This window comes from Castanea sativa, chromosome 1, assembly GCF_040712315.1.
Source record: "Castanea sativa cultivar Marrone di Chiusa Pesio chromosome 1, ASM4071231v1".
NCBI classification, from domain to species: Eukaryota; Viridiplantae; Streptophyta; class Magnoliopsida; order Fagales; family Fagaceae; genus Castanea; species Castanea sativa.
Window position 1 is genome coordinate 50,982,792 of NC_134013.1, and position 61,640 is coordinate 51,044,431.

At 36.5% G+C, this 61,640-nt stretch overlaps 3 protein-coding genes across 6 annotated transcripts; 1 reads left to right on the forward strand and 2 right to left on the reverse strand.

The window, feature by feature from the left end:
- Positions 1-30,742: 30,742 nt before the first annotated feature.
- Positions 30,743-34,076, reverse strand: LOC142607899 (psbQ-like protein 3, chloroplastic). 3 transcript variants are annotated; one of them, XM_075779569.1, is made up of 4 exons: positions 33,834-34,075; positions 32,417-33,110; positions 31,777-31,879; positions 30,743-31,301 (listed from the first exon to the last, which is right to left on the reverse strand). In XM_075779569.1, the coding sequence occupies exons 2-3, from the start codon at positions 32,876-32,878 to the stop codon at positions 31,784-31,786; spliced, it is 558 nt and encodes a 185-aa protein (XP_075635684.1). In that variant the 5' UTR covers positions 32,879-33,110; positions 33,834-34,075; the 3' UTR covers positions 30,743-31,301; positions 31,777-31,783. The 3 variants fall into 3 exon arrangements, with proteins under 3 accessions (XP_075635684.1, XP_075635693.1, XP_075635675.1); XM_075779578.1 differs by lacking the exon at positions 30,743-31,301 and adding an exon at positions 31,333-31,458 and having other exon boundaries at positions 33,834-34,076; XM_075779560.1 differs by lacking the exon at positions 30,743-31,301 and having other exon boundaries at positions 31,518-31,879.
- A 7,334-nt stretch (positions 34,077-41,410) lies between these two features.
- Positions 41,411-42,013, reverse strand: LOC142629124 (uncharacterized). Its single transcript, XM_075803110.1, has one exon. The coding sequence runs from the start codon at positions 42,011-42,013 to the stop codon at positions 41,411-41,413; it is 603 nt and encodes a 200-aa protein (XP_075659225.1).
- A 3,894-nt stretch (positions 42,014-45,907) lies between these two features.
- On the forward strand, positions 45,908-60,409 carry LOC142609688 (auxin response factor 8). Of its 2 annotated transcripts, none has more exons than XM_075781358.1 (14): positions 45,908-46,517; positions 46,716-46,825; positions 47,040-47,138; positions 47,321-47,377; positions 47,508-47,663; positions 47,744-47,828; positions 50,017-50,107; positions 50,194-50,358; positions 50,448-50,570; positions 52,506-52,581; positions 53,613-53,760; positions 58,300-59,324; positions 59,416-59,606; positions 59,983-60,409. In XM_075781358.1, exons 1-14 carry the CDS (start codon positions 46,475-46,477, stop codon positions 60,158-60,160), a joined length of 2,547 nt encoding a protein of 848 aa, XP_075637473.1. In that variant the 5' UTR covers positions 45,908-46,474; the 3' UTR covers positions 60,161-60,409. The 2 variants fall into 2 exon arrangements, with proteins under 2 accessions (XP_075637473.1, XP_075637465.1); XM_075781350.1 differs by having other exon boundaries at positions 45,946-46,517; positions 50,430-50,570.
- The last annotated feature ends 1,231 nt before the right edge of the window (positions 60,410-61,640 follow it).

The window sequence follows — 61,640 nt, forward strand, 5'->3', positions numbered from 1 at the left end:
TTAAGGGCTAAGCTCTTGCCGACCTAGTGGCCGAGTTTGCTGAACCGTCTATTGAAGAAAAAGAAGAAAAGCAGAACATGGATGTATAATCAGTTGGAGTGATCTCTTTACAAGAACTTATATCCTAGAAGGTATATGTTGATGGCACTGCTAATCAAAGGAATCTGGAGTGGGGCTAGTTATGGTATCTCCCGAAGGTATTATTATTGAGAAATCCTTGAGGTTAGGTTTCTCGGCTACAAATAATGAGGCAGAGTATGAGGCCTTGATAGTGGGGATGTCCATGGTTCGGAAGATGGAAGGAAAGGCGCTAGAAATGTTTTCGGATTCTAGACTGGTTGTTGGACAAGTAAAGGGTAAATTAAAGGACAAGGATCCAAGGATGCAAGAGTACTTGAGTCAGGTCAGACATTTGCGATCAAAATTCAAATCCTTCACCTTACAGTAAATCCCTAGAAGTAGAAACACTCATGCAGATTCCCTTGCCACACTTACAACCTCTTCAGCTCAAAGTTTGCCTCAGGTCATCCCAGTTAAAGATTTGTGTAAACTGTCAGGGTAAAGACGTGGTTCAGGTTCATCAGATTAGGGTGGGACCTAGTTGGATGGATCCTATTGTTATGTTCCTCAAAGATGACATCTTGCCCGAGGACAATGGAGAGGCTGATAAGATGCGAAGAAAAGCTCCTCGTTTTTGGCTATCTAAGGACCAAAAATTGTATAAAAGCTCTTTTTCTAGGCCTTACTTGCTATGTATACATCCCGAGGCAATAGAACCCCTCATGGAAGAACTGCACAAAGGGGTTTGTGGGAGTCATACAGGTGGCAGATCTCTATCACACAAGGCCCTCACTCAAGGGTAGTGGTGGCCAGGTATACAAAAAGAGGCACAAGAATATGTGAAGAAGTGCGACCAATGCCAGAGGTTTGCCCCAAACATTCATCAACCTGGAGGTGTTCTTAATCCTTTTTCTAGTCCCTGGCCTTTTGCACAATAGGGCTTGGATATTGTGGGACCTCTCCCAAAAGCATCAGGAAACAAGAGATAGCTTTTGGTTGGCACTGATTATATCACCGAATGGGTTGAGGCTGAGCCTTTGGCAAACATTAGAGATGTAGATGCTAAAAGGTTTGTGTGGAAGATTATTGTCACTCGATTTGGGATTCCTCACACCCTCATCTCGGACAATGGGCTTCAGTTTGATAGCAAGGCTTTCAAGAGGTATTATTGTGAAATGGGTATTAAAAATAGATATTCAACGCCGGCTTATCCCCAAGAAAATGGACAAGCTGAGGCAATGAACAAAGTCATAATGAATGGGCTCAAAAAGAGGTTGGATGATGCCAAGGGCAAATGAGTGGAGGAGTTGCCCCATGTTCTTTGAACATATAGAACTACCCCTCGTAGGTCCACGAATGAGACTCCTTTCTCCCTGACTTATTGGGCCGAGCCTATAATTCCTCTAAAGACTGGATTCCCAATGCTGAGGACAAGTTTGTTTACTCCGGACAACAATGAGGGGTTACTAGGAAAAAGCTTGGATCTAATTGAAGAGAGTAAGGAAAATGTCATGGTTCAGTTGGCATATTATCAACAAAAGCTTAAGTAAAGGTACGACTCAAATGTGAAGTCAAGGCCACTAGCCCTAAGAGATTTGGTATTGTGGATGGTTCTGAGTATAGCAAAGAACCCAGCATGGGGAAAGTTAGGACCCAATTGGGAAGGAACATACTGTATCACCTCGGTAGCAGGGATAAGAGCATATTCATGGAAGATTTGGATTAAAAAGTTGTACCATACCCCTAGAATATAAATAACTTGTGAAGGTATTACTATTAATAAAAGACACTTCTACCATGTGGTACATATGACATTATTTGTTGTTCTCGTTATTTCTCAAAGTATTAAACAGAACATTGGTAATGCCTGGCTCCTCGGACCACATACCTTGGGTAAATTAATACTTCTTATTATTTCTCTAAGTATTAAACGGAACCTTGGTCATGCCTGGCTCCTCGAACCAGATACCTTGGGTAATTTAATACTTCTTATTATTTCTCTAAGTATTAAACATAACATTGGTCATGTCTGGCTCCTCAAACCACATACTTTGGGTAAATTAATACTTCTTATTATTTCTCGAAGTATTATACAGAACATTAGTCATACCTGGCTCCTCGAACCACATACCTTAGGTAAATTAATACTTCTTATTATTTCTCGAAGTATTAAACAGAACATTGGTCATGCCTAGCTCCTCGGACCACATACCTTGAGTAAATTAATATTTCTTATTATTTGCTTAAGTGTTAAACAGAATCTTGGTCATGCCTAGCTCCTTGGACCACATACCTTGGGTAAATTAATACTTCTTATAATTTCTCGAAGTATTAAACAGAACATTGGTCATGCTTGGCTCCTCGAACCACATACCTTGGGTAAATTAATATTTCTTATTATTTGCTTAAGTGTTAAACAGAACCTTGGTCATGCCTAGCTCCTCGGACCACATACCTTTGGTAAATTAATACTTTTTACTATTTGCTTAAGTGTTAAACAGAACATTGGTCATGCCTGACTCCTCGAACCACATACATTGGATAAATTAATACTTTTCGTTATTTGTTGAAGCGTTAAACAGAACTTTGGTTATGTTTAGTCCCTTAGACCATGAGCTTTGGGTAGACTAACACTCACCACTACTTATGCGAATTCTCAGATCACCTGCCTTGAAGAAGTTAACACTTAGTGAATCCACCAAGGATAGAACCCCAGCATATGCATCGTCACATGAAACAAAGGCTCATCCTAAGCCTTGGTAAAGGTATTCTAAGGGTACACCAAGATACTCTTAAAATAAGGTACTCTTTCCCTACTAAGTACTTTGCTTGCTTCTGAGGACCTAGGCCTCCCCTGTTAATTACACAGTTTTTAGTACTAATACTTAGTTATTTTTTCTCATCATTTACATGGTTTTGCTTTGTCGGAGTAAACAACAAATCAGCGCTATTAACAAACAAAAAGAGAAGTAGTTAACAAAGGGCGAAGCAGGGAATATAGTTCACCAAATACAAGTATCACAAACAAAAAGAGTAGTTAATAAAGGGTGAAGTAGGGAATATAGTTTACCAAATACAAGTATCACAAACAAAAAGAGAAGTTCACAAAATGAAAACTAAATTCCTTTCATTAAATAAAGGAGTAATTACATTATGAATGGAGGAAAACTCCCATGAAGCAGGAAAATTGTAAAAAATAAAATAAAACAAGATAATGCTATTACAATAGAAAAAGAAGAAAAGAAAGAGATCCTAAGATATGCCTTGGCTTTAGGAGAAAGGTCTTCCTTGGATTTGGCCTCAGCCTCTTTTGCTTTGGGATCAACCCCTCTTGATTTGGCCTCAGCCTCCTTTACCTTAGGAGCTACCTCCTTAAGCTTAAAGGTAACCTCTGGACCCTTGGCCTTCGACAAGGGCTCGACCTCCTTACCCTTGCCCTTTCCCTCTAGTTGAGGACCTCCTTGACCAGTCCCCTTACTCTGGTCCACCTCAACCTCCTAGCCTTGGTCGCTAGTATGACCAGGCCTCACGGAGACTTTGGGAGGAGCAAGAGAGGTCTAGGTGACAGAGGGCTACTCAGGGGGAACAGGCGCAAGGACCATGGGAGGTGGGAGTGTAGCTAGAACTTCACAGATGACTAGAGGATAGTACACATTCTCAACCTTCCGCCACTCTGAGGTAGAAGGGACTCCTGCCACATTAAGGGCTTCTGCCCATACTATTTGGCAGTAGTCCCTACAGACCTCAACGAGCTCCTCTACCAGACAGACCTCGGTCTCTTCCATCCTAAGGTTGTAGAAGGCTTGCGCTGAGGCCTCCGCCATTTCCTTGATCGTTCAGGCAGCTTCCTTGGCCTTGGCCAACTCTGCCTTCAGCTCTAAGACTTGCTATTCAATTATGGCTCGCTTTATTTCAGCATAATGGAGCTTCTTGCATTGCTCCTCAGCCTGATCTTTGGCGTTCTCGAGCCTGGCCTCAGCACTCCTTCTCTCCCTCTCCTCCATAGTCAGCTTCGCAACGAGCTCCTTGTTTTTCTGCTCAGCTGCGCCTAAGGCCTTGTCAGCATCGGCCCAAAGGTTGGCCTCGACTATGGCCTTGTTTAGAGCCTCCTTCACCCATTCCTCGACAGTAAACACCTCCTGGATGGCCTGCACAAAAGCGACGAACAAGCACGTTACTTAAAAGAAAGAAAAAGTGTGAAGAAATAACCAAACTAGGTGTCAATAAAATTGGCCAAGGAACTTACCAAGGCTAGATCCCTCTTCAGGGATAAAAAAAAAAGGGTCTCGCTGCCTCATTTTCTCTAACGCAGCCATGTCCTTAGGCAAAAGGATAGGCTGCTCTGAGGCGTCAACCAGATAATGGGCATGCTCTTTTTGGAACTCCCTAATGGTGGATTTCCGAGGAATAGCTGCCCTGTCCAGCTCCAACCGAGGTGCCCAAGCAAGGTTTTGGTGGCACACTTTGACCATGTCCTGGTCCTCCCTTCTCTCAACAGAGGAGGCTCGCACCTGGCCCTCGGCCCTTTTTTTGTTGTTTTGGATCCTTTTGGCGGACCACCTCCCCTTCCTTGGCTCCGTCCTTCTCTTTCCTCTTCTTCTTCAGGTTAGGTATAGGGAGCAGGCTACCTGTGGGAGGAGGAGGAGGGGGGAGAGCAAAAAGGGGTTGGGACCTTGAAGCATCTTTCAACATTTGTCCCTTGGCCGCGAGGAGATCTCTTAAGCCCTTCCTCCTATTTAAGGCCATCTCTTCTTCCTCTTCTTTTGTGTTGCTGTCTACACGTGCAACTATAAGGCGGGGGGTGCAAATACCTGAGACTCTGTCAACTTCATCATCGGCGTCCGAAATGTGGATGATAGAATCTCCCTGCTTGTAATAAATCTAAGTGTATAATATATATATAATAGAAGATCTAGTTATAATTATTCATATAATAAATCTAATTTAATGTAATTATTAATATAATGATAATAAATGTATCATTGAATTTTTATTTTGATATAAGATAGAAATTTTACTCTCTAACTTAATCTAAGTATAATGTGTGAAACTTCCTCTTAAAAACTTGAACCCCGGTCCTTACCTCTGCATCTCACAAACATAATAAATATATCATTCAATTGAATGCGTGAGTAAACAATTTATCTTTATTTAAAACTTTTTTTTTATCACAGGTATCTCGTTGACTGGTCAACCATTTGATTTAACTAGTCATCATTATATTCTAAATAAATTGCCCACGGAATAGAGGATATTGATTTTTCTAATGAACAAGTATGATTTTTAACTTTTTAGATGATAAGAACACTGGAAAGTCCATAGAATCACTTCTTAGTTCTTACCGGTTCCTATTTAAAAAAATCCAGAGAATCACATAATTTAACATAGAAAATTTTACACGATGGTTTTTGCATTGTAGTGGGTCCCAAGCAAAATGAATTATGAGAGTGGTGTGAAATACTTTGGGTAAGTTTTTGATATCCCTCACAAAGTTTAAGCAATATTTACTGATGAAGTTATAATACCTTCTTAAAATTGCTTTTAAAAAACCTTTAAAGATGTCCTATTCAGACAAAATCAATTTATTATTATTTTTTTATAATTTGATAATGTAAGGACTAGATTTGGTTCCCAAGCCTAAAAGGAAATAGGATCTTGTCCCAAAGAGCCCAATACAATGAATTTATAGAGAGTGAGCTAAAAAAACTAGGCTCTAGTGAATTAGATAACAATTATAGTGAGCCCAAATGAAAAGAAAAACAAGAATAAATTTGTTGTGCACAAAGTAAATTGTCCTCGGCACAGTCCGAGGAGACTAAATCTTAAATATATATATATATATATATATATATGCTTCTTTTGATTTTTGGTTACAAATCTTGCTCCTGATGCTAAAGTATTTTTCTCCCCCTTCCCTCCGCCACTCTCTGAAGGGTAATTTACGTTACATAGTCCTCCTTGGATGATCTTGGCCCTCCATTTATTGACCATCTAAGCCACTACTTGAGTGTCTATCCCATTAGACACCTTCCTAACCCCATTGTAAGTTGCGGTAGCCAAGGTAGCATTGTTCAGGGATCTTCTCCACATAAATGCAGCTAGGAGATTTGGTGGGATGCATTAAATGTGGTGGCAGCCACCAACCTTTCAGTCACATCAGCGTTGGCCCCCTCCCCAAAGCTCTTTGTGACGTGCTACTAACATGATCCCATAGTCCGAGGGCATGGCTTCCTCAGCAGGATAGTAGTCCTTCTCGGCAATAGGCATGACATGTGGCACAATTACCTTACTGAACTCTTGCACCCCACAATAGCCCCTCAAAACCCCAATTTGTTTCCTCTCATTCGAGGAGAGAAATGGGGGTTTAACCCCAACTGTAATTAATTTAACACGTTTCTCTGATTCCCATACGTGAGAGTGTCGCTTTGCGTGTCCTGTAATCGTACTTGACGCTTCGAAGTCCGTAACACTTCATTAAATGCTCCAGGCGGTGCTCTATCCCCCACATCCAACAGTGAGATGGAGATCCTACAGCTAACATTTCTCCTCCAATTTTGGGTCGGATAACTCCCACCGAAATCCGCCTTCTATATAAAGTCCCTAGAGAGTTCATTTTTGCTACTTTACAAATTTTTGCTACTTTACAAATCTTTGAACTCTCCAGACTTCCCCCAATCCTAAGCTCCCAAGATTTCCCAACTCTTCCAGTTCTTGAGAAGCTCTTAACACGTCCCTCATCCTTATTCTTTTAAGTTCTTTGTTTTATGGTATTTTCTCCTCAGCATTCTACTCTCTACATCTTTTTCTCAAATATCTCTTTCGCCTTTGTCTAGTCTACTTAGATGGGTAGATTCGCTCACCTCGTAAATTCTCCCGCCGATATGAAGGAATTTAGGGCCAGATACACATCCCCCTAGGAGTTTCCCTGTGATACTGTGCTCCAGGGCAGTGGCATACCAATAGGAAAGAGGGGGAGGTAGTCATTCCCATGATCGCCTTCATAGAAGGGGGAATGACACTCCCCATGGGTAGCGTAACTAAGGATTACCTATTTAGGGTCTTGGGGAGTGTAGATGCTTTTAATGCGCACATGGGCTTGAACCTTACCTGGCACGACGTCATTTGGATGTACGAGTGTCATTCGCTTGCTAACTCGGGGTATTACCTCAAGTCCAGATCCTCAATTGTTAGGCTTGTCTCGTGTCTTCCCAAGTCCAACAAGGGTATGAAGGACAACTATCTAATCGCCTCTGGGGAATGGCACGACGGTCTTTACTACCCAACCTGGGAAGGGGAGCCAGGTGGGGTGCCTTAGGTTTAGGTCCTTCGTCGTGGGACTTAGTTTTATGATTCTTCTCTTCTTCTTCTTTTTTTGTCTAAGTGTTCATCCTTCTAACCGTGATTCTTCTTCTCGACTGTGTTTGCAGATAAAAGATACGTACCCCTAACATTAGACTTGTCAACGTCAATGATCTTAACAAGGTACTCAGAGCCAAGGTGTTCATGAGTGAAAACAGGTAACTAAGAGCTATCCACCTCATCCTTGACTTCAAGCCCCTATCCAATAATTTTCAGGAGGTCGGCAACACAATCCGAGCAGGCGACCCTCAACTAGCCCGCATTGACGTCTCGGTGCTCGATTTTTATGCTCTCCTAAGGATCCCAAATGCCTGGGGAAGAAGATAAAGTTGGCCCTTATGAGCAACTTAATGCACTATCTCCCTTCAACCCTTTGAGTGAAATGCGCTAGGATATATGTGATACCAACTTAAGGGTATATTTAGTATATTGCATGGAGATTACAACAAGAATGGTAATTTTTATTATCGAAAATAAAATGTGTTTTGTAATGAAATAATTAAACATATTCATAAATTTGGTTGTGAGTTGTAAAACTTAAGAAATATTTTACCCAAACAATTATATTTCCTAAAAAATAATTTTTTTAAAAAAAATTGAGAGAGAGATGAGTTATTTTTATGATTTTTTTCATAATTGTTATATGCATATGGAATAATTTTAGAAATTATTATTCTTACTAAGAAAATAGCTATTACAACCCTTTTAAAGAGAAAAAATTATTCCTCATTTTAAAGAATAGTTATTCATAACAAATAATTATTCCCTCATAGAGTCAAAATTTTTAGATTGGCAACTATGAACAAAAGTAACCTCTAGAACTTAATTTTTTTAGATTATTAATGTTGAATTAATCATTGGAACAAGACAAATCAAGTTGATAATAGGTGAAGACTTAAGAATGCAGAAAATAGAGTGTTGGAACACTGCATTTCGACTACAGGCTTAACAAGTCGAAAGTCATTTATCTCAACCAATCAAACTACATTTCTCAACCAATTGAGTTTGTGCAAATTAGAAATTTATATTTTTCTCATAGCCGCTTGATCTAAGGTTTTGATGGATCTTAAGTCCATATAAATACAAACCCTAGAGCACATTTTTTAGGACAAGAAGGTAGTGTTCTGCACATAGATCTGGAGTTTTTCCAAACTCTTTTGAAGCTATAACTGGAGACTAAGTGCAAACATTAGATCCGATTACAAAGCAAAGTTGTGGCAATCAGTTAACCACAATTATTAATCAATTTTTTTAGCGGAGATCCTAGAGTCAAAAACAAGGGAGTTCATATACAACAGTCCATATTAGAAGAGTCTGTGGATTCGGAACTACATATGATCACGCCAGTAGGTACTACACGAGGTAGCAGTAGATTTAGGGTTAATATTATTATACAAACTTCAATTTTATTAATGCATGTGTTGCCTTGAGGATTGTTTAAGTTGATCCTCCCTAGATTTTTTTTACTGTGAAACAACAATTTCATTGGCTTTCTTGAGTCATCATTTTTGTTGTTTATGTGATATGTGCTTATTTGATATGTTAATCAATTTAATCAAGGGCATAATTAATTAATTGGTTAAAAGTTGATTAATTTTATGACAACCAGGGCATAAAATCGTAACACACTCTAATAAAACATAATCAAACTATAGAATAGTTAAACAATATAAAAAGCTATTAGATTACAATGCATGTTATAGTCTACCAAACATGTCCTAAGAGCATCGACGTCTAAGTCAGTTGTGGCATGGACGACTCCACATTAAAGGTATGGTAATCACAGGACCACCATGACTTGGAAAAAAAAGTATATATATAATATTTTTGAAAATTTATGATTTTTCTACCCTTAAAAAAAATTTGTAACCACCCTAAAATTATTTTTGGCCCCAGCTTTGGTTCTCTTAACAATATATTAGTCCCTTTCAATCCAAAAGAAAATGTCCAACAAAAAAAGTCCTATCCATCCGATTTATCTGAGAGATTTCTTGGCACTTGACAGTCAACTTCAAAATTATACTTTTGATATGCACAACAACAACTCATTTTTAGAGCTAAAATGAATTGATAACCTTGCTGAAAGATTAGTGGAGACACAAAAGTATGTCATATATCTATTAGTCTATTGCTTTTGAAGTTAGTTTTGACTCTTCTTGTCATGACTATAATAGTAAATAGTAGTTTTTCAACAATGAAATATATAAAGAATGAACTGTGCAATCGAATGGGAGATCAGTGAATGAATAATTGTTTGGTTGTGTACATTGAAAGAAACGTAACTTGCAACATTGATAATGAGACTATCACACAACAATTTCAAAACATGAAAATTAGTAAAAGGAAATTGTAGAAGTTTATAGATTTACATTTTTTTATCGATATATGAAGTTCTCTTTTTATTAGATTTTGTATAATTTAAGTTTCTTAATAGTCACCCTAAAAAAAATTTTGGAACTGCCATTAAGCTGTGGGATTTTTTATGATGGTTTGGAGCATAGTAAGTTTTGGTTCTCAACTTCTCATGCCTCCCTTAGATTTGGAGCTCCTCCTCGTTGACCAAGATGTTTCCGTTGGATCTAGCCACCTTTTTGGTCGTGGTCATAATGCCCTCTCTATGAGGTGTGTAACCGTTGTCATTAGCAACTCTACCCTTAACATAGGTGGAATCATAGGTTCATGATTGTAGGTTTTCATAAACAAAAATAATGCAATTAATGTCATGATTAGGCTTTCAGATTAGGCCTCATTCTTCTTAGTTGAGTTTCTCTCATGTGCTAGAGTTGTTGTTAATGAGTTCTTGGTGTGAGTTCTTCTTGTCTTAGCTAACTGCCTCGAGAGTCAACTCCTTGTTGGTTAAGGATCCTAATCATCCAGGAGGGAAACATTCCACACCTATTTGCAGTGGTGTGGAGCCTTGTCCAACTTGGTTGTAAGTATTGAAGAAATTCTCAATAGCAAGACTGATTTAACAAAGCAAAGAAACAATACTAGTAGTGGAAGCAAGATTGTATTTGAGAAACTTAAAGAAAGAAAGTGTGAGAAAGTAAGAGAAAGTGAGAGAAAAGAGAGAAAGAAAGAGAGAAAACTTGAGAGCGAAAACTTGTACTAACAATCTGAAATTCTTTGCATAATTACAACTGAGCTTGATTATTTGTGTTTATAGTACACAATGATCATAACTACTTAATTAATCTTCCACTATATATGGATCTAAACCCAGAAATTTAGGGAATTATGTTCAATGGATCTAACTGAATTTCGCACCTATCAACTGCTCTTTGAACAAAGTAAAACGATGTGTTTCACCACTAATACCCCTTTTAATGAAATGATGCGTTTAGTGTAATACTAAACACTGTCGTTTTGATCCTCAGAAGTCTTCAACCTTTGCTTTGTCTTCAACCTCTGCCTTGGCTTCTGTACAGGTCTGTCTTTAACATCCCCTCTTTAGCTAATGGGAGAGGAATTAACCAAAATTTTAGCACAATGAAACTGAAGAAGTGCTACAGGAAGAGATTTGGTGAAAATATCAGCAAAATTATCCTTGCCAGAGATAAACCCAATTTGCAATTGCTTACGCAAGACATTCTCGCAAGTAAAATGGTAATCCACCTCGAGACGTTTTGTGCGAGAGTGGAAAACAAGATTAGCTGATAAAGCAATTGTAGAAACATTATCACACCAAATCACAAGGACATGAGAAAGGAAGAGGCGAGGCTCTTTGAACAAAATACTAAGCTAGGACAACTCTGCTGCAATGGTGGCCAAAGCACGGTATTCAGCTCCAGTGGAAGAGTAAGACACTGTACTTTGCTTCTTGGAAGACCAAGAAATAGGATTAGGGCCAAGGAAAACAAGCAAACTTGTGGTAGAGCATCTGTCAGCGAGATCCCCAGCCCAATCCGGGCCTAAGAACACAGTGAGTGTCAAAGGGCCAGGAGTGAAAGAAATCTCAAAATGCAAAATACCTTTGATATAACGAACTACACGCTTAGCTGCCTCGAGGTGAGTAGTAGTAGGATGACTCATGAATTGACACAATTGATGAACACTAAAGGCAATATCAGAACAAGTGAAGGTCAAGTATTAAAGAGCACCAACCATGCTTTGATACTCTATAGGGTCTGTGAGAGTAACACCATCAGAGAGAACCAACCTTGTGGAATGGTAGCAAGGAATTTTAGTGGCCTTGGAATTATCCATGTGAAATCTATGAAGTACATCAAATGCGTATTTAGATTGAGTAAGAGTGAGACCATGGCCAATGGGAGTAATTTGGATTCCCAAGAAGTAATTAAGAGGGCCCAAGTCCATAAGCTCAAAAACTTGACCAAGAGCAGCAATAAGATGTGCAATCTGAGTGTAATCATTCCCAATAACAATAATATCATCAACATATACCAGAAGGTAGATAATTGTATTGGTTGAGCAAAAGATGAACATGGAGCTATCTATCACTGATGCAATGAAGCCTAGATGAAGTAAGTGAAAAGCAAACCTTTTCAAACCAAGCCCTTGGGGCTTGTTTAAGACCATAAAGAGACTTGTACAATTTACAAACATAATTAGGATGGTTAGGATCTACATAGCTTGGAGGCTGATGCAAATATACCTCCTCTTTGAGATAGCCATGGAGGAATGCATTAGAGACATCAAGCTGCCTCAACGGCCACCTGCAACTCACAGCAATAGCCAACACAAGTCTCATAGTAGCAAGTTTAACCACAAGGCTAAAAGTCTCATGAAAATCCACACCTGCTTGCTGATGGAAGCCTTTTGCAACCAATCTGACCTTGTACCTTGATATTAAACCATTACTATTCAACTTGAATTTAAAAACCCATTTGCAACCAACTAGATTCACATTAGGAGGTGCAGGAACAAGAAACCAGGTTTTCTGCCTTTGAAGAGCAAGAAACTCAGCACCCATAGCCTCACACCACTTTGGATATTGAGATGCAATTTTGTAAGAAAGGTGTTTTGTGAAGGTATATTTCATAGCTACATTGTCACAAATTTTGGACTTAGGTTTGGAAATGCCACTCTTGGATCTAGTTTGCATAGGATGTGAATTGGATGGATGAGAAGGCTGTAAGGTGGAAGATGCTGGTACCACTATAGTGGGAAGGTTAGGTGAGGATTGGGGAAGAGAATCTGAGTTGACCAAAGAAAAGGGTTCTGCAGTAACAGTAGGTGAAGAAGAGTCTAATAAGGGAGAGTAGTGTTGAGGAGAAGCATTTGAGGTAACAGTGACAGAGGAAGAAGGATAGGCACCAAGCAAAGAAGGTTGATTAGTGGAATGTAAGTAGAGTTGATTGGAGAACTAGGTTGGAACATAGGTAGCAGTGGAGTAGGTTGAAGACACAGGGATGATAGTAGATGATAAAGGAAATTTTGACTCATTGAAAAGAACATGTCTATAGGTATACACACAATCAGTGTGCTGATCAAGATAAAGATATCCTTTTGAATTAGTAGGATAGCCAATGAAAATGCATTTCCTAGTTCTAGGTTCAAGCTTATGTGTCTTGTAGAGTCTGAGATTGGGATAGCATGCACAACCAAAAACTTTAAGCTGAGTCAGATCAAGTGTAGTAGAATAAAGTTTAGACCAAAACCAAGCACAGAAGTGGGAAGGAGATTAATCAAACTAACAGCAGTTTGAGCTACAAAAGACCAGTAAAAAGAAGGCATAGAAGCTTGTGATAAAATGGTCACATTGGTCTCAATGATATGTCTGTGCTTTTTCTCAACAACACCATTTTGCTGAGGTTTGTGAGGACAAGACAGATGATGAGTTATACCTTGAAGTGACAGATAGTGTTTGAAGTCATTAGAGGTAATACTCACCATCTCCATCAGATCTAAAGGTTTTTATTTTTTTAAGAAAATTGATTCTTAACCATGGCATTAAAATGAACAAATTTAACAAAGGCTTCTAATTTGGACTTTAGCAAATAAAACCAAGTAAATCTAGAGTAATGATCAACAAACAAGATGTAATATAAGAATCCATTAACAAAATTAACAGGTGCAGGACCCCAAAAGTCAAAATGAACAAGCTCAAAAGGTGAAGAACCTGTAAATTAAGAATTAGGAAAGGAAAGATTGTGCATTTTACCAACAAAGCAATGAGTACAAGACTGATTAACAATATTTGGCTTATTCAATACAAATTTGACATTAGGAAACAAACTATGGAGAGCTTGATCATGAGGATGACCAAGTCTCATGTGCCAAAGTGACTTATTGAAACAGAATTCCTAGAAATATTATTGCAAACCGTAGAAGCCAAAGTGAGTTGAGAAGCTTGTTGAGGATAGATAGGGTAAACACCATCTTCACTCTTGCCCTGGTAGAGAATTTTCCCCATGGCCAAGACTTGAATTGAAAGAATGTTTTCATCAAAGTAGCACCAACAACTATTATCATGACAACATTTATGAATAGAAGCAAGATTTGATGTAATTAAAGGAACTCTAAGAACATTGTTGAGTTGAAGATTAGAAAAAGGAGATGGAATAAGGGCTGTACCTATATGTGTAAAAGGCAAATTTTGATCATTTCCAACAGTGAGATGGTCTTGAGTAGTGTAAGGCTTTGAGAAGTTGAGATGATTGAGGCTAGTAGTCACATGATCAGTGGCTACACTATCAGCAAGCCAAGGCTAATCTGGAGCAAGACAAGCATTTGATGTTGTGGCCATTGCAACAAGCTTGTTATGTGGATGCTTGCCTTGATAAGCATAGTCCATCCTATGATAGCAGTTAATAGCCAAATGTCCAAGCTTTCCACAGGTTTGGCATGTTGGTCTTTCTGATCTAGCACCACCAGAACCAAATTGATTCTGTTGAAACTGATTAAAAGGACTGAATTGAGAAGGTTGACTATTGGAACCTCTACCACCTCTATCACCTCTATTGTTGAAGTTTCCTCTGCCCCTTCCTCTATTGTAAGGCTGATTATAACCACTACCATTAGATTTCTAGTTAGCTATTGCAGTCATGGCAAAGTTTGTATCTTTAACCTCTATTCCTTCATTAAATGACTCTTCCTCTGCATTTAGCATAGTAGAGAGTTCATCAAAACTAAGATGAGTACTCCTAGTTCTAATAGCAGACCTAGATGCATTGTACTCCTTAGGGAGTCCCTTAATAGCACTATGGAGTTGTTCTTCATCATCCACGATCACTCCAACTGCCAACAACTTGTCCCTCACAACTTTGTTTTTCTGCAGATAGATATCCACAGTATCACTTCCTTTCTTGAGACTATGAAGCTCACCTTTAAGGTTCATGATGTGAGACCTTGAGATTGAAAAAATCTATTTTCAAGTACCTTCCAAACTCCAATCGCAGTAGCACATCCAACAGTAAATGCTAAAATAGAAGAAGCTGAACTTATGAAGGTAAGTAAAGTCTTTTCCTTTGATTTCCAGACTAAGAAATCTAGATTCACAACTGTAGTGTAAGTTCCAAAGAAATCTTTGAGAAATTTCTCAGGAATCAAATGAGGCTCTTCAAGTAACTCAAATAAGGAATAGGTTTCAATGACCATGGAGATTTGATGCTTCCACACAATATAATTGGTATTTTCTAACTTCACAACCATCATGTTTGATAGATTAGACAGAAGTAAGAGAGGTTGATTTACCAGATTCACAGCTGAACTGGAAGACATTGAAGAAGTTGATGATGAAGCCATTGTAGAGTTTGAAGCTACCATTATTGAGTTTTGAGTAGCAATAGTGGATGGCTTTGATACCATGAAGAAATTTCAATAACAAGACTAATTTAACAAAGCAAGAAAATGATACTAGCAATGGAAGGAAGATTGTATCTGAGAAACTTAAAGATATAAAGTGTGAGAAAGTGAGAGAAAGTGAGAGAAAAGAGAGAAAACTTGTACTAACAATCTGAAATTCTTTGCATAATTACAACTAAGCTTGATGCTCTGTATTTATTGTACACAATGATCATAACTACTTAATTAATCTCCCACTTTATACGGATGTAAACCCAAAAATTTAGGTAATTTTGTTCAATGGCTCTAACGAAATTTCACTCCTATCAACTGCTCTTTTAATTGAGTAAAACAATACGTTTCACCACTAATGCTCCTTTTAATGAAATGATGCGTTTAGTGTAATACTAAACACTATCGTTTTGATCCTCAGAAGTCTTCAACCTTTGCTTCGTCTTCAACCTTTGATTAGCTTCTGTACAATTCTCTCTTCAACAAGTATGACTAACCTTTCCCTTCTACTCATCTTCCTTTATTATGTATTGTAGACTTACTTATTTTTGTCATCTTAATTATCAAGAATGTTTAGTAACAATATTTGGTCAAGTTCAAGCCTTATACTAATGACCGGCCGATACCTACTATTTCAAAGAAGAGAGACCAATATATGAGGTTGAGATCTCTCAAGAAGTTCATCATGACACTTCATTGCCTCTAATGACCACTAATCCTCTGCCTTCAATCTCGCCTACCCTTCTAGCTCATCCCGATAGGTAAGGATGTTGTAATGCATGCAATGTATGGTATGGAATGCATGGTGAAGTGAGCACGCTGATATGCAAACTCTATGTATGAGATCATTTTCACAGGTGATTCTTCAAGAGAAAGATTTTTCATGTTACCATTTTATTCACTTTTTTTTTTTACCTTTTTATTGTTTATATCCTTTATTTATTATGTGGACTAGCATAGTCATATTAAACAGAATACAAATCTTCCATACCATTTTTTGTGTTCCACTTTATATTCTATCAATCATAGGTTGTCATATATTTGTTTAACTTTCTATTAAACATGCAAATGTGGGCCTCTATTATCTTTCTTTTATTTATGGGCCCATAGTAGGAGGGACCAATATTTTGAACACAAGGGTAAACCTCTTCACTCACCCTTAATAAAATTGAAATTGACCCATTTATTTTTTATAATCTCTCGAGTGTTTTAAGGCCGAGGTTCTTTTATTTATAGGCCCATAATAGAATGGACCAATATTTTGAACACAAGAGTAAACCTCTATTCTCACCCTTAATAAAAGTAAAATTGGCCCAATTAATTGCTATTATCTCTCGAGAGTTTTAGGGTAGAGGGTAGCTTTTCCTCCTCCCACACACACCATTCTCAACTTGCAGCCGCCATTGCTTGACAAATCAAGAGTTCCTTTTCAAGATTTCCATGTAGGGCTCATCAATCATCATCAAACCATGGAGGCATATTATTTCTTCACAAAATCATCCTACATGTTGTGATTTCAGAAAATTGTATTTGGGTAATTTCTAATACTTTTATGATGAAAACATTATGATTCCATTTCCTCATATTTCATGTGAGGAATTTACATGAACTTATTCTATATGCTATGTGGACGACATGAGAAATATAAAAGCATATTTTATTTTGTTTTTTCTCATTATTCTTTGATGATGCCAAAAAATCATCAATAAGTTACATGCTCTCCCAAATCGAAACAATACCTACAAAGCGAAAAGAGAAGACCTAACAGAGAGCACCGGTGTGGTGCCGGCCAAAAACCCTCCGAAGGTCAAGTTAGAGCTTTATCACAACCCTAGAGTGCCAGAGTTGAGTAAAAAGTCCGTACCTTGATCAATGAGGGTTTTGGGGTATTTATAGTGATGTAGGGTTAACATCCATACCTTGGCCATGAAGTCCTTTCCTTCTAGGATTGAAACTCTTCCCTTTTGTATACCTTCTAGAGTTACTTTCCTTATAGGAGTCCTTTGATTAAGGTTAAACGTGTGACGCAAGAATTCTTCTTATACACGTTTGCGTGGAGATCAAGCAAAGCCACATCAAACTTAATCGTAAAGTGTAAATTCCATTTAGGGATCGAAGCCAAAACTGGAAAGATGACGGCTGTGTTGTATCCATCCATCCACTGTGGATCCATGCTCCTTGGTTGTGTCAATTATAAACCCATCATCCTTCTACCGTCGCATCTAGTCACATAGATCCGTCGCATTCATTTTTACTCCCCTTCAGTTGCCCCCTCATTCCATGAGGCCGTCAACTATCCTCTATGGGCTCATGGAATAACGATTAGTTTTGAACCTTGATTGGCGTGTTTTGATTAACAGGTTGGAACAGAGTCATAAATGCTCCAGGAACACGTGGCGGAGCTCAATTGGTGGGTTATTGGAATCGATGCGTCCCTTCGTCTTCCGCATCGTTCCCTCTATATATACTATCAATCCCCTTCATTTTTATGTTTTGGAGAAATTTTTGCTGATCAGAGCACAACCGTCCACTTTGTGTGATCCGTTGCCTCAAGGAGTTATGACTTATCATGCTTTCAGTTCGTCCGTCGGTTTTTCGCACAATCCAACTGTGAGTATTTTCTTTACTTAACTATTTCCTTCCTTTGTTTCATATGTTGGTCTGTCGTCAGCATAGACTTAGAGTCTTAGGCTTCCTTTATCCGTCATTTGTAGGTGTCAGATGTCTAGTGAAGCGTCAAGTGGTCAGTCTTTTGTCCGCGAGGGAGTGGGCTACAAAGAGGTGTTTCCATCAAGTCAAGCAGACCCGAGCACCTTCAGCGATGAGAGGGAACCGTCAGCCAGCTTTCCTTCCAGTGTGGAAGATGAGGTGCAGGATGGGGATGGGTCAGAGTTTGACTCAAATGACGATTTAGATGGTATAGATCCTCCTATCCAATCCGTCATAGGTCTGGATGGGCTCAGGGAATTCGTCATGCTCCCCTTATGGACGGTGAATGACTTTGTTTCTTCAATCAAGCAACCACACTTTAACACACTTAGGCAAAAGTACTAGATACCCGACAACATACCCACTCGTCTACCCTTCAAGTCCGAGAAATGCTACTATAAAGGCCTTGAAGACGTCAGTGTATATGAGCAAATGCTAAAAGCAGGCCTGCGTTTTCCTTTAAGTGCCTTACACCGTCGTCTTCTTCAATATCTGGGTTTGGCCATCACCCAAATTTCACCAAACGCCTAGAGGGTTTTTCTAAGCGTTGAGGTCTTGTATGGCGTGATGTCCAACGGGGCTAGACGATTAACAGTGGAGGAGTTCTTTCATTGTTACCGTCCATCTGAGATTACTAAGTCGAAGGGCATGTATAGCTTTGTGCTGAGGAGTCCGGTGCTTAGGCTAGTGTCCGAGACCCAAACTCCAATCGTAACTGGAAGGGTCGATATTTCTTCCTTCAAAGGGACGATTGGATGTGTCATCCAGACGACCATGAATACATGCCAGTAGATAAGACCTAGGGCATAATGCCTTTGTCCGGTATGTGCCCGTCCTACTTGCAAGTTTTTATTAAGTATTAATGTTATTCTAACCATTCACTTTTGCAACTAAGGACCGTCCACCCATTACAACAGAACAATTTGGCTTCCTAGAGAAAATCTTCCAAACCACCAGGTTATCAAAGAGAACTTGGATAAAGCTCGTCACCTTGGATACCCTGCATTGGTATTGTGACGGTCCAGAACCTTCAACTGCTGCTCGTCAATACGACTCAGGAATACGCAAACGTATGTTTCTAAACCTACCATCGTTGCTCTAATGTATACCATTGTTTTCATTCGTCTACTTCTTTGCAGAAATGGATGATGCCAGGAGAAGGGCCATTATCAAACAACAAGCTGCTAAGAAAAAGCAATGAGGTGATCTTCCTCCCAAGACAGGTTCATCACATCCGTCTACAAAGAGACCTTCGTTTGAAAAAGCTGATCGTCATAGCAAAAAACAAAAATTGGTGACGAGATTACCTGCCGGCCAAGGATCTAACACAGTGAAGTTGCCCCCTAAGTTAGGCATAGGCAAGGGCAAGGGTCTAATGACCAATCCTGACCCCGTCAAGGAGCAACCTCCCGTCTTGCTCTGACAAGATCCTCAATACGCACTGACTCAGATGACCTCTATTATTTAAGAAGAGGACTACGAGGATCTGGGTAATCACGCGATGGAAACTATGGGGGAGACGGCTCTATATAGTCTTACTCAGGTTAGTACCCGTCGTGTACTTGTTTTGTCATACTATTAATACTTTTACTTACTTATTGTTGTTGGTGTAGACGGTCTTAATGGCTAAAGGGTTAATGGACCGTTGCCTTGCTCAAGAGAAGATGCTGGAGCGCGTTCGTGCAAAGTCAAAGGTGACGGTGGAAGAGCTTGACGAGCTTAAGCTTTGGAGGATTCGTCACGAAGAGAAGCTCAAACTATCTGAGCAGGCTCGTAAGAACCTGGAAAAAGAAGTGGAGTTGCTGAGGGAGACTCTGAAGGCTAAAGAAGACAGTCTCCGTCAAGCAAAGGTTGAGGCCGTCAAAGAGTATCGAGATTCCAAGGCTCTTTTGGGTGAACTGGGTACCTCCTTTGCCGATGGATTCGATGACTGTCTTCGTCAAGTGAAGGCATCGTTTCCTGACCTAAACCTTGCACACATCAATATCGACACCGAAGGTCAGACCCCTGCTCGGCCCGTCGACTCTGAAGGAACAGACGAGCTTTTTGGCGAAGGTCCGGGTGATGATAAAGCCCCAAAGGCTAATGAAAAGGGATCTGTCAAAGATGACGCCTGTCAATCTTCTCCAAAAGGCCCTGATGCCAATGAGGATACCGTCGTGGTTCAAGAGTAATATATAGATTTTGTAAAGATCAGACATGTATGAGATAACAATTCATTTAACTGATTTCAACCATTGTCCTTTATTGGTTTTATTTTACAAATGCTGCATTTTATCTGCACACTTTTTTTTTGAAGTAGTTTACACTTTTTCTTTACGAATCCGTCTTCTTGGTGTTCAATATGTGTGTCCATCCTCTTTGGGACTCTCTTTATGGACTATCTAGTTTTTATTCCTTCGTCAGCAATTTGTTTATTAAGTGGACTAGATAAAGTTTTTTCACATTTGGGATGATCCGTCTTTCTTGGTGAATGTAGTTTTGTGGGACAATCTGTCCTCTACATATAGTTGACGGATTTCATCCAGCCTTGATAATCCGTCCACTATGTGGTCTAGATACAATTTCATCCTTCTAGGGATCATCCGTCCATTATATGGATTGGGACATCTTTATCCCATTGGGGTGATCTGTCCAATATGTGGACTTGACAAATTTTCATCCTACTTGGGATGATCCATCCACTCTATAGACTTAATAGATTTTCGTCCTTCTTGGGATGATCCTTCCAGTATGTGGACTTAGTAGATTTTCATCCTATTTGGGATAATCCGTCCAGTATGTGGACATGTTAAATTTTCATCCTACTTGGGATGATCAATCTAATATGTGGACTTAATAGATTTTCATCCTATTTGGGATGATCCGTCCACTATGTGGACATGTTAAATTTTCATCCTACTTGGGATGATCCGTCCACTATGTGGACTTAGTAGATTTTCATCCTACTTGGGATGATCCGTCCAGTATGTGGACATGTTAAATTTTCATCCTACTTGGGATGATCCGTCCACTATATGGACTTGGTAAATTTTCATCCTACTTGGGATGATCCGTCCAGTATGTGGACATGTTAAATTTTCATCCTACTTGGGATATCCGTCCACTATATGGACTTGGTAAACCTGAGCAAAACACATTCCATATGCTCTAAATAAAACTCCTTTTATCATAATGGAAAGGTAGAATATCGTTCATAGAAAATAAGAAAATTGTCTTTTAGGATTGTAGGAAATAAAAACTATAACTATCAACCGGAAAAGATAAACTGGAAATAAGGAGGGTGATGCTGCTGTCGCCTTCATTCTTCGTCTACCAGTAGTATTTCTTCAGGTGCTCCGTGTTCCATGGGTGACTCAACTTTTTTCCATCTAGTGTCTCTAGGTAGTACGTTCCCTTCCTATGCCATGACACGATCTTGTATGGTCATTCCCAGTTAGGTCCTAGCTTCCCCTGGGAGGCATCTTTTGTTAAGCCGAGTACTCTTCTTAAGACAAGGTCTCCAATCTGGAAGTCCCCGTGCCTGACCTTAGAGTTGTAATGTTTCGCCATCAGGTCCTGGTATCGTGCTAACCTCTGCTCCGCTGTCGCCCTGACTTCGTCCACAAGATCGAGTTGCAAATGCATGGCTTCGTCATTTTTGCTCTCGTCGTAATTCTCAACCCGGTAGCTTGTTAGCCCTACTTCTGTCGGTATGACAGTCTCACTACCATACGTCAATCAGAACGGTGTTTCCCCTGTCGGTGTTCTTGCCGTTGTCCTGTACGCCCATAAAACACTTAGTAATTCATTCGGCCATATACCTTTTGCCCCCTCGAGCCCGGTCTTGATAATCTTGAGTAAGGACCGGTTCGTGACTTCAACCTGGTCATTGGCCTACGGGTGGGCGGGTGATGAGTAGCAATTCTTAATCCCTAGCTGGGAACAAAAATCTCTGAATGCGTCGTTGTCGAATTGTTTTCCGTTGTCTGAAACCAGCACCCTCGGAATACCATACCTGCAAATAATACTCCTCCATACAAAACTTCGGATATTCTTTTCCGTGATAGTGGCCAAAGTCTCTGCTTCCACCCATTTGGTGAAGTAGTCAATGCCAACTACTAAGAACTTCAATTGCCTTACCGCTGTTGGGAACGGGCCTATGATGTCTAATCCCCATTGTGCGAATGGCCATAGGGCCGTCATAGGGGTGAGCTCTTCTGTTGGTTGCCTTATGAAATTGCCAAATCGTTGGCACTTGTCACAGGCTCTGACATATGTGTTGGCATCCTTCTGCATTGTTGGCCAGTAGTATCCTGCACGGAGTAGCTTGTGCACCAAAGACCTAGATCTAGAATGGTTGTCGCAAACTCCTTCAATGGCAACGGGTCGGGTTCGAGCCAGATTTTTGCATACCCGGGGCCCGACCCACTGGCCAAAACCTAGAACCCGGACCCAACCCAATTATTAATCAGGTTTTTTTCCCGGGGCCTATACCCGCCCCGCTGGGCCCCACAGGCCCCGCGGGCCCCATTTATCTTCTTGGACCCAAATCTAGCCCAAAAAAAAAAAAATTGAAGCCCATTAAATTTTTTTCCTAGATTCAAGCCCATTCAAGCCATTTAACATGGCCCAAATGCCAAAATTTGGCATTTAGGCCACATTATAAGGCAGCCAAATCAAACCAAATTATAAGTTAATCATAAATCAATAAATCACCTGTTAATTATACATCAATAAATCACAACTAAGATTTTAAATCAACAAATCACTTAAAAAGCTACAAAATAAATCTCACAAGTCTAAGAAATTACAAAATGTCTTATCCTCCAACCAACAAATGAAAAAGACTAAGAAATTCTTACAAAATGTCTTATCCTCCATAACCGGGTTTTTATTCGGGTCGGGTTTCGGATTTTTTTATAAAATCCGGACCCGACCCGAACCCGCTTCGGGTTTTTTTTTTAAAAACCCATACCCGACCCTATTCTTTATCGGGCCGGGTAAAATCCGGCCCATTAGGGTCCGACCGGGCCGGGAATCCACGGGCCGGATATAAATTGCCATCCCTACTCCCTTATGACGTAGTCCGCCTCTTCGTGGTCGAGGCATCTCAGGTACAATCGGGAGAATCCTCTTTTGTATAGGGTGTCTTTAATCAAAACAAACCGGGCAGCTTTAACCTTCAACTTTCTTGCGGCCTCTTTGTTGTCTGGCAGTTTGCAGTCCTTGAGATACGCCATTATTGGAGCCATCCAACAATGTTCACTGCTTACCTCCTGCATACTAGTTCCATCTAACAGTGATGAGAGTTGGACGAAGTATAATACCTGGTCGGGGATGATCATAGGTTCTACTGAAGCTGCTTTTGCAAGTCAGTTGGCATCTTAGTTCTCTTCCCTTGGGATTTGAACCAACTTGATCTGAAGATTGTTTGCTCAACCCTTCACTTCCTTGAGATACTTCTTCATTCTTTCATTCTTGCATTCGTAGCTTCCATTAACCTAACTGATCACAACTTGAGAATCGGAGTATACGACCACACTCTTAGCTCTTGCGGCTATCGCGAGGTCCAGTCCTGCTATTAAGGCTTCGTAGTCCGCTTCGTTATTAGTTGTAGAAAAATCCAGACAGACCATGCACTTGATCTTGTCTCCTTCCGGTGTGTGAAGTACTACACCGGTTCCACCTGCGTGTTTATTAGAGGATCCGTCTGTAGGAATGCTCCACGTGGGAGCTTCTTCTGCCCCTAGTCCTCTATGAAGGTGAACTCAGCGATGAAGTCTGTTATTACTTGTCCTTTCAAAGCAGTTCACGGTTGGTAACGAACGTTGAATTCACTCAGCTTAACCGCCCATAATGCCATTCGTCCCGCAGCTTCGAGGCTATTCATTGCTCTTCGTAAAGGCTTATCCGTCATGACATTTATGGTGTGAGCTTGAAACTATGGTTTGAGTTTTCGGGCGGCAGTCACTAATGCGAAGGCAAGCTTTTCCATCTGAGGATACCTCTCTTCTGCTCCTCTCAGTGCTCGGCTTACAAACACAAGCTTTTGTACCTTATCTTCCTCTCTAATAAGAGCTGCACTGAAGGCTGCTGAGGAGACAGCAAGGTATAGGAACAATTCTTCCCCTAATATGGATGGGCTGAGTAACGGCGGAGCGGAGAAGTGCGCCTTTAAATCTTCAAATGCTTTTTGGCACTCGTCCATCTATTCAAATGATCTTCTCAGCATGCGAAAGAAAGGGGGACATTTATCTGTTACCCTTGATACGAATCTATTCAAGGCTGCTATCTTGCCGTTTAAACTTTGCACTTCCTTTATTGTCTTTGGAGGAGCCAGTTCTATTATCGCCTTCACCTTCTCCGGGTTGACCTCGATACCCCTTTGAGACACCATAAATCCCAAGAAATTCCCTACAGTCACCCTGAACGCGCACTTGCTCGAATTCAGCTTTGTTTTGTATGACCAAAGAGTGTCGAAAGTCTCCTAGAGGTCGCTCATATGGTCGGACTCCCGAATGCTTTTTACCAGCATATCATCTACGTAAACTTACACATTCCTCCCAATCTGGTGCGCGAACATTTTGTTCATCAAAAGTCTCTGATGTGTGGCCCATGCATTTTTAAGTCCGAAAGGCATTACTTTGTAGTAGAAAAGCCCTTGACTCATTACAAACGAGGTTTTTTCTTGATCAATTTCATCCAATTTAATCTGGTTGTAGCCAGAGAAGGCATCCATGAAGCTCAAGAGTTCATGTCTTGCGGTGGAATCCACCAAGGTATCAATACGCAGGAGTGGATAACTATCCTTAGGACAAGCCCTATTCAAATTCGTGAAGTCGACACACATTCTCCACTTCCCATTGGCCTTCTTGACCATTACCACGTTTGCCAACCAATCTAGGTAGTACACTTCACGTATGAAGTTTGCTTCCTGTAACTTCCGCACTTCCTCAGCTATGGCTAGATCTCGTTCAGGGGCGAACACTCGCTTCTTCTGTCGGACAAGAGAGAATGAGGGTGATACGTACAACCTGTGAACCATGACCTACGGGTCGATCCCCGGCATGTCTTCATGACTCCATGCAAAAACATCTTAGTTTTCCTTGAGGAACATTGCAAGCGCTTGCCGGACCGTTTAGCTGGCCAAGGTACCGATTCTTATGGTCCGTTCGAGCCTTGAATCGTCAAGGTGTACTTCTTCTAATTCCTCCACCGGTTCTGCTATTGTCCATTGTTGTTCTATGCTCATTGTTTGTACGTGGTTAAGGGTCATCAAATAGCCCACGGCCCATAGCCCGACCCAGAAACCCAACGACCCACCGGGCTAATGGGCGGCCCAGCCCGTTGTTATTAAGGCTCATGGGTAGCCCACTAGCCCAGTGGGTTAGGCTGTGGGCTAGTTTTTATGCCCATGGGTACCCGGTGGGCTAGCCCAGTAGCCCAACCTGTTGCCCAGCCCATTGGCCCAGCCCAATAACTTATAATTCATAACAAAAATATATAGGAAGTGTATGAAGGATTGATCTTGAGATATTATAAAGGAATTTCTTAAGATAACTCCCTCAACCACTAAGATACTCAAAGTAATTGTGTAAAACTTAGTTTACTAAATATATATTTTTCTAGTAGTCTAGCAAATTTGAATTAACCATTTGACATTTTTTATTATTAAAGATAAATAAAAAACTAATTAAAGCCTTAATAAAAAAATTAAATAAGTTTCCATCAACAAAACAAAAAATTAAATAGATTTGAATGTAAAAAAATGTGTGATTAAGTATTAAATTCTTTAATTCTTTCCTTTAAAAAAAATAGATTGATTATTCCCTTATAAAAAATTGATTCTTTCTTTATAAAAATAATAAAATAATATGCTAACATAAGTCCATGGGTAGCCCATTAGGCCCAACCTGATAGCCCAGCTCACTAAAGACAAAATGGGCATTGCCCATGGGCAGGGTCATGGGCTGAGGTTTTCTCTTTCGGCCCAGCCCGACCTGGCCCGTTAACTAGTTAATAGCCTATTATGCCTAGCCCATTGTGCCCATGGGCCAAGTGAAAATGGATCGGGCCGGCCCGACCCGGCCCATTGACGACCCTTATACGTGGTCGTCCATCTCCATCATGGCCACGTAGCACTCCCGTGCAGCTACCTGATTTTCGCGCAGCTCTCCAACCCCATACTCAGTTAGGAATTTGATCATCAAATGGTAAGTCGAAGTTATAGCTTTCCACGCGTTGAGAGTAGGTCGTCCAAGGATAGCATTGTAGGTAGACAAATAATCAACTACAAGAAACACCACATCCCTGGTGATCTGCTAGAGGTAATCTCCCATCATGACAGACAGTGTGATAGTGCCAAGGGGGTAGACCCTTGTTCCTCTGAAAGCGACGAGGGGTGCATTTATTGGAACCAGTCACTCTCTTCCAATCCCCATCTGCTGGAGTGCGGGGTAGTAAAGTATATCAGCTAAGCTTCCATTGTCAACCAAAACTCGGTGCATATTGTAATCTCCTACTTGCAAAGTCACAACAATCGCGTCATCATGCGGGTGGTGAAGACGCCGCACATCCTTCTCTGAAAACTCGACGACTAGGTTGTCGATCCGTCTCATCTTTGACACGGCACCTGCCAGTTGGACACTATGAACCATCCTTAGGTACGTTTTGCGGACCTTTTTGGACGAGCTCAACACTGTTGTGCCCCCAATGATCATCCTTATGTCTCCTATCAGGGGCCTTAGGAGCTCGTTTTTCCGTCGAAGAGCTGGGTCTTGTGGTGGGTCTGTCCTATTCTTGCTGACGAATCTCTAAAGCTTTCCTTGCCTGATAAGGGCTTCAATCTGTTGTTTCAAGTCATAGCAGTTGGCCATATCGTGGTCGTGGTCACGATGAAAACGGCAATATTTATCCCTTGATCTCCTGTTCGGGTCTCCTTTCAGTTTGTCGGGAAAAGTCAAGGATCCTTCATCCTTAATTTGCATCAACAATTGATCAATTGGAGCGATCAGCGGGGTAAAGCTTTTGAATTTACCCGTAGATGGCTTGGAGCGTCTATCCTCCCGTCGTTCCCCGATTCTGGCCATCTTCTGTCCTCTGTCTACTCGTGTATCTTCTTGTCTCGCTCTCTTTCTAGGCTTTGCTTCCCTAGCCAGCAACGCATCCTCCGCGTTCATGTACTTGGTTGCCCTGTAAAGCACATCTGACATAGTTTTCGGGTCGTTCTTATATAAGGAGAAGAGAAATTTACCCTTCCGTAGCCCATTGGTGAACACAGCCACTAGTATCTTGTCGTCCGCCTCGTCTATCGAGAAAGCCTCTTTGTTGAAGCGGGATATGTATGACTTTAGCGTCTCGTCTTCTCGTTTGCTTAATGCTCATCAAACAGACTGTGGACTTCTTGTATCGGTGGCCCCCCAATAAAGTATGACACGAATTGAGCCCCTAACTCCTTGAAAGTGCTAATCGAATTAGGCATCAATCTGCTATACCATATCCTTGCAGGTCCCTTCAGCATAGTGGGGAAGGCATTGCACATGATTTCATCTGACACAGCTTGAAGGTGCATTATGGTCTTAAAAGATTCTAGGTGGTCTAAGGGGTCCTTAGACCCGTCATAACTCTCCACCTGAGGCATGTGAAACTTTGGGGGAAGGGGGCATGAACTAACGAGTGCTGTGAAAGGCGAATCGGTCCGCTGGACCAAGTCATCAAGGTCGTTGGATACTCTACCTTTGAGGGCATTCATCGTTACATCCATTCGTTCCCTCATCATTTGCATCTCAGCGGCTATGTGAGGAGGGGGAGTGTCTAAGAAAGATGGTCGATTGGTGTCCTGCCTCTCCAGTCTGCTCGGAGCGTGGCTACCCTCAGGTCCTTCCTGATTCCTCCTTTCAGCACTTGTTCCATCCTGGTCTTCTTCTTGTGCGCCAAGGTGTGCATTCCTTTGCCGCAACTGCTCCTCCAAATCATGATTTTGCTTGGTTAGGCGTTCGACCGCTGCTGCGAGCTTTTGGACTTGCATTTCCAAGGCCGTGGTGTATGGTTCGTCGCCCTGATTGTTGGTTGTTGCCATCGATCAAATGAGTACCATGCAACATTTTGTCTCAGGGATAAAGCAAAGGCTGATTACTCACTTGTTTCCCACAGACGGCGCCAACTGATGATGCCGAAAAATACCAATAAACTGCACGCCCTCTCAAATCGAAACAATACCTACAAAACGAAAAGAGAAGACCTAACAGAGAGCACCGGTGTAGTGCCGGCCAAAAACCCTCCAAAAGTCAAGTTAGAGCTTTGTCACAACCCTAGAGTGCCAGAGTTGAGTAAATAATGTGTTCCTTGATCAATGAGGGTTTTGGGGTATTTATAGTGATGTAGGGTTAACATCCATGCCTTGGCCATGAAATTCTTTCCTTCTAGGATTGAAACTCTTCCCTTTTGCATACCTTCTAGAGTTTTTTTCCTTATAGGAGTCCTTTGATTAGGGTTAAACGTGTGACGCAAGAATTCTTCTTATACACGTTTGCGTGGAGATCAAGCAAAACCACATCAGACTTAATCGTAAAGTGTAAATTCCATTTAGGGATCCTTGGAGCCAAAACTGGAAAGATGACAGCTGTGTTGTATCCGTCCATCCACTGTGGATCCGTGCTCCTTGGTTGTATCAGTTATAGACTCGTCATCTTTCTACCGTCGCATCCAGTCACATAGATCCATCGCATTCATTTTTACTCTCCTTCATTCTTTATGCGATGCTGAAGACATAACTACATGCTAGCACTACTGTGCATAAAGACATCATTTCAAAATGCATTTTCCAGATTTTGATGAAGCAAAATTCTATTGGTATCCTAAACACATGGGTTTATAGATCTATGAAAATTAACTACAAAAAACCCTAATCTAATACACCAAGAAATTCCACAAGCTACTAGCATTCCGCTTGTGATCTATGTTTGATCTACAATCTTATGAGGATGTTATGATCATGTGTCTTATCATGTTGATGTTGCCATATGATGAGTGAAGTAGTTGTTATGATACACGATGTAATGGGAGATGAACATGAGAAAATGATTTAACAAACAATTCAAAAACCAAACTATAACTATCATAAAACAATGACATTAACCCTAATCTAAAAAAAAAAACTAGCCTCATCACTCGTGCAATGAGACTTTTTTTTTTTTCATAGGTGTTTTTTTTTTTATAGTAACTTGGGCAGTTTTTTTTTTTTTTTTTTTAAGGAACATGGGGCCATTTTTTTTATAGGAACATGGGGTAGTTTTGGTTGTGTACATGGGATGGTGGGAAGATTTATTGAACATGAGTAGTTTTTTTATTAATTTGCAATTTTAACCTCATTTTTATGTTTTAGGAATAAGGATAAGTTAATTAAATTATGGGTATTTTTGAAATTTAAAAAAAAAAAAAGACAATAACCAACTTTTTGAATTCTCTTAATATATAAATTTTTTTTTTTAAGGAACATGGGGCCATTTTTTTTTTTTTCTTATGAACATGGGGCCCTTTTTTTTATAGGAACATGGGGTAGTTTTGGTTGTGTACATGGGATGGTGGGAAGATTTATTGAACATGAGTAGTTTTTTTATTAATTTACAATTTTAATATCATTTTTATGTTTTAGGAATAAGGATAAATTAATTAAATTATGGGTATTTTTGAAATTTAAAAAAAAAAAACAATAACTAACTTTTTAAATTCTTTTAATATATAGATGTTTTAGGAATAAGGATAAATTAATTAAATCATGAGTATTTTTTAAAATAAATAAAAAACAGTAACTAACTTTTTGAATTCTTTTAATATATAGAGATAAAACTATAAAAATACTTTTTCTTTTTCTTTTTTGGATTTTTCAATGAATTAAACTTATGACAAAAATTCTAGAGCAGTAAACATAATGTTTTTATAAAAAGGAATTAGACCTATCATCTAAGGTTGTAGAGGGTTATACGAATGAGTTTGTTGGTGTTGGTGAATCCTCCTTCGCAATGATCATCGAGATCTCCTCTTACTAGATTGACGAACCCTCCTCATGGCCTCTATGGAGCATTTGTGTTGTTGTTGTTGATGCTTAGATGTTTGCTTGTTGACAAGTGCCCGAATTGTTGTGGCATTGACTGCTTGGCGACTCCTTTATTGATGGAAATAAATTTTGAGTGAAGAAATGAGTGTTTTACCATGGGAATTTTGTCGGTTTCAGAGGTGTTTTTGATTACTTCCTCAGTTCCTCTAGAAGAATTTTATCAAAGTAACAGTGGGAGGAAAAAAAAAAGTCATTTAAAAAATAATAATAATAATGGATTCTATTGATGGACAAAAATTCTAAGAGGTCTAAGGCCTAGAGCATTTCATATGACTAGAACTTATCTATGATCCCAAGAAGCCTTTCGGGGGGAAAAACATGAGAAAAATTCGGCAACTGGACTGTAGAGTGCTTATAAATATAATGCATGCCCAAATCCACATTCTGCCACATGGTCAGAGTCAGAGAGCAAATTGGCACTTTGACAACAATTTTCTAGTTTTGGGATTTTTCTTTTTTTATCCATATTTATTATGATTTTTTTAAAAAAAAACTTTTAAGAGATAAAATCGGGATTTTATAATGATTGACTATTTTTCTGATTGGAGAAAGCTAAACATGATTAGCCTCTCTAAATTATCAAAATAATCATGTATTCATGAAAAGTTTTTTTTTTTTTTTTGAGCGAAGAAAAGTAAATAATTAATTCCAATAATTTAGTAATTTTCAATTATCTACTAGGATTATTCTATACTTGTATATCTATTATTGGATTTCTTTTTTCTTTTTTTTTTTAATATAATTAAGAGAAGAAAATGGGAGGCCCTAACCCCAACCCATCTCTAAAATCAGGGTAAATACCAAAAAGGGAAGATTAGAAATGGTGAGAAGCCCATCCCACACATACCCAGCGGCCCATCTTCGTAAACCAGTTAGACCAAGGCCATGGCCCCATTGATCACTGGTAGAGCCTTAGGAAAAGTACCCACCAATACTAACGCCCTTGCTTTGCTTTAACTAGCACCATATGACAAATGCGGTTATTGTGCTTATATGTACATGAGCAAGTAGGCATATTTGTCACTTATACAAGTGGTATCCTGTCACTGATTAGCCATTTTGTCCCACAAACGATGCTTCCTAGTTGTTATCCTCATTTTTGTATTCTGTTGAGCTCAAAATCTGGATTCGTTAGATAGCATTTTCTTTCACATTTTGAAGTTCAGGTGGACCATCTGAGGTTGTGAGCAACCCTTCATAGCAAATTAGCAATGCGTGTTGTTTTGCTAGGATACCACTCTTATGCCGGTTATGATCAACGAACTAATAGCAATCTACATCAGTTCTTTGATTTTTCTAAAGAGGAACTTGTAACTATCTGTGTAAAAATCAAAATTAGTAACAGAACAAAAAATTTATATAAAGATCATACCTTGTTAATAAAACTGGACCAGATCATGCTCTTGTTATTCTTGTGTATATCAATTTTCAGTTAGGCCCGAAATCCTAATCTTTAGGTGAGGATCCTTGTTCAGCTAGTTTATGGTCACATAAAATTGACAAAATCAATTCCTATAGCTTACAAAACAGGCAGTTGGCAAAACAGATATGAGATACCAACCAATAATTCGGCAGGCCAAATTCCATAATATTCTTTTATAGGCTTAGCTTTTACAAAAAGGTAACACCCCTATTATAGCATGTTTTTGACAAGACCAATAAGACATATCTCTCTGAATCCTACAAGTCTAGCCAAAATGAGCTCATTTTAGACAAACCATTTTAAGTTCCCATTATTTCATATTTCAAAGGACAAGAATCTTAAAAAGGAAAGAAGGAAAAAGGAAAAGCACCTTCTGACTATATCCTAGATAAAATGTCATTGAGGGCCACAACAATGTTATCATAGCACTGCCAGACACGTGATGCATCTTTGTCCCTTGCTGCATAATCTAGCTGCAATGTACATTAAACATGAACAATTGTCAGTTCCAAAGATTAATAATTTCTTCTTATTTATTTATTTTGGCTAGCTAGAACATTATTTCAGCAATAGCAGAATCTTCTTCTTCCCTATTTTTTAAAAAATTGTAAGATAAACTTCCTGTAAGAGCAAAATTGTCACCAAAAGGAACAAATCTGTCAAAACAGTATCAGAAAGAGTAACATTTCCTATGAAAATTAACATAAATAAAAATTTCCCATGCAATGGTTTATTGAAAACTACTATCTTTTGGCAGTATAATCATTTATTTGACTTGATGAAACCTGTGAATTTCAATTACAATCTAAGTGGATGATCCCAATACTAGGAATACTTAAGATCACTATTATAGAATATATCTAGTGGGTAGAAATATGAATATTATGTGGAAAGCAGAAATCTAGGGGGATATGGCATTTATCACCTTAAAATCAATGCCACAAAAAGCATCCCAATGAAAAAGTCCTCCAATTCCATGATACATAAAGATGATGTGTAAGTAACATTACCCTGGTGGCATTATTGAAGAGATTGGAATACAGCTTCCTTAGTTCGGGCCTCTCATTTCCAGGTATGCCTTGGATTATGGTATATATGTCCTGTTTCAGGTAGGCTGAGTTCTTCCTTAGGACCTTCTGTGCTTCACCCCATGACTCTGACTCAATTAGAGATTTTATTTGTAACAAAGCTTGTGCATGACCTCTGATTTCACTCACTGCCTTTTCGAATGTTTGACCAGGTACTACCATCTTAAGTTCAAATCCCTCTGCAACCTCTTGACCAAAAATCACTTCTTGTGCCAATAGTATCGACACCATTGCTGCTATTCCTCCTACTCTTCTTCTACTGAAATTAGTTCCGAGGACCTTCTGGGGCATCTCTCTCGACCTAAAAGAGGGTTTTGAACAGCAGGTGAAGGTTGGAGGATAATATGATAGGTTGGGTTGCAAGACCAATGGTGTAAATGACATCCTCTTGTGAATTTTAACAAGATAATTTGGTATAATAATCGCTATCTATACCTATTATTTCAATTTCCAGAATGGTCCAAGGATTTAAAGAAATGCTTGTTAAAAGCAACCTTTATGGTACTCAATTATCAGAGAAAGAATCTATAGAGAAAATGGTTAAAAGATGGAATTCAGACAAAGATCCTATTTCCTTTTCAACTGAAACCTGCAATTATCTGTCCCAGACACCCTCCTGCAAAAGATCGTGTTTATATGAGCATTTAGTTATCTTATAGAAACGAAAGACTATTGTTATATTCCTTCCTAGCATCATATGCTTTGTTCTTACAACATATAGAATAAGAAAGTACTACAAATAACATTACAATAGAGGGCTGAAGAACACAAAATCATCATGCATTTTTTTTTTTTTCTGGGTGACATCTGCTTTATTTGATAAAATGATGCACAGTGTTATCTTCAAATGAATAAAACATTAAAACTTTTTTTAATAAAAAATGTATATAAGAAATGAATCCAATATATCTTGAAAATTGTAATTTATTATAATATCTTATTTGGGTATTAAAAAAAAAAATCAATTTGTTTACATTTTTATTTTGAACTAATATATTTCCCCCAAAAATAAAAATAAAAATAACAAATATAGGGTAAGTCTACTGTCCACCCATACTTGTATTCCTTAATCCTTACACCAAGGCAAGCTATTCTTAACAAACACAACCACATTCAGTATCTTCTTCCTAGTACTGCCTATACCTTACAATATCAATGTAATATCAATCAGTATCTTCTTCCTAATGTTAAAGTTCAAATGAAACAACAACAACAACAACAAAATTGTCTATCATTTCAAATAAATAGGTAACAAGTAATGAACAAGAAAACAATATGTAAGAAGTTCCCTGAATTTTGAGGTGTGATAGAAGTGGGTAGAGAGAGAAAGAGCCTGTACCTGAAACTTGGTTAGTTGGCTGGCTTAGATGAGAAGTGACAGCGAAAGAGGATTTCGGTGTTTTATTTGTTATTTAATTTTAGAATAGATGATGCGAGTGAGAGTGAGAGTGAGAGTGAGAATGGGAGCAGAGGATAACATTGACACCTGGGTTAGGGAGGCCTGGCCGTCTGGGTTCACTGGAGCTAAAGGGGTTTTTTTTTTTTGTTTAAAGCTAGGCAATTTGTAAGTCAGTTTTAAAAAGTGCAACTACTTGGTTTTTTATTGCGGTGATTTTTAATTCTGTTAGACACCAAAGCAGTATGGAATTTGTAGCCAGAGGTTTTGCTTTTTCCATCATTTTTCTCAAATTATCTACTCGATTCCATTTACTCATAAAAAGAGACAAATTATCAAAAACATAAATCATGGAATCAGAATTATGAAAAAAAAAAAATCAATCATTCTCCATGCCTCCACTGTAACTGGACAAGACCAGAGCATATGAGTCAATTACAGCTAGGTCTGCTCTTGGTCTTCTGCCTTCACTAAAACGTTACCTTTGGCACTGTTTAGGCAAAAATAAAATATGTTATTATGCATATGTGTTACTTAATAGCGAAAACTAATCATAGGGTGAATTGCTAACAAAATCAAAATTTACGATATAAAACCAAAATTCTAAAACTTTAGAGTATAAAATTCAAAGGTATAATTTATAATTTACCCAAATATAAAATAGACTAATTATTGCTTAAATACAAGTTTATAAGATTTATGTGCACTATACAAAGTTTTTTTTTTTGTTGCTGAATGATGCAAAATTCAGCACTATTGGTGCTGATTTGGCAAAAGAGAGGAGAGAGAAATCAAAAGTGTCACTATTTCTAACAAATTTGTGTAGTATGTTTGTTTGGTACTCATAAATGGATTGGAGAGAGAAAAAAATGTGTATTGTAAGTTATGTTTTAATATTTAGCATAATCTATTGTAATACTTACAATATATGAATTTTCTTATTTTGTATAGTTGTTTTTTTTGTTTATTTATGATTATTTGATTTTTCTTTTTCTTTTTTGGTGCAAGTGTCACTCTATAATTCTTATAATCCATTGCTTGGTATCAAAATTGTAGTAAGCTTCTTGATTCTCTAATTTTTATTATGTTTGTGTTTATTACTTGAAAAATAATTTATTGTATATATGTTATGTAAAAAACATATGCTAATATATTGTAAATTTTTTATGTTGGTATTTATATATATTAAAGATAATGTGGATTTGCATCAATTACATTATAGTTACTATTATGTGTGCATGATTTTTCTCACTCAATTTTCTCTATCCTCTCTCCATTTTCAAAACAGTGGCACATTTCTTTCTCCTCTCTCTTATGTCCCCTCATTCTCTTTCCTCTCTCTCTTTCAAAATTGGCACCAAAGATGCCATTTTTTTGAGTAATTCAACAATTAGGGTGCCGAATTTTGTCTCTCTCCTCGTTTAGTTTAAATAAAAAAAAAACTTTATACAATACATAAAACTTATAAGAGCATTCACATCAGCATCCTCAAATTAGTAGCTAAATTAACTCAAAAAACTCTATTTTTTATAGTTTAGCTAACTATGTTTTTTATGTTCACACATCAACCTCAATACTCTTTTTCTTACTTCATTTAATTTTTTTTTTCTCTTCTCTCAACGTAGACTACTCTATGGCAATATACCTCCACAGCACCACCATATACAACAAATCAACGGCACAACCATATATAACAACATCAGAGTATCACCATCAGAAATCTAATAAAACCCACGTAAAAAATCACATCACAATCACAAAACCCACATCAAAAACTCCATTAAAAAAACTGAACAAACCCAAACACCATAGCACCACCACCACGATACCACCCATTAGAATCCTAACAAACCCAAGGGCAACAAAACTAACATAAAAACCCCATCAAAACCAAACAAACTCAAACCTAACCACCACAACAGCACCGCCATGGTTCACCATCAAAAACCAACAAACCCAAAGCCAACAAAACCCATCTGAAAAACTCATCAAAACCCACATCAAAGCCTCATCAAAACCAAACAAAGTCAACCACCACAGCAACACCACCATCTACTTTGATCTACTCCGATCATGGGGTTTCATGAGAGAGAGGGAGAGATGAGTGAAAAATAAATCAAATAAGATTTTTTTTTATAGCTGGCTAGGAGTAGTACCGTGCCATAAATTGCGTGTGACCCTCACTGATACGTCGATTTTTTTTTTTTTTTTAGTCTTTAGCAATATATTTGCTGAAGTATTAAAATAGCTACACTGATGTGAATGCTCATATTTTTTAAGCAATATTTTGGCAAAAGACTGCCCTAATTTATATTATGTGTCAATTTGGTTTCTAATTTTTTAAATGTCAATTAGTCCCTAACATTTTTGTACTGTGTTAAAATAAGTGATAGATGAAAAATGTTTATATGACTAATGGCCAAAATAAAATATTATTTTGTAAAAAAAATTCAAAATTTTTTTTTACATCAATTAGTCCCTAACAATTGTATTTTATCAACTTTAGGAAAAAAAATCCAAGCACACGCTATAAAGTCATACACTCATATTAAGGGGCTGTTTGGATGAAAAAAAAATGATCACTCATCACTCACAATAACTCTTCACTTATTACTGAAAATACCCTAACTTCCTAAGGTGGCATGTTTGGTACTTGTTTACAACTTTTGATAACTCAAAAAAATTTACTTTTTGCGAGACCCACGGATTGACTTGGTGCAGCTTTTACTTAATATTATTATTATTTCCTTCTTCAACCCCCAATACGCAAACTCACCAAACCAGGAGCTTCTTTTTCTTTTCTTTTTTTTTTTCCTTCAACCCCCAATACCCACAACAACCACTCACCAAACCTAGGAGCTTCTTATTTCTTTTTTTCTTTTGTTTTTTTTTTCCTTCAACCCCCAATACCCACAACAACCACTCACTGAACACAGGAGCTTATTTTTTCTTTTTTTTCTTCCTTCAACCCTCAATACCCATAACAACCACTTCGGTTCTAAGCTTGAAGCACAAACCCAAAAAATTCATTAGCATCCTTGACAAACTCATCTCTGATCTGAAACAAATACTATTTGGTGCTCACTTTAGACAACTACTATTTTTTCCATTGATGAGAAGAAAGCTCTGTGCTTGAGAATGACTAAAACCAATGACTGAAACAAATAACAGAAACAACTTTGGTTGTGGTGACCAAAGACTTGGTGAATTTAATGAAAGATGATGTTTTAGATAAAGAAGCAATAGATGTGAAGAAAGGAAGAAAAAAAAATCCAGATGTGAACCTGCAACTGGGTGGAAAGAGAGAAGAAGGAGCAAATGTGATAAAAGAAAGAAGGATAAGTGAAAAGCTTTAGGTGTTTGATGTGACAACACAAAGCATTGGGTCCCACAAATTCCATTTAATTACCAAATTGCCATTTAACTCATATCTCAAGTATCTGAAAACACCTCAAACTTGTTTCCAGTTTTCATAACTCATTACTCACTTTGGTGAGAATTGAGTGATGAAAACAAAATATGAAAACACATCCAAACAAGCTATTGCTCCGTGGGACCTATCATTTTTGAGTGATGAGTGATGGAAATAGAGTGATAGGTGATGGAAACATTAAAATACAAACAGCCCCTAATAAACTTATAGATAAGAAACATTCATACAACAATAATTATAAAGTGCTATAATGCAACGTACTCATCAATTCCATTAGATTTTGCAAATTTTTTAAAATCTTAAAATAAAATGCCAATTGAACCTTGTCATTTGATTTATTTAAGGGCTAATTACAACTCATCTAGGTGTGGTTTGGCCCAAATTTTTGTTGTCTACCTGTGTTTTGAAATTTGACATTTTATCCACCTGAACTATGCTCAGTTAGACTTCCGTAACCCGCCTCTCCATTTTTAGTTAAAAAACACATTTAATACAAAAACATAACATAAAACAAATCAAAAGGTCAGGGTTTGAATAAAAAATTTTAAATTTCACACTATATCATCTTACCCAAGTATCATATGGGTTGGATATTGTCTACACTTTTGGCTCAGATATTGATTGATTTCTTCATCGATATCTATGAGGGGGATGTGAGCAATGTAGAGGTAAGGTGTTGAAACCTCTTATTGTCCAATGTTCTCAAATTTCTAGATCCTAAGACGAGAAGATGGGCAAGAGTTATGGGCATTAAAATTAAATACTCCTCCGGAAAGGACTTCACACCCCAGCAATCAAGATCGCTATTTTCGAATCCTAAACCTCTAATCAAGATCAGCCAAAGGTGTTGAAAATATATTGACTTTTTTTTTTTTTTGAAATAATATATTGACTTCTTCATTGTTATCATCTTACCCAAATCTCATCTTGTCCCTAGTGCCTTATCATGTCTTCATTAAAGTTCAAGTTCTCTCTCTCTCAAAAACCCAGCCAAGATTCATGCTATGTTTTCAATTTTATTTATATTTTTTGGTTTCTCTTTAAGGCTAATACTAGAAGCTTGCTTCATTTTGATGGGTTTGTCACAAAAGGCTTATTGTTTGCTAATAAATAAATTTTTTGAGAGAAGTTCTGATAATTAATTTGTATTTTTTTTATTTGATGTTCATCCATCTTTTGCAAAATTTTAAACCCTAGTTTTTTTTATCCGTTTTATGTTATATTTTTTACGTTTAAATGTGTTTTTTTAACATAAAATGGAGAGGTGGGTTACAGAAGCCTAACTCAGGTAGATAAAATATCAAAATTCAAACCATGAGTAGATAACTTAAATTCAGGTCAAACTATAAGTGATTAAGTTGTAATTTACCATTTATTTACGTTTTAAACAAAAGCAAAGCACTCACATAATTTAGTTACAACAAGTATTTTATTGACAAAAGGCAAAAAAGTGTCAAGAGCCTTGTAATTATAACTCAAATGAAATATTTAAAATTCAAATCTTTCCTACTTAATTATTTAATTTTAAAAAGAAATTAAGTAAGAAAGTACATTTTAAAAATAAAAATACCACCGCATCCTCTTGGTGCGATGGTCACTCCACAAGTATAAGTGCTTGTGGGGTGTGGGGGGCAAGGGCAGGGGTTCAAGTCTCCAGGAGGGAGCTTCACACACATATACACTTAGATTAGGCTAGAGTATAATTCTACCTTGTATAAAAAAAAATAAAAATAAAAATAAAAATTGCACAAGAAAAGAAAACCTTTAATGGGATATAAGTCGACTGGGCCCAAAAGTATCAAACCCAAACTTAGGTGAGGGTTCCAGTTAATATTAGGGAGATTTATTTTTTTTATATAAGATAGAATTCTACTCTAGCATAATTTAAGTGTATATATATGTGAAACTCCTTCCTGAATACTTGAACCTCAATCCTTGCCCCCACACTCTACAAAACAGTTATACTTATGGAATTACCATCGCACTAAGGATATGCGGTGGTGGGGGATTTTTCCAAATAACATTGTTTTTTGAAAAAAAAACTTAAAAAAGAACAATAAGGCCCATTTGGTATAGTAGTTTAACAACGTGTTTTCAATTTTTAAATAATATTACATATATTTTTATACATTTTTTCAGGTTGCCAAACGCATCTTTAAGCTTTAAAAAGTCAGTCCCTTGAATTTGAAACCGCAATATGTTAATAGTCTGGTCAAATCTGATCATCCAGCCCAAACTTGACACCTTTACTCTCAAGTCTCAAGTATAGTCAAGTTGAACGAAGTTTCGTACATATTCATGTTCACTCTTGCATTATTTGGCAGCACATTTATGCCCATCAACTTATTGCTTTTCCACTAAATTGACAAAGTTGGTGCTTGTCATTTTTCTTTTCTTTTAGATTGTTCTAAAAATACGGAAAAACAATAAGTGGTTATGGTGCTTTTCACATGCAACCTCTCATGTCCATTTCCTATTGTTTGTCACAAGTACAATTACCATTCAATGGAAACAAGAAATATTAAACAAAAGAAACAATTTATTTTAAATCCAATTCCTACCTAAATAAAAGCTTGTGATTCAAGCATGTTATGTACTTATCCTCTTCTTAATAAAATTACGTATATTTCATCCAAAAATAATAATAATAATAATAAAAGAGCTTGAGATTTGAATTTTCAAATGCAATTGTCTTATCTTTTTTATCGATTTTAGATCATGCTCAAGACTATAATATTTTTGAATAAGGTTTTCTTCACAGAAATACAAATAAATTGCAATTTACACCTTTAAATTTTAAATTTTAGATATGCATCCCTAACATTGTATAATTTTTGAATTAAAACTCTTTCATCTATGTGTTTTGATGAGGTGTTTATTAAGTGTTTCCTCAACTCAAAATGATATTTTAAGGATTAAAATTATAAAACTTCAGGGAGAAAATAAAAAATACCCAAACTTTAAAGGAGTAAAATGCAATTTAGTCAAAATAATATTTGACATAGTTTTAATAGTGTTCAAACACCTCACTACAACACATTGATGGAATGACTTAATTTCAAACAATATGTAACATTAATGGTATGAATCCAAAATTTGAGATTTTAGGAATCAAAATCAAAATTATCCCAAATTTTAAAGGTGTAGACTTGCAATTTAGTCTAAAAATGAAATATTCAAAAAGACATTTTGATCTTTTAAGTCAGTGTTAGATTTAAACTTTGTCCTTAAATTATAGTATATTATTTCATTATGTAAGATCTAATGAGGGTTTTGTTTTGTTAAAATTTGTTATCTATTCATTTCCAATGTTTTTGGCTAGGTTTGTTTATTGGATGCATTTGTATTTTTGTTATGGATATAATTTCAATTTAGTTAAACTTCAATAACTAAATTTACCTTAATATGATGTCATGAGTCTTATATCTTTTTTTTTTATAAAAAGTCTTATGAGTCATGGCACTGCCTAATTCTTTTTACACAGTGTTTGAACCATTCCTTAGCTTATTATAAGAAAAAAAAATTATACTTGTGAGATACATGGGTCACTAAAAAAAATTATATATAAACAAAATCAAATATTTCAATAATATAACTAAAATTGAACACTAAAATATATAGTAACATGAAACAAAAATATTTATTTTAAGTTATATAACGAAGTAGATTGTGTAGAGTAAAGTTTTTATTATAACAAAAATCCATAATAAATTATTAAAATAATTTAAAATACATAAATAAATTCCTTAAGCTTCATTTTGAGCAACCTATGTTGATACTTCTAATGAATCCATTATGATCCATGTGATATAAAGAGAAACAAAGGGTAAAAAAAAACAAAATTATAAAAGATAAAAATCAGAGGGCGTCCACTTGGAATTATAGTAGATTATTAAAATAAATAATGAAACATCTTTTAACTAAAACTTTTGGTATAAGAATTTTACTCAGAGCAATGTTTGGAACTTTAACAATAGCTTATAAATCGTTGTATGACATGAGAGAGAGAGCAACCACAACATGTATGACACAATTTTTTTTATTTATGAGAAACTTGGTACAACAAAGATATGAAAAAGCTACAGCTTTACAGGCAGTTCAGGTGGATGAGGTGTCTCACCATTGGAGGAGAAACTCCTTTCCAAACCTTGCAAGTCTCATTACATCTAGCGAAACGAGCAAGTTCATGCGCAACCTTGTTATAGTCTCTTTTCAGGTGTTTGATCTTCCAGCTGTTGAAGAAATCTAGAAGACTAAGATTATCTTGAACAAGATGGCCGATTTCCCCACTAACTTCCTTTGATAAAATGTTTTGAACAATTGAGAGTGAATCTGACTTGATGATAACTTGCTGAAGTTCCATTTCCTTCGCTAGCAGGATTCTAGTTTCCCCAACCATATATAACTTCAATCTCCAAAACCATATAGTAGCTGGGAGTGACTTGCATAGCCCAGTTGCAACTTCACCCTTGGAATCTCTTATGATCACTCCTACACTTGATTTCTTCCTATCTTTCAATGTTGCCCTATCAACATTTATTTTATAAACCCCAGCTAGGGGTCTTTTATAGCTTAACTCACATGTTGTTGGCCCATGAAGGAAATGATTAGAAGCTTCTTTATAATCTAGAAGAAGATTTAAGGCAAAGTTAGTTTCAGATCTAGCTTGGTGTTTGGCAGACAGATTCATGCACTTTTGGATTTCGATTGTACCAAATTGATCATGTTGTATAACACGGTTTTTATTATATAGTATATGACATGATATGATTTGGACATGAGCTTATATAATATGTAAATTGATTGAATATATTTTAGTGACAATAACTAAACCATTGATTATTATATAATTTAAAATTTTGTTATACAATTTATTTGAGGTCCTATGATTTAATATGAAATGATTTTCTGTTTCTTTTAATTAAATAGTGATGCATTAAGCACGCAAATTAAAAATATTTAGAAATTCATGATTTTAATTAAAATTTTTGATGCTCTGTGATGTAATTTTAAAATCACCCCAAAGTCTAGACAAATTACTTAATCCATGCAATTTTTAAACAAAGGGTAATCACTTGGCACTAGGAGAGAAATCCCAAAGAGAAGATAGCTATTTGTTATGAAATGTGCTACGTCCACAACATTTTTACAACATTTTCACAACAAATCATAGGTGGTTAGTTATTATTGGTTCAAATTTGAACTTAACACTAAGATTACTTTTTTGCCCCAACAATAACAACCAGTAACAACCTGCCACTTAAGATTTGTTGTAAAAAATATTGTAAAAATGTTGTGGACATATCATTTCTCATTTGTTATACCTATGCTTTTGGAATTTAATTTGCATTATATAGTATGTAATGAGTTCTATTGATAATTACCAACATAATAAATGTTTTTATACGCGTTTCTTTTTTATGGTTTCAAGTTTCAACAATGGGAATATTTGAATTCTAAACATTTTCCTTAGAAACATTAAAATATGTCAATTGAGTTACAAAATTCTTGATTTTTATACACATTCATTTATAATACTAACGTAAAACTTTATATATATATATATATATATATATATATATGACACGTAAAAAACATGATAATATTCAAAGTCAAAATGAAAATATTTGTTTGGTTTAGTTTATAAGTTGGCTTATGTTTTTACCGTACTTATGTATAATTTTTTAAACCCTATGTTTTTTAGGTGTAATTGTGTGATTTACTTCATTTATTTATTTAGTCAAAACTAACCAGTAGAAATAAGTTATACCAAAAACACACTTACAAAATACACTTTCTATAATTAGAGACTACTCTTTAATTCCCTTTAATCTTATAAAAAAAAAAGATGAACTTTTTTAGCTTATTGTCCATGTATAGTTTTCTTAAACTTAACTTTTTTTTGCACAATTTTCATATGATCAATTTTAAGCAAATAAGCTTTTAACTAAAATATAATCTAAATACAAAAAATTGAGGTTTAAAAAAGCAGTATATTTACCATTTTTTAACCTAAAATGTCAATAAAAATAAGTTATACCAACTCATACATAGCTACACCTTACATAGTTGGAGCGTATATTGTTATTTTCTTAAGTTTTATATAAAGAAAAATAAATAAATAAATGAATAATATGCATTTAGAAAAAAAGAAAAAAAAAAAAAAAGGAAGGCATATATAACACACAAAACTTATACTTCAGTATGGTTTGAGAGAAATGATTGATAGACAATATTTTTATTTTTTTATTATAGAAGTTGAATTGTGGACTTGAACCGTAAATTGTTGCTTTTTATGGAATTCCTACTTGTCATCACACTTGTTGCTTTTACTAATTTATTGAAAGTATAAAAAGATACACTTATACGTAAAAATAAGTAAATAACTTTATAAAGTTGTGCATCTCAGAAAAAATAAATAAATGGTACAGTGTTATTTTGGATAAAACTTAATACTAATTACATGTAATTCTACAGTTACTTTTACATTTCTCAATTATTGCATGGTTCATTCAATCATCTAGTTGAATTTAATTATACATTATAAGATAATTAAGCAACTATATTTTGGATAAGCATCGTATCAGCTACCTTATAATAGGGTAAGGTAAGGTAGTAATTTAGGGAGAAAAATAAAAAAGAAAAACACCCCTCATCCATCCCCTTATATTTAAGGAGGTCTCTTCATTCCCTAAACCATTATTTGATCATTTGTTGTGTCTTAGTAATTAAAAAGGTGAAAATTTGGTGTTTTGAAAAGTAAGAAAAATAATAATAAAAATGAATAAATAAATAATATTTAAATGAAATAGATGATAGAATATGAAATTTGATGGAAATGAAAAGAACAAGTAATTAGCTAAATAGAAAGAGTACATTATCCTAAAATAGAGAGAAAATTTGTGGTAAGTTGATACTAATGATCTAACTTAACTAAAACCTACTAGTATTTTTAATGGAGACATTTATCCTCATCTTGGGTTTGACTTGGGTCCAGTGTCATGTGCACTAAACCTGATAGGATGTTACCATTTGTCCAAAAATTGCCATGTGTTAGCAACCCAATATCTTATCAGGTCTCTTGCGTATGACTAATTCTACCCAAGCCTCTCCTCTCCCTCCCCCCCATCTCTTGTAAGTAAGTTTGTCCTGAATTTTTTAAGTTTTTCTAGTATTACAACCAAATTTACAATTTTTGTCACAATTTTCTTGAGCGTTCACAATGGGTATTGTATATGCCACACGTTGGTAATATTTAACATCAGTGCCTCAAAATCCCCCATTACCCAGTCTTGCAAAGTCTTGCAATTGCAAAAAAAAAAAAAAAAAATTGCAATTATGCTATAGTGCCGTCCTAAAAATAGGATGACACTGTAGCAATATGTATACATTTTTATATTGTTTTTTTTCCTTAGTGATGGTGGGTGAGTATTTTTAATTATATTTTTATGAATAGGAAGAGAGAGAAAGAGTTGGTAAAATTAATATTTTAATGAATAGATGAGATAAATAAGAAATGTGATATTGGATATATTGTAAAATGGTATGATATAGTTTTTGAGATGGTAAAATATAATAGTTTAAAGATTTTATATGTTGGTAATATTTAGCATCAGTGCCTCAAAACCCCTCATTACCTGGTTTTGCAATTGCAAAAAAATTTGTAATTATGCTACGGTGCGATCCCATTTTTATGATGGCACCGTAGCAACTTGTATGCATTTTTATATTGTTTTTTTCTCTAGTGATGGTGGGTGAGTATTTTTAATTAATTTTTTATGAAGAGGAAGAGAGAGAAAGAGTGATTGAAATTAATATTTTAATGAATAGATGAGATAAATAAAAAATAAGATGTTAAGTGTATTGTAAAATGATATGATATGATATAATTTTTGAAATTATAAAATAAAATAAAATAGTTTAAAAATTCCAGATGTAAATACTTTCACAGTAAATTGTAATCAGTCGTCTGTGCATAAATTCATTATTTATTTCATCTTTCACAAACAATTGTAGCAATAATTTAGCAACTGTTTATAGTAATAGATATTTTTGGAAATTTTTTAGTTTATTTAAAATGAAAAATCGAAAAAAGAAAAGAAAAAAAAGATTACCATGCGTTCACTTATTACAAGTAGACTAGTCCAAACTCTCTCTCTCTCTCTCTCTCTCACCCACGCACACATCATCTTCCAAAGGAGCAAGTCACTCACCTCACCTCCTTCCGGATGACACGGTTTCACTGTGCGTGTACAAATTTTCCTTTTTTATTTTTTATTAATTTAAAATTTTCATATTTGTATAAACAAAAAAATCCGTACTCTGACAAGGACCCCCCTGCAAGGATGGTGGCACATGCCTACTGTCACATCACTTCTCCCTCTCTAATCAACGCTCCTTGATTCACTTGTACGGTTCTATTCAACGGCTCTGATTCCTCTCTCTCTCTCTCTCCTCCAGCTTTCCCCCGGACCCCTCTCTCTCTCTCTCTCTTTATAAGAGCGAAAGCACCTCCTACCTTTCCTTTTCCTCTCTCTCTCTTACCACTGTTTGTGTCTCTGAGTGTGAGTGTGAGTGAGTGAGTGAAGTGAGTCAGTTTCAATTTCAATTTCAAAGAATCCAAAAAATCTTCTCTCTTTCTCTCTCTCTCTCTCTAAATCGATAGCGATTGGGCCTTCTATTTGCTCAACAGTCCCAAGTATAAACAAAACTCTCTCCTCAGTTCTCTCTCTTTTTAAGCTTTGCTTTCGTTCATGGCTGTGATCTCGAGCCACGTGCTCCGTTCATTTATGGAGAATGGAGTTACGGATCCTTCACTTTTCCTCTCTCAATTCGCGTGAAATTACTTACCTCTCTCTTTCTCTCTCTCAAATCTTTTATAGCTTTTTGCTTTTTCTCCTTTTGTTTTGGTGCTACTGTACAAACCTCGCTTTTTTAGCGACTATGGTTTGAATCGCTCAGCAATGGCTTGAGTTTCAGCTCACAAGCTTCTTCTTCTTCTTCTTTAACTTCTTTTTCTTCAGGAAACAAAAAAAAAAAAAAGAGTGAAATTAATTGTAGTAGGTATGTCCGTGACCATGAGTGAGGTTTAGGGTTATATATATTAAAAAAAAAAAAATTCTATAATTAGAAAGAAAAGAAAAGGCTTGATATGAAGCTTTCAACATCGGGGTTGACTCAGCTGGATCATGAAGGTATCTATCTATCTATCCTTCTCTTACAACAACTCATATGTATATATTTTTATTTTTATTTTATTTTATTTTCATGTCATTTTCATGTTTCTCTTTTTAGAATTATTATTGTTTTTCTCTTTTTGGAGTTAAAAATAAAAATATTATTTGTTTGTTTTTTTTATTTTAATATATATAAATTTTAAAAATGGGGAACAGAAAAGAAGTGCTTAAATTCGGAGCTATGGCACGCATGCGCTGGACCGCTGGTGTCCCTTCCAACTCCGGGGACTCGTGTTGTCTACTTTCCTCAGGGTCATAGCGAGCAGGTTCTTTTTTTCTCTTTTCTTTTTTTTTGAATTTATAATTTTAAATTTTGAAGAGTCTGTCATATTTTAGTTAATATGGGTGCTAAATTTGCAAAGAAGTTAGTTAGTTAGTTAATTAGTTAGTTAGTTTATTTTTGTTTCAATGACATATAAGTCTGATATAGAGCAAATGAAATTAAAATTTGAAGTGAAGTTGTAATTGTTGTTGTTGTAGGTTGCTGCCTCTACTAACAAAGAAATTGATGGGCACATCCCGAATTACCCGAGCTTGCCGCCCCAGTTGATGTGTCAACTCCACAATGTCACAATGCATGTCTGTTCTTTCTCCCTCTTTCTTCTTCTTGTTTTTGGTTTGTAAAAAATTACATTAATATTTGAATGACACTTCATTCTTGCATAAGAGTGGGTGAATGGGTGGAGAGTAAAGTTGTGGGTACAAAACTCACTTTGAATTGGGAATTTTAAGTTAATGATAGCTTATTTATGGGGTTTCAGGCAGATGTGGAAACGGATGAAGTATATGCCCAGATGACATTACAGCCGTTGACGCCGGTATACCTGACTATATTGCTTTTAAGTCTTTCTATATTTTCAAAGTAGTTTTCTTTAATTTTTTTCCTCGGGGTGTTTTCTAACTTGTTTTGAATGGAATTGCAAACTTTCTTTTCAATGGGGCATATAGGAAGAGCAGAAGGATACCTTTCTCCCTATGGAATTGGGGATTCCGAGCAAGCAGCCCACCAATTATTTTTGCAAGACATTGACGGCGAGCGACACTAGTACCCATGGAGGGTTCTCCGTTCCTCGTCGTGCCGCTGAGAAAGTTTTCCCTCCGTTGGTAGTGTCCTTTACCCTACTTCTTTTTGTTGTGACTCTAAGTGGATGCTGTTGCATTTCCCTTTTCTTTTGGCCGTGCAGGATTTCTCACAGCAGCCACCAGCTCAGGAACTTATTGCAAGGGATCTCCATGATGTCGAGTGGAAGTTTAGGCATATTTTTCGAGGTAAATTTGAACCATTATTCTCTACTTGTTATTAGTTTCCCCACTGGAGGGTGTGGGGAGTAGAGAATTTATCCTTTGATGGTGTTTTGTGGGCTTGTAATCTTTTAAATGTATTTTTTTCTGCGAAAAAATAAGGAAGATGTTATGTTGTAAAATTTGGTTCTGGTTAGGATTATATAAAAAAGTGTCATGTCTTAATCTAGTATATCCACCGGAGGAATCACGCTGGTTGCAGTGATAAGATGGTCAGCTTTCAATCTTGTAATAACTTGTGCCATTCTTTCACTAATCTACCAGAATTGTGTTTTTCATGACTTCTCAAAATAAATTTTGTTGAAGCTTGAAACCTTTTAGAAGTTGAATCTACTAATTTCATCTGTAATGCTCCACTTTTTTCATGCGAACTTCAATCCATTATTTATCTTGTCTTTGTCGTCTGTGCAAGGAAAAACACGTCCATTATTCATGTTTATTTCTCTTCTTCAAGCAATGTAAGATCATTGATAATATCTTCCTTCTTTATAGACCATTTGTTGGGTAAGCTGTTGTATTGTAAGAAAAACATCCATATTTTTTTTCAGACAAAAAATTACTGGTAGGCTAGAGAACTTGCCTGGAATATCTAAGGTCATTGTCTACTTGAAATGCTAGTCTACTGATGCTCAAGAACCAAGAGATTTTTTGTTGGACTGCTCATCATTTTTGCAGCAATGGTCACATGTTTGCAGTTTTCATGAAGTTGCAACTTCTAGTATTGACTTAAGCTTCTCACATCTCACAAGACGTTCTGGATACTCTTGAAATTCTTATTGGATTGTTCATTCAATGAATGTGCTTCACAGATATTGCCCTACCTAGTGTGTCTTCTTACCTGGCCCAACATGATATATGAAGTGGATAAGCGCATCAGGAGTATTGTGTGATCTTAGAATACCTGTTAAGTTAAAGGAAAAGCTTTATAAGACTGCTTTAAGACTATTTATGCTCTATATGGTACCGAATGTTAGGCTATTAAGAAGTACCGTATTTATAAATGAGTTTAGTTGAAAGGAGAATGTTAAGATGGATGAATGGAAAAACATAGATCCCTGAAGATGTAAAACTGACTGCTCTAGTCAGTTGTTTGATAATCTTGTTAGTTTTTACAAACAATTTTCCTTTGCAACAGACCAACCTTGCTTTTCACCACTGGGATTTGATAAATGCCTTGTTCATGGCCCCAGTGGAGAAAGGTGTATATCAAAGTGTCTGAAGCCTTAATTCCATGATGAAGAAAAAAGGTACAGATGGAAGAATATGTTACAACTTTTGAGGCAATCATGGAGTACATTGTTTTATATGTAGAAGACGAAGTGACAGCTGGGGTATAAATTGGTTGGTACTGAGGGATTTCTTCCTCTGAAAGTCAGTTTTCTAACATATAAAACCAATCACTAACTGATAGAGGCAGAAACTGGGACCATGGACACAAGAAGTTGCGGTTTTATTGGTTATCCTTGTTGGTCTTCAAGGACAAAGGCAGATTAGATTGACAATGAGAGAACCAGCAGCCAATTGACGGTGAGAGAGAAGCAGAGGCTGATTGACAATGACAACTGAACTCCATTCAACTTTGAGATGGAAAATGGACCCTCAGTTTTTTGAACACCTGGTACTGACTTTTTGCAGGGAGAAGAGAATATTGACCATAACCAACAATTGCGGTTATGGTTGGTGTAAATGGTGGAATTGGTTTTCCTTTGCACTGCTAAGTGTCTGGAATTAGATATCATTAGATATCTCTGTCTTCAAGCTGAAATCACATTGAGGTGTTTAGACATAATTACTGGTGTCCCTGTCGTCTAGGAACATTAAGGACAGCCGTACCTAGCAGTTCAAGCCTTCAAGGATTACGTTTGGGGAAGGTTGGAAGACATTAACAATTTTTAAAACTTGTGAACATGTGGAAACGGAAGATTATTCATCATATGTCATGAGGGTGTGTTTCTTAAATCATTTTAGATAGAAAAGCAATACATTTTTCCAAATGTAAGAATTAGGAGAGCTGATATTTGATCATTTTGAGAAAGCTCTGAATGACTTAGGTGCACTGCTTATTTTGTAGAATGTATGCTAATAGTCTGTAAAATAGTGTAACCGGTGATTTTCTGAGCAACCTGACACTTTATATTTCTTGCACATCTTTCAGGACAGCCCAAACGGCATCTTCTTACTACAGGCTGGAGCGTGTTTGTTAGTGCCAAAAGGCTTGTTGCAGGGGATTCTGTTCTCTTTATCTGGTATATATTTCCTACACTTTATTCCTGCCTTGATTTTTGTTTCATGCATTGGAATCACGAGTTTTCTTGGTAATTACTATCACCAGGAATGAAAAAAATCAGCTTCTTTTGGGAATTCGCCGTGCCACTCGTCCACAGACTGTGATGCCATCATCTGTTTTATCAAGTGATAGCATGCATATTGGACTCCTAGCTGCTGCTGCTCATGCTGCTTCAACGAATAGCTGTTTTACAGTTTTTTATAACCCACGGTGACTAACAATTCTCAAAGTTTCTTCTGTAATGGTTAACGTTGTCTTTTCTTCTGTAATGCTTGTTTTAGCTCTTCTATCATTTACAGGGCTAGTCCTTCTGAGTTTGTCGTACCCCTTTCAAAATATGTTAAAGCTGTATTTCACACACGAGTGTCAGTTGGGATGCGCTTCCGGATGCTCTTTGAGACTGAAGAGTCAAGTGTCAGAAGGTAAGCTAGTAGTTAATTTTCAATGACATATTTCATTTATCATGGGATAATGGTCTCCTGTCTATGAGTTTATTACATTTCATTTGTTAAAGCCCCTTATATCGTGGTAAGGCATTTGATGACTATCTTAATCACAGTATGGCATTCTGTCACATAGGTACTGTTTCTTGTTACGGCTGGGCTTAAGTTAATTGTGTAGTCAATAGTCATGATATGAATGCAATGTTTTCATGACATATTACGTGTGTTTTTGGGTGAACTTATTACTAAAAAGTAAGACTTTAAAAGCTGTGCATAAGTAGGTGATGAAAGTAAGCCGGGATTTTAAGAAAACAGGCCCTACCTAGGTTCAGGAGGCATTTGTACTTCTAGTGCATTTTGTGCAAGGCAACACTTTACTTGTTCCAACTTTCACACTTTAACAAGACGACTAATATACTGTGGTGTTGATAAAAAATAATGCAACCAGTCACAGCCAGTTGAAAAATAAATAAATAAACATGAATGGAATACTCAGCAAACCGAATAAAAAAACAAGTAACAATATATATAAATATCATTGTCCATATTTCACAGATTCACTCAGATTTTCACTTTTTCAGTCACAAGTCTGGTCGGTTGTCTCTTCTTCCTTCTATATTGGTTTAAATGAATCCTACTTTGCTTCAAACATGTCTCTCTTTTAAAATTCCATATAAAATTGATTTTACTTCTGCTACTAGGAGTAGATTCACCTACAAAAGCTTGGTGTATGTCTCTTGTATTTGAAATAATGTAAAAGACGGAAAATATAGCCATTCTCTTGTGAGAGGGAATTGTGTTTTATTTGCTTGGGAAGATTGTCACCTAATGCTGCTAAATTTTGCTTCAAGCCCCTCTCTTTGGGATAGAAGTTGTAGCATATTCTTGCATAACTGTAATTATAATACAAGATCAATTTTGATATCAACAAGAGCCTTATGAGTATTATATTGTAGTTAAATAACCCTCTGGTTGGGCCAAAAAAAATCTTGAAACAAGATGGATGGGGCAGGTATGAGAGAATGATAATAACGTATTGATGGAGAAACAATCATTCACTCATTGAAGTGAGGAACTTAAAACCCTCAAGATGGGTGATTGACTGCCTCAGTGCAATTGAATTATTTTTGAGACAAAGGATAGTTCATGTACCAGACTAGATACAGAAGATGATAAGAAAAGCATTGGAAGAGAACAAGAGAAAGTAGAAGCCTTCAAAAGGGAAGGAAGTTGGAGGTAGAAAGTGGGGGAGAGGAGAGGCTTCTAACTTTCTGCTGTCCCAGTAAAAACATCTAGATGGCTGATACACTGCCTCAGTGCAACTGAATTATTTTTGAGATAAAGCATTGGGGAGAGACCAAGAGAAGATAGAGGCTTTCAAAATGAAAGGAAGTTGGAGGTAGAAAGTGGGGGAGAGGAGAGGCTTTTATCTTTCTGTTGTCCTAGTAAAACATCTAGAGAAAGTAGATGACAGCTTTATTTTTTTAATACTAACATCGCTTCTTCTCTAGTAGTACTAACCCATTCCACTTTACCTTTTTAAAAGTCACAAGCATCATCTTTGAGGTGTGATGGGTGGAGCATTTGTTGGAGAAATGGTCCCTAGCACTCCTCAGTCATCAGATAATGATATCCTACAAGCAATCCTGGTAAACAGCTTGTTTGCATGTTACCAAGGTGGCACACCTTTTTTGCGCTCTTCTAATAAAATTTAATACTTGTCAGAAGCAAAACAGCATGTTAGCATGTTGCTGCTTGTTTATGGCGAGTTGATCACGTTTATGGTTGGTGTGCACCAGAAAGTACATACTAACTGCATCTTGTTTCTCTCTCAATAGTGTGACTGCTTGGGACTGCTGCCTGTACTTATATCATATGTTCCTGTTTTCAGATGTGTAAGGGTTTTTTTGTCAGGTACATGGGTACAATAACTGGAATAAGTGATCTGGACCCTGTTCGTTGGCCAAATTCTCATTGGCGATCTGTTAAGGTAATTTGGCTTTTATCATAGCATGCAAGTATTCGCCATTCTCCCAGATGCTGTTTCTTTATTTAATAAATACTAAGCTTCATATCTTGTGTTGTGCTTATGGAGGAAAAGAATGCTTTTAAAATTTCTTTCCAGATTTTTTCTTAGTAAATCTATTAGAAAGAATGTCAGTCTGGACTTTTTAAAGGCTGTCTGTCTAGTTCCACTGCTGCCAATTTCCATTGGTTATGCATTTTGCACCTTTTTCCCCTTCCTTTAACCAACTACTGCAAGCTATGTGATATTCCATTTCACGTGGTCTTTTGTGAACTCAACTCAACTATAAGCTTTAATCCAACTAAATTGGAGTAAACTAATGGTCATCATCAACCAATCAGGATTAGCCATATGTATTCTTTTCTGATATTGTATCCTATTTAAAGTCATACTCTTAACGTATCTTTTTCTACCTTTTACCATTCCATGAACTTGAATAAATAATCTCAAGTGACTCTTTTCTCATTTTTTCCTCTGTAGGAGCCACTTTTACCTTTGAACGGATGACTTTATTCCTTAGATCTTCTATCCTAGCGTTTTCATTCCATTTTCATTCATCTATCTTGACATTCTCATTTGGCTACGCTTATTGTATGAAGATATTGCTTCTTAACAGCCTAACATTCTGTAGCATTCTTATAGATTTTTCCCTTCTATCAATAGGTACTCTATGGTCACACAATATTCCTGATGCATTTTTCCACTTCATCCCTCTGCTCTTATTCTATAAGGCACGTCCTCTAATCTCCCAATCCTTTTGAACTTTTGATCCAAGATACTGAAAGTGATTGTACTTTGGTATCTCTCTTTTGTGAAGTTTTACTATTTCTCCATTTCTATTTCTGCTTTTACTGAGTGCTCTCTCTCTCTCTCGCTCTCTCTATATCTATATATATGTTATATTGTTCTGTATCAGGTACAACTGCTTTGCCCATCACTTATTCTAACTCACTGTGGTTTTGTTTTTTTGTTTATCTTTCATGCTTCATGTATAGGTTGGTTGGGATGAGTCAACAGCAGGCGAGAGGCAGCCAAGGGTATCTTTATGGGAAATTGAACCTTTAACAACTTTCCCCATGTATCCGTCATTGTTTCCCCTCAGACTGAAACGCCCATGGCATCCTGGGGTATCATCTTTGCATGGTATTTATTCTTTTCAACGACTTATGACTTTGGTGATGGAGTTTTCATTTTTATTGTTATCTTTCCCTGTTATTTTTGGATTTGAAATCATCTAAAACTTTCTGTATAGTTTAATTATGATGCTGAGTCTAAGTGGCCAAAGTTGAGAACAATTTACATTTCTTGCCAAAGCAAGGCTAGATTTGAGTTTCAAATTGGGTCAAGAGTTGATCCCTTGAACAGCGTCCTTCAGTTGTGATTAAAAATTGTATCCAAGGTTTAGATAGAAATTGTGCACATATAGAATGAAGCTAGACTAAAGTCAGATGGTCTAGACTTGAAAGTTATGTAATCATTAAAAAATTTTACAGTGTGCTTATCTTAAGTTATAATCATTCATTCTTGCACCCTGGTCAATAGGGTCAATTTATGAAAAAGAGGCACAAAGTTTTCTTATAGTGTAATTAGTGTCCCAGTCATAGAAAAAAATGGGTTTAATGTGTTAGTTCAGATACTTTTGCCTTCAGGTATGCGTTAGAATGGTTCAAGCTACATATTGGTTTTTTTATTATTTATTTTTAAAAAATTTTAATTTGCTTTGTAAAAATAGGGGGAGGGGGCTGGTGTGGTTCGAACCCCGGTGCCCAGGCACCACAAGAATTGCCAGAACCACTGGAGTATCGTTCAAACAGACCCAAGCTAAATATTGTATTGGAAACTATACATTCTAGTTTGTTCAAGCCATATGTAGTTTTATGAACTCTTTCAATAATTTACTAAGTAGGCATTTTAGGTAATCGCAGAGTCCTTGTGGCACAATACATTTCTAATGTCTAAAATTGTGAAGTAAAGTAGTTTTAAAATGTAAATATGATAAACAAGACCATTTCCAAGAGCTTTGTAGCTCAATTGGTACCTCTTGGTGTTTCTAATGGAGACATCCAGGGTTCAAATCCCCCCACCTCTTACATTTATAAAAAATATGGTAAACAAGACCAACCAAATCTTGCATCTCAATGTTTTTGTTCATAGTCATCTTTTTTTTTTTTTTTTTTTTTGAGGAATTGTTCATGGTCATCTATATTTATATATTACTAAAAGTTAAGGCGTGGCATTTATTGTTACTAAGCTTCTGTTGCGCCACCTCATCGCCATGTCATTCGCCACATAATTATTATTTATTATTTATTCCTATTTTTTTACAAAAAAAATATATAAAAAGATTATTGACGGTACATATTCATCTTTGTCGGTTTTAACATCTATACATATTTCTTTTCTATTTCCAATTTTCCTATAATTTTTTTTACATTCACTTATTTTTTAAATATTTACACTTTCTTCAACCTTTCTTCTCTTACATTATCATCTCCCCACTACCCTCTACTTTAATATTGCGATTCATCTTTCCTTTCATCTTTTTTTATTTGTCTCTTCTTATCCCTTCCCTCTTACTATAAATTTGTCACTCTTTTTCATTCTTTTTTTTCTATTCTTTGTATAGTTTTCTTTCACAAAAATTCGCTCTCTCTCTCTCTCTCTCTCAATGTTTTGGGGATTTTTATTTTTTATTGCACCTCCACTTTAGGTTGACTAAATTTTTGTGTTTTTAAGAACTCTAATTTAGGTTGATACGATTTAGTTTTTTGTTTTAAGTTATTATTATTATTATTATTTTACTCTTTGATTGTTAAATTTTATCCGATTACATTATAAAAAATGAAAGATAGTGGATAAAAATAAAATAGTATTCCATTACATAGCATAATTTGAATAATTTAGTGTTTATTGTTATATCTTTTAATTTTTCTTAATTTTTTCCTCTTCTATTTTACTCAATATTGAAATTCAACCACATCCTCCTTATCATTAAATTATTTATATTTTCTCTCTTTTTGTTTTGAAAAATAAAAAATGTAATATTTTACTTAAATTCAAATAAAATAAAATTGTGCTCATCAAATTGTACTCATCTTTTTTTTAACATTTACGCTTTCTCCAACCTTTCTCTTTCTCTTTACTTTATCATCTCCCCAAACATTCTACTTTGATATCACTCTTCCTCTTTCCTATTATTTTGTTTCTTTTTATTATCATCCTTTTAGTATAAATTTGTCATTCACTCTTTCATTCTTTACATAATTTTCTCTCACAAAAAGGTGGTTATTTTCCACTCTTTCTCCCTCAAATTTTTGATGGATTTTTATTTTTCTTGCATCTCTATTTTATCTTGATAAAGTTTTGTATTTTTTAGAACTCTATTTTGCTATTTTGGTTGATGGGATTTAGTTTTGTGTTTTAAGTTTTTTATTTTAGTTTTATTTTTTATGACTTTGATTGTTAAATATTATCATATTGCATTATAAATAATTAAAAATAGTATATAAGAATGTACTATTATTATATTACATAGAATTATTTGGATAAGTTAGTGTTTATTGTTATTTTAAAATTTTTTTTTCTCATATCATTTTATTTAACATTTAAATTCAGCCACATCCCCCATATATATCATTAAATTTTTTATATTTCCACTCCTTTTTTATTTTAAAAATTTTTAAATATAATATTTTGCCTAAATTAAATAAATAAAAATGTCCACATTAAGTGGAGTAGTGCTAGGCAAAAACACTCATTTTCACACCCAATTCATCAAAGGAAGAATGAAATACAAAATAAATCAAGTTAGAAACACTAAATTAAAAAAAAACTAATAGTGCATATTTAATGTCATAGAATCATCATCAATTTGGAAAACGATAGGTTGCCAATGGAGAGAGAGAGAGAGAGAGAGAGAGAGAGAGAGAGAGAGAGAGAGAGAGAGAGAGAGAGAGAGAGAGAGAGAGAGAGAGAGAGAGAGAGAGAGAGAGAGAGAGAGAGAGAGAGAGAGAGAGAGAGAGAGAGAGAGAGAGAGAGAGAGAGAGAGAGAGAGAGAGATGGTATAGAAAAAAAACCAATACAAAGTAATAAAGAGTAGATAAAGAAAAAAAAACCAAACGTCAATTAGTAATCAATCGTTGAATTCACTGAAAAAAAATAAAATAGAGATTACCGTGTGGAGAACATTAAAAACTTTACAGTGTAGTAACATAAATCGTTGAATTCACTTAAAAAAATTAAATCAACAATCAATAATTAAATTCAATCATAGTACTAAATTTAAATTTAAAACTAATCAAACTCTAACTATGGAAACCATATTAATCATAACTAAGAAAGAGATGTTCTCTGATAGTAGTAGAAATTACATAAGAAATAAAGTCAGAAAATTTAAAAATCGATTTTTTGATATTTCATTTAACCTTATTTATAATATATATATATATATATATATATATATATATAATTTTCATATGCTATTACTTTCGAAAATCTAATGAACAATGCTACTTCTTATTTATCGTCTTTGTTATGCAAATCATTAGTTTTTTATTTTTATTTTTTAATATAAGATAGAATTTCTACTATAACCTAATCTAAGTGTATATGTGTGTGAATCTCTCTTCTAGAGACTTGAACCCCAGCCCTTGCCCCCAACATCTCACAAGTATTTATACTTGTGGAGTGACCACCGCACCAAGGGTGCGCGGTGGTTGCAAATCATTAGTAAGTAAATATATGATAATGGTAAGAAGCGTTATAAATGAGATCACTAAAAAAAAAATATAAAATTAATTAGTCACTATCATTATGTAGTAGTCTATAATTTTTTGCAACCAAAAAAGTGGAATATATAGAGTTTTCTTAAAGGTATGTGTAAAGATTCACTATATGTGTGTGTGTGTGTGTGTAGAAAGGTAAAAAAAAGGTATATTTAAGGTTTTTATCAACTTAAAAATTAATGAAAAGCCAATGGTTAATAACTAAAATTATAGTATTAATAAAATATTTAATGAGACCATAAAAAAATTATCATGTGCAACGCGTGGGTATGCGACTAGTTTGTATAAAAATGAAATTATTCATATATGTTTCATACCATGTTCCAATGTGTTATATCCTGACACACTTGTCTAGAAAATCAGAGAAGGAATTTCAATTTTGTTGGTAAAATTTGAGCTATATGTGATGGAACCCCCACTTTAATTAGAATCTTAATAGATAAAATAGTGCAGTATCCCTACTAACTTGATGTGCTATTATAAGAAAGCTAAAAGTTTACAATTTCTTGGGTGTTTCATAATGAATTTCAAGGGCAGGAATTTACTTGAGAACCATTCAGATACAACCTTGCCAAAATCTTTCCCACTTGCCACTTGCCACTTGCCAGATGCCCTAAATGCAGTTCTTTCCCATAAATTACTTTGTTCTTTACATTACAAAATGGAAGATCATTGAATGTGCCTTTTATCCATATTCTCCATGTGGAAAAATGGTGTGTTAATTTTATTTATATACCTATTCAATGAATATATTGGGGGTTTTGGCTACATGCTTTTCCAGTTTAATACTGGTTTGTTAGTGTGTGAACCACGTTTTGTGTGCGTACTAGTAGTATATGGAAATTTTAATCATAATTAGTGTGGAGATGAAGTATTTCTTTACATGGTCTTGTTACAGATAACAGGGATGATGCAGCTAACGGGATGATGTGGCTAAGGGGAGGAAGTGGAGAGCATGGTCTTCACTCCCTTAATTTTCAAGGTGTTGGTTTGTATCCCTGGATGCAGCAGAGAATGGATCCAACATTGCTTGGAAATGATCCTAATCAGCAGTACCAAGCCATGTTGGCTGCTGGCATGCAGAACCTAGGAAATGCAGATCTCCTAAGACATCAGGTTATGCAATTTCAGCAGCCCTTCCAGTATCTTCAACAGCAAGGGAGCCATACTTCACTCTTGCAGCAGCAGCAACAACAGCAACAACAACCACAAACAGTTCCTCTTAATATCCTGCAGGCACAAACCCAAGTTTTATCAGAGAACACGCCACAGCACCTTATACAGCAATCACTTAACAACCAACAAGAGGATCAGGCACGGCAACAGCAACAGCAACAGCAACAGCAGCATACCTATCAGAATACACTTCATATTCGTAGTGATCAGCTGCATCAGAGGCTGCAGTCAAATGTGCCTTCTTCATCTTTTGTGAAGGCAGACTTCATGGATCCAAGTACAAAGTTCTCAGCATCCATTAGCCCTAGACAAAACATGGTCAGTTCACTTTGTCCTGAAGGGAGTAGCAATATTTTGAACTTCTCCAGAGTTGGTCAGCCTATGCTAGCTGAGCAGTTACCCCAACAATCATGGGCTTCAAAGTATACACATTCACAGGTCAATGCTTTTGCCAACTCAATGTCACACTCACCTTATCCTGGGAAAGATGCTACTGAAGAGCCAGAAAATTGTAACTCTGATTCTCAGAATCCTACTCTTTTTGGTGTTAATATTGATTCATCTGGACTTCTACTCCCTGCCACTCTGTCTACTTTTGCTACATCAGTTGATGCTGATGTGTCCTCAATGCCATTAGGGCATACCGGATTTCAGAGTTCTCTGTACAGTTCGGTGCAAGACTCCTCTGAGTTATTGAACAGTGCAGGGCAAGTTGACCCACCAACCCCATCTCAGACTTTTGTCAAGGTATGAGCAGCAAGCTATTTAGGTCTTTCAATTTATTATTACTATTGCTTGCTTAATAGTCTTGGCTAGATGATGCTCTGTTTTTGTATAGGTTTATAAATCAGGGTCGGTTGGGCGCTCACTAGACATCTCCCGGTTCAGCAGCTATAATGAGCTGCGAGAGGAGCTGGCGGAGATGTTTGGAATTGAGGGAAAGTTTGAAGACCCTCTTAGATCAGGCTGGCAGCTTGTATTTGTTGACAGGGAGAATGATGTGCTTCTCCTTGGAGACGACCCTTGGGAGTAAGTATTTATAATGGATAGCCCTATGATTAGATGTTTTTGTGGGTTTATCTCCTTGAAAAGTCAAACTTGTTTAATTTGGGTGAAATTTCTTTCTTTGTGATTGCATTCTGATGAGCTTATTAAATTTTATTGACGCCTCTTTGAGAGAGGTGGGTTTGAGGATTTCAAGAAATTGCTTTATTATAATTGTTTATCAACAATTTTTTAGATTTTATTTCCCTTCGCCTCTTGGTTATATATATATATATATGTTTATCTATGAAGGTACTTTTTAATGATATAGAACAGAATAAAATGATTGCCATGGCCTGGGTTCTCAGAACAGCCTGGCAAGACCTATGTCTTTGCACTCACTACAAATGACTGTGTGCAGGGCGTTCGTCAATAATGTTTGGTATATCAAGATACTTTCACCTGAGGATGTCCATAAATTGGGAGAGCAAGCAGTTGAATCCTTCAGCCCACAAGGAGGACAAAGGCTGAATAGCAGTAGTGGTGAAGCTCAAGACCTTGTCTCAGGGCTACCATCTCTTGGCATGCTTGAGTACTGAGGTTGAGGTTAATATAAAAGCATATTACATATTCCCAGAAATTGTTTCTAGTTTCACACGCTGATAAATCCAAATATTGGATATACTAGTTTGGTGTGTGACACTGCCTATTTGCCTTTGTTTGGCTCGCAAGTATGTTGTACAACCTCTTTTTCCAAGACTCTAGTTGTAATGGGTTTGACTCTTGTGGAGAAAAATATAAGTTCACTACCTAGATAAGAAAATTAGAACTATTGAATTTCTAGCAAATTGAAACCTGTCCTAAAATTGTGCTGGACTGCTGGTGGTATTGCTTTCATGAAAGTAGCATTTGACACTCAAGTTTGCTGCATTTAGTTTGTCCTTGTTAATGTGGATACCATCACAATGATTGCTATTATGATACTACCTTAGAGCGCTATGATTAAGTAGTTGAGAGCATAGTTGAAGATACACATGCAAGGTAGACATGCTATGTTTAAGGCGCCATTTGAATGAGTCGCCTAAAGAATACAAGTGTGGGGGGGTGGGGGGCTTATCTATTTTGATCTAGGTTTCTCTGTAACCTGTGGGAAAACAAGTGACATAGTAAAAAGGTTCCTTGATACAACAGTTATAAGTTATAACTAATTATTTATTTGTCTAGTATGCTTTGTAAACTATTTTTTCCCATATTTATACTTTATAGCACTCTTCAGAACTGCAAAAACTTGTGAAAGTAAAATATTGAACTAACAAAAAAAAATATTCAGCTCACCTCTTCTCTTCAAAGCTTACCGGGCTCAAGAGGCAGATGCGAAATCAAGACGCAAAACACAATTCAATACTGAACACACACACACACAACGTAAAGCCGAAGTGTGAAAGAACAGAAATATATATATATGATAGAGATGTTGATTTGGCCCCATATGGACCTCATGACCTGGGCGGTGGAAGGAATCACAACAATGGAGGTCTTGTCAAGGAACAAAGTATTTTTTTCAAACTACTTTGAAGACTTCTATCTCTTTTTGTTGTGGGCCTCTTAGACAAGGCAGCATTGTGTCATTGTGTGGCGTCTTTTTGTTGAGGGCCTCCAAGACAAAGCAGCATTGTGTGGCAAGAATGCCGATACGGATGGTAGGTCTCTCGGTGTGGAATGAGTGGAGAGATAAGTAAATGATTTTGAAATAAAAATTATAATAATAGGAATAAAACATTTAAATGAAGTAAAAAATTGATAGAGAAGCTGTTGGGGAGGAAGTCAGTTTATTTTTTCAAATTTGGGTGAGAAAATGAAAGGTTCTTGGAGATGCTCTTACTCCATTTTTTTTATAGGACTTACACCATGTATTTGTGTGTGTGAGAGACATTTAGTCAGCGTGCATATGAATAAGAGTGCAAGCATGTTTTGAGTGTACATAACTACATTTGCAGCATCGTCCATAAGACTCCATACTCCATAGTTCATATGATGTGTGTGCGTGTAAAAAAATCTATCAAGTAGTGGAGCATTAGC

What these genes read in the sequence shown, in the direction of transcription:
- LOC142607899 (XM_075779569.1), bottom strand. Translation starts at nt 32,878, where the DNA reads ATGTCATTTACACCATTGGTCTTGCAACCCAACCTATCATATTATCCT. An exon ending in TCTTCAATAATGCCACCAGG is followed by an intron (nt 31,880 to 32,416) that starts GTAATGTTACTT and finishes TGTACATTGCAG; the next exon opens with CTAGATTATGCAGCAAGGGA.
- LOC142629124 (XM_075803110.1), bottom strand. Translation starts at nt 42,013, where the DNA reads ATGAATCTGTCTGCCAAACACCAAGCTAGATCTGAAACTAACTTTGCC.
- LOC142609688 (XM_075781350.1), top strand. Translation starts at nt 46,475, where the DNA reads ATGAAGCTTTCAACATCGGGGTTGACTCAGCTGGATCATGAAG. An exon ending in GACTCAGCTGGATCATGAAG is followed by an intron (nt 46,518 to 46,715) that starts GTATCTATCTAT and finishes AATGGGGAACAG; the next exon opens with AAAAGAAGTGCTTAAATTCG. An exon ending in AGAAAGTTTTCCCTCCGTTG is followed by an intron (nt 47,664 to 47,743) that starts GTAGTGTCCTTT and finishes TTGGCCGTGCAG; the next exon opens with GATTTCTCACAGCAGCCACC.